The sequence below is a fragment of the Phalacrocorax carbo genome, chromosome 23, assembly GCF_963921805.1.
Source record: "Phalacrocorax carbo chromosome 23, bPhaCar2.1, whole genome shotgun sequence".
Taxonomy (NCBI): Eukaryota; Metazoa; Chordata; class Aves; order Suliformes; family Phalacrocoracidae; genus Phalacrocorax; species Phalacrocorax carbo.
The window spans coordinates 2497696-2568058 of NC_087535.1; the positions used below are offsets into that span (position 1 = coordinate 2497696).

The following is a 70363-nucleotide window of genomic DNA, read 5'->3' on the forward strand; positions in this document are numbered from 1 at the left end:
CAGCAACGGGCAGAGGAGCGATGGGCTTCCCGTTTGTTATAGTATTAGCAACACGATGCTACGATATTCCCTCAGGACGGGAGTACTGTGAAACAGCAGAGAAGGGCGCATGGGCTCTCACGAAACGAAGCAGGGGCAAAACCAGCCGGGACTGGGATTTATACCTTTTCCATCCCTGGAAATTCAATTTTACTTTAGTTTTTCATGGAGTGATCCTGAAAGCAAGGCACAACTTGTTGACTGCGTGACACTGTTTTCCTCAGCATCAGTGGAGATGTTACTTTCTTAATAAGGACTTAAAATAAATCACAGCCTTTAGTACAGCACATACCGACTTAAGAGCATTTACAGGGAAGTTGGAAAAATGGAACAGAACTTATTCGTGTCCCAGCGCTGAAAACAGCCCGTGTCCTTCGACAGGGACCAGTGAGCGCAACCGAATTTCCCCACCTCCCTCCCAGCCCGAGTAAAACACTTGGACCGCTTATTAGTAGCTCTGGTTAACGTTTCTTTTCTGGTTGCTTAATCTTTCAAGAGATATTTTTTTAAACTTAAAAAAAAGACTGAAATAATGTCCAAATGATTTCCACTTGTTCAGTCCCGTTATATTGCACATGATTTGAAGATGATCTTCTGGCTGCAGAGATGTTCCCTTCTACATAATGCACTTGTTAGAAAACACAGATAACGTGGCAAATAATATTTCATATGTATATATGAAATATGAAATGGGTTTAACGGGGGAGGACAGACCCTCCGTCGGTCGGCTCCACAGCAGCATCAGTCGTCGTGTCCGTGATGTTTGCCATTTCCTTGGAGACGTTTTATTTCTCAACACAGTCCTGAAGGTCTTAATTTCGAAACTTCTTCTGTTATCTGTTGGGCAGAGCAAAGAACCGCTTTTATGCACCGGCTGGTTTGGGAATAAGGAACAGGATATTGGGGGCTTTTTTTGAGGCAAAGTAGCGTAAATGCTGCACATTGGTCCCCTCCGACAACTTCACATCCCCCTTCCCCACAAAGAAAAAAGTGAAAATTTACTAATTAAAATTGTTTAACAGACTAAATGCAACAGAGTCTAAAGCGAGCTGAAGATAGAAAAAAGAGTCATTAAATATATTCCGGTTATTAACTATTAGCTCACATAACGGCAATCTCCAAATCCAGTCTAGGATAATTAGCACAAACTGGGGTTTCCTCATCATGTTTTTATCTTAATCAAGCTGGGTTTGTTCCGACCCGATATGATTCACACAATATTAAGCAATTGCTTGATCTTATAAATCCGATACAGGGGACAGCAGGAGCCGGGGCTGACCTGGTGCCCGGTGCTCGGACCACGGAGTCGTTCCCACTGAGCTCAAACCCGAGACCTTGTTTTGACGCAGGGATGGAGATGGCTAGCAAAGGGCAAAAAGAAATCCCCCCACCTCTGCAGTGCCAGAGCTGCCGAGCCCCTGGAGTGCATAAAAGCAGCTGGTATTGCATCGGCTTCGACGCCTAATAACCCCACAGCACAGAGGGACTCACCCTGAGTCCTATTTTAATAGTGAGATGCTCCCTTCTGTCTTTAAGGCACTGAAACTCTTAGGAACTTCTTGCGACTCCTTACATCCCGCCCGTTTTCAGGAATCATACGTTTTGCCTTTGGTCCGTACCGCAGCAACCGGAGCATCCCTCCTCCTGCCGCGCCGCGTCCCGGGCTCTGCGCCCGCCTGCAGATGGGGCACGGCCAAATTTCCTGAGGGTTTAAGCCCTGCGTACGTCGGTGGGAGTCACATGCTCAAATTCTGGCCATTTCATGGTGATTTTTCAAGTGGGAATTAGTAAAGCTTCCTATAGTGAGGCTCATTAACTATATTAGAACCAGTGTGTGGTGCAAACTAATGAGATGAGCACTAGCACCAATCATACCACATGAGCCCGGTGCTTCATTAGCAGCCGGTGCTGAGACAAGGTAGGAAGGATCTGTCTGCCCAGTTCAGAGCCCAGCCTAACGCACCAGGATCTATCCCCGCTCATCCCCCAAAATGCGCCTATTTTCCCCAAACGGAGAGTCACAATGGAGAAATGCCAGACGGGAGCGGATCCACGCACCGAGGAGGGTGAGACCCGCTCTCTGGACGTTGCAGGGATGAGGATGTCGCAGGGAGGATGTCGCAGGGATGCTAAATGCAGGCAGAGAAAGGAGAGAGGTGGGATTTCCCACGAGAAGCAAAGATCCCCTTGCAAGGCAGCGCGGCACTCGGGGAAAATAAGCTACCAGAGGAGCTTAGTGCTCCTTGCAAGGGTCTCAGACCAGCCAGTTATTCAAGCACCGGCTTATCTTGAAGTGCCAGAAGGACTATTCATGGGCTTAAAGCTAACTGGGGTTTATGCTTTATTGGACTGGGCTTGCTGGGGGGGATTACACCCCCCTCCCGCCTGCCGGCAGGGAAGGGCTTCTGCTTTTCTTGCAAAGCAATGGTCAAACTGCCGGGATCCTCGAGCGTTGCTGGAGTATTACACAAATAAAGCCCCAATAGCACCTTCAGCCTGGCACGGCCTGGTTTGGCGAGAAGGGGATGGCAGAGTTGGGGCTCTGCAGATTAAGTGGTAAATAACAATTTTCTCAAACCGGGTAAATAATCCAGTGCTTTGGGGTTCCCTGCTGCCTTTTCAGGCTGTGTCCTTGCCCTTGTAGAGAGAAACCCCAAACCCTCAGCCTAACGATGATGTTATTTCACCAAATCCAGCAAGAACAGCAGTGCAAGTGAAAAGTCAGGCGCATTCATGAGATACTGCTGCTCCGGCTCCTGAAGGGATCCAGATGTAGTCCCATCATATGGGGGTGATGAAATCCTCTCCACTCCAAGAGAAACAGAGGATATTAAACAGCAGCCACAAAAAGTAGATGTTTTTTAATTGGCCAAGCCAAGTAACTTGTATCCCAGCATTTGGAGCTGGTGAAGCAGCTCGTGATACTGCAAGTATTGAGTATCTCTTGAGCACTGGACCTGGTGAAAATAGAGGACCGGAAAATAGCTCCAGTCGGGCCAATTTTTTAAGGGATAAACAAAGTGACCTGCAAAATGATGGGTCTGGCCATCTGTCGCTGATCCCAAACAATATGCTGGAATGGCTGAGACTCTTAGTACAGAATTAAAGAGGAAGATATAATTGATGCCAATCAACGCAGGGTTAGGGAAAACAGATCTTATCATATTACCTTGCTATCTTTTCTTACTGGGGTCCTCATTTAGCAGATAAGGGTAAATGCTTGCGTAATGCTCTCCTGTAAAGGCGCTGCATGACAGCTTGGTTAAGAAAATGCAGTAACAAAGCCAGTTCCCAGGAGATACCACAAGCCAGAAAACCAGCTGAACCCAGGTCGCGTTCACTGGCTGGCGCCTCCTTGTGCATGCTTTGCTTTCTCAGAACATTTTGCAACCAGGATGGGAGAGACCTTGCTGAAAGGTTTCCAGCCCCAGGAGAGAATAGACCAGGCTTGTTTCAGACGCAGCAGAAAGAGTCCCTCTTTTAACTCAGAGGTTTCTGAAGTGCAGAGTATAATTCAGGCACCTGCAGGTTAGAGCACAAGCGGCGGGTGCCGGCATCCACTGACACACACGCAGAGGTAGGAAAGCCCTCTATCCTGCAATGCTACACCCAGCTCACAGCAAACTCATTTCACATCCCTCCTGCAAGCTCAGATTTGCAGCAGGCAGGTTCATTTTAAACCCAAACTTCTTATGTCTCATTTCTAACCTGCCGCAACAGTTTGAGGCTCAAATCGTTACCGAGCTGTGGTGGCAGCTCCAAGCAGAGACCAGCGAGGAGGGAGCAGTGGGATTTTGACTGTAAATGCACAGAGATTTCAAGAGAAACAGGCTGTAGGGATGGAAAAGCAAGTTCAAATATGCAGAGTGAAGAAACTGGAGGAGAGGAGGACGGTTATGGGAAGGGGAGCCGCAGGGCAGAGCTGGCATCCCTGGGGAAGCTGGATGAAACCCTGGGCTTCCCTCCAGCTCGGGGAAATAACTGCAGTTAATGGGGTATCGGGGGGAGGGTTTGGAGGCTCTGCAAGCTTCAGGCAAGCTGACAACAGAAAACCTTTGGAGGATTCTTTACTTCCTGTTCTGTGTTTCAAAACTGCCACTTGCTCCCAGCGTGTTTCACTGCGAACGATGACGCTGCTCAATGTCATTTACAGATGGGGAAACTGAGGCCCAGAGGAGCCCGAAGGCACGCAGAAGGCCGACAGCAAACACCCGGCAAACGCCGCAGTGCCCCCAGCCCGCAGGCGCGGGGTGCAGGGATGCCCGCTGTCGGGGACCACCCCCATGCCAAACACCCCGCGGGCAGCGCAGCATCACCTGCCACCCCGCGTTGCACTCAGCTCCTCTACTGCAGCCAACTCGAACGGCAAACACATCTCTCTGCAAATGCTAGAAACACTGGGACACGTGTTCATCCTGCTCCATTGCAATCTTCGGCTTCCCCCGAGAGCAAGACCCAAGCACGGACCCTGCTGCCGGCAGCCCGCAGAGGCTGAGCCTGTGGTGCTTCTGCCGCCGATCGAACCACGACACAGTCCCAAAGGATTTTCTGTATCTACCCATGATGGGGCTTCGGAGGGAGCAAGGCAAAGCGGCTGGTGCTGGTCAGCATCAAAATAAAACTGACGGCGCTCTGCATCCTTGCCAGCGAGAGCAGAGATAGCCACTCGCTAACCCAGCCGTGCGAGCCGCCCATCCAAACCAAGCCTTCCCACCCAGTGTGTGTTAAAAGATGCTAAAAATGAAGTGCAAGAACTGTAGAAAAGCAACAGACATGACAGAGCTTAAACACGCTCAGAAAAGCATCTGAATTACAAGTGTTAAGGAAATGAATCATTGCTAAACAAACCCAGAAGCGCGTGCTGCTGCCTGCACTGCTGAGCTGGGGTTCTTCATATTAGTGTGCAGCGCGGTTGGGTAAAGACAGTTCCCATTATGAGCAGGGGAAGACCAGCGATCGGGAAGTATTTTAGCTACTCCCAACCCGAGTGACAAGCTGAACGAGATAGGAGACAGGTTTTAATTTAGTGGAGCATGTCCTGGTTCATAAGAAGGAGAAAACTGACGGTGCCCTGCGGGGAGGTTCATGCGTGAAGGCTTCCCTGCCCTGCTGCAGAGCATCCTCAGCGCCGAGAATTCAGGCTCTGGCTGGTGATGAGACACAGGCGGACCCTGAAACTTGGGTATCTCATAAAGCAGCACCTTATTCATGGAAGGAAAAGCACACAGGGGCTCACAGGGGGTTTTCTTTGAGTATTTTTGGCTGAGTTTTGCCAGCAGCGGGGATAAAAGGGCTCCAGCTACAAGGGCGGCGTGGGACCCTGCACACATCCCTCTCCTGCACAGAGGATGGTTCTCATGAGCAAAAAATGGGATTGGGTTTTGCTGGTGACAAAAAGCAGGAGCCCTGATGCCCTCCCAGAGCAAAGCAGCAAACACCCGTGCCGTCAGGTGGGATGAATATCGCTTTGACGGAGACACCGTTACTCAACTTCTTGTTCAGGAGGCCAAGTTCAGGAGTAAAAGGTCTCGACTGTGTCTTGGACTCGACCACAGCAGAGCCAGGAGAGCTTCAGCTGGGGGGCAAGAGCCAGATGCTGTGGAGATGGGGCTGGGGCTGCTCTGCAGGGCTCCCCCCAGCAGCCAATGTGCCCCCCGCCGTGCGATGGCTCTGCCCTACAGCAGGGCTGTGCCCCCTCCTCACGCCAGTCCTCCTTCTGCCCAAAGGAAACCCCCAGTCGCCACCCCCAACATGAAGCCAAAACCCTCCCGCTGCCAGAGAAGGGATTCCCGGCCGGGATGAGGCACCTCAGGGCATCCACCCCAAAACACCCCCAAAATGTCCCCGCCAGAGCGGTGACAGTCCCGCGGCTGTTTCCAGGGAAACCTTCCTGCCGGAGGAGCGCATCGCTCCAGCGCTCCTGCTGCCGGCGCTGGCCCTGGGCGAGGGCTCACGCCGCCCCGCGCCCACGGTGCAGCACCCGTCGGGCCCCCCGCGCCCAGCGGGTGCTGCGTTAGTGCAGCAGCACCCCGTCCTTAACACACCCTCCTGCTGTACAACAGCCCCCAAAGTCGAGCCAAGCACCCCGGTCAGACTATGGGTGCAGACGAGCAGCACCAGCTCCCTAGCAGTGAAGGAGACAATGTATAGGATGTTGCCCTGCCCACAACATCCTACAACATCCAGAAAGTCCCTGTTTCCCCGCACCCCTTGCCCGTACAACTGCCTTTGCACGAGGATGGCGGTGCTCTGAGCTCTCCTTCTTGGTACACGCAGCAATTGAGACCGAAGGGCAAAATGAATCACATTTAAATCCTATTTCTCTGTTTGCACTCGCAGGTTTGCAGCCTACCCAGAGATCACTTGCATTTAAAAATGGAAAAAAAAAAACCGGCCCTGCTTTCCATCAGGCTGCGATAGGAGCCTCCATGTGCTCTCACCAAGATATGCATATTTTAAAAGCTTGGCAGGAAGAGGGCTCCAAACTACACAATTAAACAGATTTCATGCAGAATGCTCTTCATACACACAAACCGCTGCAGGAGACCCTTTCCCTGTGCTACAGCTCTGCCAGGGGAGACCCCTCCACTGCCGATGAGCTCTGGATGGCTCCTTCCCTTCCCCGGAGAAGCCACTTGTCTGCCCTTGAAGCCACTCGCCTGCCCTTTGCCTCCACTTAACTGTCCATAAATTGGGGATTACAAACAAAAAAACAACTTATTTTGTCGAGTGATGGAGCAGGAACAATTCCCTGGGAAGAAATTTAACCCTCCCGGAGGAAAGTGATATCCCCAGCCCTTGTCGTGCCCACACGCGGGGTGGGACATACTGCTCTGCTCCTGCAGCCGCCCCCAGCACCTGAAAGGCAACTATTGTGCTGGAGAACAACAGAACCTTTTCAGAAGAGTTCGGGCAGGGAAACACACCCAAAAAAGGCAAATAAGCGGGAGGAAAAGGTGCTGGTGTCGAAGTACCAAGCGGAGGGGCCAGGTTGGGGTTGCTGCGTCCCCAGCATCCCCCCGTACCACGGATGTGTTTCGAGGTGGCGTCCAGGGCTGAAAGAGGGGAAAGGAACAGGTCCCAGAATACAAGCAGAGGGAAAGGGAAAGGAGCCTGGGAAAGGAGGCAGGAGGCTGTACAGGCTCTGTATCTCCTGGCGGCCCTATACAAACCGAACACATAAAGCCTCCAGGGAGGCAGCTTTGGCCTCCCACGGCTGCGTCCCTGGGGCAGGAGCTGCCTGTCCCCATCCCTGCTCCCGTCCTTCGGCACCCGCAGTGTCACTGAGTCCCGCAGGTGACGGGTACGGAGGACAGGGGCGGAGGAGGAGGACATTTTGGAGAGCGTCCCTGCCACACCGCACATGCAGATGACAAGCGGGGGAGTCCACAGCAGGGACTACCCAGGGAGGCAGCCTTTCCCCTGCTTGCTTTCTGTGCGATCTTAAATGTCAGCCAGAAGCTTTCAGTAATGCACTTTCCTCCATTTAATGTAATAAGCTGAGTCTAGGCAAGCCCTTCGCCTTGCCTTGGGAAGGTTTTGCAGCCGGCTGCCAGACAGCAGGCACGCAGCTCCGCTAATACTAATCTCCAAATGCTGCCCCCTCTAAGCACATTAGAAACAGTGGAGTCCAACACACTGCAAAGGCTGAAGCTCATCTTCAACTCCCAAGTGACTGTTAAAATAGTCCTAAGACCTAATAGGAGGCACATTGCAAGAGAGCAAAGTAAGTTAAATAAGCAGCTGGCTGCAAAGAGAGCAATCTTTCAGCAATCTCTCCAGTTCCTGGCACAACGCACGCGGCAGCCAGTTTAAGAGAAGCCGTCAGACCGTGCAGCAACAGAAAGCATTTATCTCGCTGAACGGTACCTAATGAGACAGCACAGAGCGAAGAAGCAGACAGAAATGGGGCAGAGCATCAAAAGGATATCCCCATTTTTCCACTTCCGATTTTTTGGGTGTATCTTACAGAGAGAACAGCAGTGCTTTTATATTTTTCAGCCATACCATTTGGTACTGGAGCAAAACTGCCTTTTACTCCAGTGGATGAAGTGGTTTCCTTGTCACCTCTCCCATACGGCATCTTTTACTGCCAATAAAATCCATTTGAAATTATTCTGCCTCTACAAAATGAGGTAGGCAGGGGTCCGGAAGGAAACTAACAACCTGCAAGGTTTCTGCTTATTTTAGACGGCAGAGAAACCGAAAATTGTGCTCTGCCTCTTCCAGGAGAACATGTGGTTTCCGCACCCCGTGCAGCTGCCACGGAGGAAACGCAGACACAAAACTCATCCGCAAACTCTCCCGAGTGCGACCATTTCCCCCATTTTTAAACTCAAATCCTCCTTGTAAGAATAGGCGTGCAGAAAAAGCTTTACGAACAATAAAAAGTGAGAGCTCGTAGGCAGAAATGACATTTCAGCCTGGGGAAAAGGCACGCTGGGGCGTTCCCAGTTATCCCGGACAAGGGGTCCCAGGTTTGTTACCCCCCAGGATGCTCCAGAGCATCTCCCTAATAAAGATCATTTGTTAGATCTGCAGCTGGTGAAAACTACAGGACCTACAATAAAGCTGTCACGTCCCATCAGCTAAGAAGCTGCTCTGATGGTCTCCCTGGTTATAAGGGCTTTATTAACTGGGACTAAGGGAGAGTGTTTCAAACTGTCCTGATCCTTTTAAGTCTGGGTAAAATCCCAGCTAAACTCCAATTCTGGCGTGGCCGGCATCGCTCAGGACAAATCCCCCCCGTTCCTCACGCCTGGGAAAGGTGTGACTCACACAGGTTGGGGTCAAATCTCTCTTTGGCGTAAGAGGTATCCAACAGCATCCCTGCGCAGATCGCTGCCTTGAAGGAATCTGGTTTTATTTAACCCAAAACCCAGCAAAACGGAGCAGAGCTGGAGCCGAGGCACTTGAGGTTGAGCAGCCAGGCCTTGCCTTCAGCCTGCTTCGATGGCAGGGGTCTGACGCAAGGGCTAAACTGCTGCAAACCACCCTTTTAGCTCAGAATTGGAGAATCCCAGCCGCAGAAAGGCAGCAGGGTTTTCCTGCTACGCGTAGCACTAAAAAGCAAAGTGAAAAGCAAATATAAGCAGCCGAGATGGAGGATCTTATCCCACTTTACCTAACGTGAACAAAATAGCTGAGAGCAGCAGGGTAAGCTGAAAAATAAAACTAAGTAGTGGAAAACACTAGGTTTGTCCCCAAAAAGCAACGTTACCTTACGATGCATTGAACTTTACCCCGTGCAAAGCTCACCTGATCCCGTCAGATGTCCCGTGGCCCCTGGTGCGCACGTAAAGATGAAGCCGGCGCATTTTCCCCGGCGGGGTTTTGGTTACTTTTCAATCCTGCTCTTTATAGTCGTGTCCCCCTTGTTTCAAAAAGCTGCCGGGGTTTTTCAGCCCAGCTTTCCCGCCAGCTGCTCGGTGCCGTTTCGCAGCGGGTTTGGGGACACGGCCGGGCTCCGTGCGGCGCAGGGGGAGCGCGGGGTCGTTCTCGGCGGGGCGAGCGCTCGTGTTTGCAGGACGAGAGACTCCATCCCCAAATTTCACTGCCAAGGTGTGAGCTCCTCTGCGAGGGAGAGGTGGATTTGTGGGGTGCTTATTGCCTACGGGCGCTTTATTCGGCACGGGGGAAGCCGCAGGGGGGACGTGGCCCAGGAAGGGGGTGCCGGGATGGGGTCACGTAGCAGGGCAGAGCCACGATGTCCTGTGGGACGACAGGGCTGGAACCATCTGGAAAGGTTTTTTGTGGGAAGATTGAGGACCAAGGGGGATGGGAGAAGGGATGCCATGACAACCTTTGGGGGTTTCCCAGGAAACCAGGGTCGCCATGGCAACTGCATCACTCCCGTCCGAATTAGTGACTTCCGCTGGAAGGCATGTTTGCCACTTTAATCTTCTTGCGATAAGTGGCTGCATCTCTCCCAAACACAGTGCAAAAAAAGGAGGAAATATCCCTTTGTCTCCAGCTGGGTGGGTTTGAGGCTGCACAGCCACGGTGAGGAGCCCGTCCCGGATCCTGCATCCCCCGGTCCATGCCAGCATCGCTCCCCACGCACCTGAAACCGCTCCATTTTGCCTTTCGCCTCCCTCCTCCCCACACACAGACCCGTTGCACGGCCACAAATTTGACGTTGGATGAAATAATGCCGTAGGGTTGCAGGGGAAGGGAATCAAAAATAGAAAATGAGGGGTTTTGGTTTTTTTCTGTTTAAATCAGCATTGATTGCACTCGGTCTCTGACCAGATTAGAATTTCATAAATGATCTAACAGCGGAGAAAAGAGAACCTGTGATGTGCCCGTAACGGCACAACACGTGTTTCAATATTAAGTGTCATTTAACAATGTGGTAACAGAGACTGTCTGCAAAATTAAATGGTTATTTCCTCCCACCCCCCTTCCAGTACGCTCTGCAACATGTTTTCCTCGTCCCCCCACCCAATCCGGGGTTGTTAATCCAACAAGTGAGCTTATGTGATGGAAGGGAAATCGGCTACACGCTGCCTTTAGGGAAAAGGGGGGGAATCCAGGAGCAAAGCGAGAGGTCCCCAAAACCAAGAAAACAAAAGCAGCCCTGCAACATGTTGCAGAACAAACACCTGTTTCGACGGTGAGTGTGTTTTGTCTTCATCTTCCTTCTCTTTACCCTTTAGTCGTCTTCTTCGGAGAATTTTAAATCCTTTTTTTTTTTTTTTTTTGGATCTTTAGAAAGGAAGGATCTAAAAAAATAAACGTATAAAAACAAGGGCACACACAGACCGACGATGGTGCATGTTCCACACAATACCGAGTACACAGTCACTTTGCATTATTATTGTTATTATTATTTTTTTACCGCATCCTCAGATTTTGTTGCTGTTTGTTTGGTTTTGTTTTTTCTTAAACATCCGTAAAGATCTTTTTAATGTTCACACAGTTGGGATTGTTTGTGGTTGTGCAGTTGCCTGTCTTAAAGGCAGCCTGTTTGAATGCACTGTGGTTGATTCCCCCTTCCTCGATCACCATGTACTCGGACTTGCTGAGGGTGGAATTGCTGCGAGCCTTCCTCATCTCCTCGCTGGACGAGAGGTGCTGGCAGCTCCCGACGTGCATGTATTGGGCTTGCTCCTCACCCTCCGTCTCCCGGTGGTAGAAATAGTTGAAATTGGAGACTATCACAGGCACAGGGAGAGCGATGGTTAGCACCCCTGCGATGGCGCAGAGAGAGCCCACAATCTTGCCCCCAATGGTGATGGGGTGCATGTCCCCGTAGCCCACTGTGGTCATGGTCACCACCGCCCACCAGAAGGCATCAGGGATGCTACTGAAACCTGAACTGGGGTCATCGGCTTCTGCGAAGTAGACGGCGCTGGAGAAGAGGATGACGCCGATGAAGAGGAAGAAGATGAGCAAGCCCAGCTCCCGCATGCTGGCCTTGAGGGTCTGCCCCAGGATCTGCAGCCCCTTGGAATGCCGGGAGAGCTTGAAGATGCGGAAGACCCTGACCAGCCGGATGACTCTGAGGATGGCCAAGGACATGGCTTGCTGCCCGTTGCCTTGCCTCTCAGCCAGCTCGGTGCCCAGTGTGATGAAGTAGGGAATGATGGCCACAATGTCAATGATGTTCATGATGTTCTTGGAGAAGGTGGCCTTGCTGGGGCAGGCAAAGAAACGGACCAGCAGCTCGAAGGAGAACCAGATGATGCACAAAGTCTCCACTACAAAGAAAGGGTCGGTGAAGGATGACACCATGGAAGCGGCTGAGGACGAGGAGTTGGTGAAGACGTCAGGTGGGAGAGGGCCGCCGCCCATCCCAAAGGTTCCCCCAGTTCCCTCATAGTCGTGGTCATCCCTGAATTCAGGCAGGGTCTCCAGACAGAAGATGACAATAGAGATAAGGATGACCAGGACAGAGACTATGGCAATGCCTCGGGCTGGCCCAGAGCTCTCGGGGTACTCGAAGAGGAGCCACACTTGGCGTTGAAACTCCTTGTCGGGAAGCGGCCGCTGCTCCTCCCGAATGAAACCCTCATCCTCCCGAAACTTCTCCATGGCCTCCTCCCCCAGCTGGTAGAAGCGGATCTCCTCGGAGAAGATATCGATGGGGACGTTGACGGGTCGCCGGATGCGCCCACCCGACTGGTAGTAGTAGAGGATGGCGTCGAAGCTGGGACGGTTACGGTCGAAAAAATACTCGTTGCGGAGGGGGTCGAAGTAGCGCATCCTCTTACGCGGGTCCCCCAGCAGCGTCTCGGGGAACTGTGCCAGCGTCTTCAGCTGGGTCTCAAACCGCAACCCCGAGATGTTGATCACCACCCGCTCGCAGCACTCGTGCTCCCCACCGCCCGCGGGCTGGCCGGCAGGGACGGCGGCGGGAGTTGGGGGGTGATCGTAGCGGTCCCCCCCGAGCAAAGGATGAGGATGCTGTGGCTCTTCCAGCAAAGGGTCTCCGCCGCCCCCCACCACGGTCATGCTGCCTTCCTCCCCTTCTTCACCCTCTTCCTCCTCTTGGTCGGGGACCGGCTGGGAGGCGGCGGGGGGCAGCTGCTCGGTGTAGCCCAGGTTGTGGTGGCTGCTGGTCGAGCCGCCCCGCGGATGGCGGCTGGTGGAGGAGGCAGCCGGAGAGTAGAGCAAGCTCCGGCGCTCGTCCATAAAGGTGTGGGGCGGAAGGGGAGGGGGGGAGGATCAGAGAGGCGGCAGCCGAAGCCTCTTCTTCCTCCTCTTCTTCCTCCTCCTCCAGGCGGAGAGGGAGAAACAGCCGCCCAACTCCTCCAGCGGCTGCCGCTGCTCTGAAGAGCTGAGGCTCTTCTCAAAAAATCCGCCCCCAGCCCTGGCACCGCCTCGCTCAGTCACCGCTCCCGGAGACACCCACCAGCACCCCAGCCCTGCCCCGCAGCCCCCAGCACGCTGCGGGCACCCCCTCCCCTGCCCCAGCCCGCGGGGGGGCCCGATCCGTACCCCCACCCAGCGACACGCCGAGGGGCTCCGGTCCCCTCCCGGGGAGCATCCTTTGATGCTCAGCGGGTTGCAAGCGGGGAGAGTTTTTTCCTGGCAGAACCGCTACCTTAGAAAGAGTTTTTCTGCCCTTCCCCCAGGAAGGCAAAATGTAATTTTGATTATTAATTTTGGGGTTTGCCTGTTTGTTTCAAGTCACCGTTTCAAGCCGCGGCGGGGCTGTGGGTAATGGAAAGCAGACAGCGGCAGTCGCAGCCGCCAACAGTTGTTTTGAATCAGCGTTTTGGCTGAAGTGCTGGGGATTTTTCGTCTTCTGTATAGAAGAGAGAGCGTGTGCGTGTGCGTGTGCCTGCGTGCACACGCGTGTGCGTGTTTGCACATGCATGTGTGTGTCCGTGTGCACTCCCCCCCCCCCCCCAGCAAAATAAACGGAGGAGTGAAGCTGAGCCAGCCTTCGACCAAGGCAATTTCAGTCTGAACCCAAATCTGCAATTCAGACTTTCCTGCAAGAAAGCCAAAAGGCTTTGGATTTTTTTTTCTCCCTTTAATTGATCTTCTTATGCAAATAGTTTAATTTTGATCAAATGGGATTTTTTTAAGGCGAAAGCCTCTCTGCAGGCGCCCAGCGCTGGAAAACACTCTGTCCCCAGGAGATGCGCATCAGGGGCAACCTCTGATCTCTGCACCCGGCTGTGCCCCCCCAGCCCCCCCATGGGTCCTCCTTTTCCAAAACCTCCCTGACAGCAGAAACACTTTAATCCCCAGCCACGTGCCAAGCGGGGCTTAGGCAATTCAAGGAGTTCCTGGCTCAGGAAAAAGCCCGACTACGAGGGTTGGGGAGGGGTGAGAAGGGCGACCCCGCCGCCGCTCCCACGCCGGCTGGGTGGTCCTGCCGCGATGGAGGTTAAAACCCCTCCACCAGCCCCGCTTTAGCTCATCGCTGTGGTTATTTTTAACCAGCACAGCCTCCAGAAGGTAGGGAGAAAAACAGATGAAAAGATCACACTTATTTATACTTTAAATTAGAAACAAGATGTACAAAATATACAAACCCGGGGGGGGGGGGGGAACAACAATAAATATTGGTGTAAGAGCTGGCTCCAGACTGTAAATGGCAGATTAAGACTGCAGACAAGGTCTGAGCGAGCCAAACCCACCTTCATCTTCACTGACAGAGGGCAAAAAACCCTCTGCCACAAGAAATCAGAGGAGTTTCCTGGGGGAATGAGCCTCAGCAAGGTCCTGCGGATGAAAAACGGGACCTGGCTGTGGGACCTAACCCAACGCAGCCTTTAGATGAGCTCCCCGCTCTTCCTCCACCTTCACCACGGCCAGCGATGGGTTTTTCACACCAGCAGTAAGGCAGCAGCTCGGTGTGGCTATTAGAAGACATTCACCCACGATCACACGCAGGGACGCTCGTTTCCAGGCCGTGTCACCTTGCCCCTCATGTGTCCTTGTTGCCACCCCCATCCTTGCCTTTAAGCCCCACTTTTGAGTCCTGTTTTGTTCGAGGCTGCAGATCTCCTGCGATGAAGGAGTTGGGGCAATGGGTCCCCAGTCTTGCTCCCCAATCATTCCTACAGCAATTAATAGTGCTAATCAGCAACCTGCTCCCAGCGAAAGCATCCGCCCCTCCTTGCCAACACGCAGCATCTCCAGCCAGCCCAAACCCCAGCTACAGCAGGAAGCAAAGCCCTGGAGCATCATTAACCCTTGAGCTGCCCGTGTTGCATGTAGGTTGAGAAAAATTCCTGGAAACAACTGTTCACATCCAAGTTTGAGGCTCTGTTTTCTGCAGGTTTCATGATCATGAAATAACCATCATCTGCTCACTACATACACGTGTGTAGCACTTCAAGACTTGTCTGCCTCATCTCTTTCCTCTGCTAGGATTCCTGCCAATAAATCACTGTCATCTGGTCTAAGGCAAACAAACACGGCTGCTTTAAACCATAAACATTTATTGATGACAAAAGGCTTGAGGCCACAAGGCATAACTTCCATAATTGCAACAGTTTACTCTGGATCTCAGCTGGGGGCAAACTCTTCGGAAATTGGTTCCAGCCCTATTGAGAGAGCCACAGACCTTTGGGACGCTGCTAGGAAAAGCCCTTGCCTTAAAACCAGGAGGAGGATTAAGCTGTTACACCGCCACCCACCCCCCATTAGCTGCAACACAGCAGCAGACATTAACCCTTGAGCTCTGGGCAGCTTTGGTCCAGCATCTCGCTGGCTCAAAGGGTTTTGCCAGGGGCTGCAGCCCGGTGGCCCCCGGCACTGTGTGACCTCCTGGTCCTGTTTGCTCCTCTGCTGCTTCAATAACCCTATCAAAGCCAATTAAGCTGTGGCAGGAGAGCAGCAGCAGCATCGCTGCAGGCACAGGGAGGCCGGAGGGGCAGATCATCTCCTCCCAGGCAAAGTCCCCTCAGCTCCTTCCTTCTCATGGGGTCCCCAGCCAAGGCTGGGTTTAGCGTCCGGGATACAGCAATAGCATCACCTCCTGCTTGGCATCAGCCACAGCCGGCTCCACACGTGTTCCCTGGAGGGGTCTGCACACAGGCACTGCACCAAGCCCCAGATCTGTCAAGCAGCAACAGAAGTGGCCTAGGTCACATCCCAAAACCAAGAGGGCTGAGCGCAAGGGCAGAAGCAGAGGAATAAAAGCCATGGGGAAGGGATATCTCTGCAATGGCTGACCTGGGCGGTGCTTTCCTGCAGGCTGGGAGCTCACCGTGCGAGGTGCAGCATCAAACCCGCTCCTCGAGACTGTGGCTTTTCTGTTGAATGCAAAATGTCCCAGTCCTCCCTCCGGAAGTTTCTCTCTGCTTTTTCATCCAGCTCTTCTGCTGCATCTGGTCTCAACAAATTCAATTTTATTCCTAACGGCCATTTAAGAAATCCCCCTGTGCAATGATCTACAGGCTGACCTATAACATCAGATGCAGTTTCTACAAAGAAGCAGAGCAAGCATCACTCTTTTCCTCCTTTAACAGCCTTCTCAGGGCAGATTTCCAAGCTACGGGGATACACAGCTTCCCTCTTCCCACGGCCAGAGGGGAACCCCCACAGCATCCCTCCCGAGGGGCACGTGGGCTGCAGAAAACATCTCAGGACCTTCACCCCAAGCCTCAGCTCTTTCCCGGCATGGGGCTGCCTCAGCACTCTGCTATCACCTGGAAATTTTGCTGCCTCCTTTCTGAACCCCATCGTCTCTCAAGCAGCCTTTTGGGGTTGTCCTTCTCCTACCGAAATCCTCCTCATCACCTGTTAGGACCAGGGAGCCAGGCAGAGCGGGACGGCATCAGCCCGGCTGCCGCAGCGAGCGGGATCTCGCCCGCTCTCCCCTCCCTCAGGCTCTCCCCTCCCTCACGTTGAATGGGAACCCTGCCTCCATTGATAAATCTAGGACAAATCTGCTATTCTTTATTTCGGAGGATCAGAAACCTTTCAGCGCAAACGCTGTTACAATAATACCTTAACGCACTGTAAATGTATTGTCTCTCCTCCCACAGCGGGGAACGCGCAAAGCCCCAGCCGCCACATCAAGGCAGCGCAGTATTAACTCACTGGCACTGGCAAAGTTTCTCATGTCATCTCGGAAACATGAGCTCTACCTCTCCTGCTCATAGCATGGACAAATGTTACAGAGAAAGGCTCGAGGCTGTCACTTGGGTCACTAATAATCACCTGAAACCTTTGCAGACAGGACTGCGGGAGACCACCGGCATCAGACAGACAGTTCAGCATCAGCCCAACCTTTCAAGATTAACTTGGAGCAATCTATACATTATACAGCTAAAACAGATGAATGGATGCTCTAATCCTGCTCCGCTTAGCTTGCTTCAGCCAGGTTCGGCTGCTTGCCCTCCCTGTAACCTTCCACTGGTTCTTCCCCACCAGATTATCCCTGATTTAATGATGATTATTTGCTCAGCAACTGGGGAATAAGTTGTACAATGCAACCTCTGGCTCCAGACTGATGAGTCCCGCCATCCTCACCTTCTCCCTTGCGGAGACACGAGGCGGGAGATCCCCGCAGTCCCCGAGGCTCACATCCTTCCAGGAGAGCTGTGCTGTTACCCCAACGTACATCGAGATGGGGTCAATGACCCCATTCCCAGAAATCATCCCATCTCATCTCCTCATCAAGCCACAAAAGCATCCGATGAAGGTAACATCTCTGGGGTAACGGCTGGGGTAAGATAAATTCTTCACGAACGCCACCCAGGGAAGCAGCAGGAGGGATGGGAAATGCATCCTGATTTCCCAGGATGAATTTAGCGCTCTAACTCTGGAGCGCACAGTCCCTATTCCTGTCCCTGTCTTAGTCAGACTCCGGGTGTAATTCAGTCGCGGAGTGAATCCTTCAATCTCTCCGTGCCTCAGTTTCTCATCTGTACATTAAGAGAATATTTCTCGCCTCCCACCTAGAGTCTATTTAAATCCTACACCAGAAGCCTTTTGCTGTGCTCATGGTTGCAGAAAATGAGAAAGATACTGAAATTTGGAAGAGGGAGGAGAACTCAGTGCTCTCTAAATACTGCGGCTTGCTTAGCACTCCGCTCAGGTGAAGTGCATCGCCGCGAGTTCCATAGGGATACCTGATGCCTCTCTCTAACAGGGTATTTAGCACCAAGAACAACAGGACCTGAACACCCCGGGATCCTCTCTGACTGCTGTAGTCCAGCTACTGAAGGCAGCACATCTTTAGAGAACAGTCATTACTTGTTAATAGATAGGGGGAAGTGAAAATTGAACCGTGAACCCAAAATAACTGAGCATGGACAGGGGCTATTTATCATATTTTTTTCCAGGATGCTGTAGATTTAGCAAGAGTATTACTTGGCCAGCAAAGGACAAGATTTGATGGCTAAAAAAGATCAGCCAAGTTGCTCTGCATCGCTCGGCTATTTCACTCAGTGACTCCGTCAGCTTTTACGGAGCTGCCTGAGCTAAATCCCATCCAGCCCTTTGGGGATCTAGGGGTTACAACCCAGGTTATAGTTAGACCTATTTTAATATTCTAAAAATGTGATTAACTGGGTGGGATTATGGTGGCCAAACAATGTTAATGCAAATTCTGCTGTAATGGGGATCGTGTTCCAAGGCCTTCACAATGACAGCAAAATGATACCCAGCGACTTCTTACGCCGCTCCTGTTGCTCACCATTATTTGGTCATTAAGATATAAGATTACACTGACAAAGCAATTTAACCACAAATCCAGGGAGACAACAGGGAACCGTTACTGTGTTTTCATTATAAAGGTAAAAGCGTCTGCAGGAGTGGCAGACGACCTGCATTTCAGCCACGGGGAGGAGGAAAACCAAGCGACTCCTCAGGGACTCGAGGTGATGCTGGGAGAGCATCGGTGCTGAGCCAGACCCAGCCTCGGTGTAAAGATGTGGAAACCCCAATTTCTGGCAGCAAAAAGCATCGCACGGGCGAGGAGTGACCGCTTGCGCCCTGAATAATTTACTCCACGGATGTCATTTCTGTTTGGGGTTGGTGACGGTCACCCAGGGAGGTGGCACGAGGCAAGGCGCAGCCTTCGCAGCCTCCTTAAGCTGAGCCAACCGCAATGGCCATCCCACGGCAGTGAAAACTCTTGATGTCAGCCCCTACAACCAAACCCAGCAACCGCTCTCCGACTGAACGAGTGTGGTTGGAGTAGTTTGCCCTAAAACACAGGAACGGTCTCTTCACAATAGTATTTTAGGTTGAATTTTCAGAGGATGCTCAAGGTATTCAGGGTGAACTGGTGCCTAACTCCCTTCAGCTGCACAAACAACTCTGGTTTTAAGTAATATGATTTTGCTTTGCACAGAAATACCGGAGAATCTATAAGTCACCGCTATGCCACAAAGCATCCCTTGTACAGGCTAAAATGTTTCTGTTTAGAACATGCACTCTTCACCTTTTTCCCACTGTTTAGCCAGTTATTTTCAGAAAAACAAATTGCATCACAGAAAAAAAGTGTTTTTTCCTGTGTTGGGTAGCTGGGACGGGAGCTGCCTCAGCCCTCCTCTGCCCCGGCACCAGGCACTGGGGCCTCCCAGCAATTAGATCAGTGGGAGCTGGGCAAGGAGGGGATTTATCAGGGGCACTGAGCTGTCTCACCCAAGCACAGGATCGCCGTGACAGCCGCTGTGCCACCTGGAAAGCAGGCAAGGACTTTCAAAGTGTGTTTTGTCTCCCGGATTTCTCCCCCTTTCCCCAATCCTCCCAATTTTTCCCTGACATTTCATTTGCTAGTTCAGTGAACATCATGTTAGAGGGGAGAGAGATGAAATCTGAGCTTGCAGGAGTTTGATTGACAGAGCCCGGGAGCAAATGACAAGGGATGAGGCATTGCCATCACGTTGTATTCAAGTGGGACATGACTTCCTTCGACACGTCTTTGGCATCATTGGGGAAGAGCCATCATTTAGCAAATTTGGTGTCAGTAAGGAGCTAGCACGAGGAACGCAAGCATCGATACATTCAGCTTGGGGACAGGCCAGCCCTTGGAGGACCAGGCTTGTCCCCCAGAGCACCCCAGTCCCCTAAGGCCTAGCGGGACTGGGGGAGCGGTACCCAGCTCTGGGTACCTACAGTCCCCATGCGGCTATGCTAACCGGAAAACCAAAGTGAGGAAGTTCTCTGGTTTCTACCAAAATCACTCGACAGATTTTGCCGGAGGTGAAACTGCTGGTGGTTAAAATGGGGATGACAATGGGTAGGGGAGAGCCAAGAGGTGACAGAAAAACCCTTTCGTAGCTCATCGTGTTTCGCCTTCTAACAAACACAGAAGCAAACTCACCGGCAGAGTCATTCTGAAGCCATCAAACTTCCATCAGAGTTTGATAAAGTCACGGAAAGAAACAGGGCAATAGCTGCCTGGCTGCAATTAGAGTGCCACGCTCCAAAGACAAGGATGCTCCAGTGGGCTGCATCCCCCAGCAACATGGTCCTCGGGCTTTTGGTCTCAAAGGAAATGGCTAAATAGAAAATTAAAACTCGCACAGGTCACCAGGCAAAACACATTACTGCAGCCCTGGCTTCCTGGCTTAAGTTAATTAGTTCATGTTTGTACAGTGCTTTGAAACAAAAAAAAAACCCCAAATCCCGCATTAAGTGCTAATATTGCCATCATTCACTTTCTAGCTGGCAGTCCAGGGGAAATTCTCTTCTGCCTGAAAGCCCTTCTGTCCGTCTTCCCCATCTTCCCGGGGAGCTTAACCCTCCATCACTGGCACTGGGAACTGTTTTTTCTTTAAAAAGCCCTCCCTTAACTGTTAGATTATTATATGGGGGGTTATTTTCTGCAGGGGAGATGCATTTGCGCAGGGCTTGCAGTTTCCAAACACAGGCAGTAAGTTGGTTTGGGTTTAGCTGTCACACCTGGATGCTGGTAGAGCTGCAGAGCCTGCAGGTAAGGCTGGAGCTCCTTAACGCTTCCCAGCCATTAGCCAAAGGCTTCATTTCTAGCTGGGAAACCCAAACCAGCAAAAATCCGGAGCAGAGGAATTTGTGCAGCATCCCGGGGAGCCTGCAGGAGAGCTCAGAGACCCAAGCTCTCAGCAAGACCCCATGATTTCTTTGTAAGCAGCGCTTTTTAGCTACAGCACTTCTTCTCCGGGATCCCCCTTCTTGCACAGCCCGTTTCTGAGAAACACTGAAATCCTGCTCAGAAATCCCCTTGTACCACAGGGTGTTTGCGAGGAGGAACGCACCAAAAACGGGGTGAGGGGCAGCAGATGAGTCGGGTTTTTGTCTCCTTAAGCCCCCTCCCTGGGACCAAGGGGTGTGATGCTGGGCGGTGGGTGACGCAGTCCTGCCAGGAGGTCACCCGTGGATGCCACAGGGGCCGTGCTCGTGTTGCTGACTGACAGTCTTTTTAGCAAGAGCTAATAACGAACGAGGTCTGCTAACAATTAATGCAAGATTCTCTCAAATGACTTTCCTTACGCAACCTCCAAAGCAAAAGTAAAAGCCACCATGTTCCTCTTTCCCATCTCTCTAAGCCCAAAATGACAATAGAACCAATCTGGGGATGGTTTCTTTGGATGGGGGGGCTTCCTGGAGCCTGGCTTTTTTTTTTTTTTCTATGATATATTAGGAAAAACAAGTCCTTGCTCAGCTTGGGGACACCAGGAAAGCTGAACCGCTCTGTCACCTGTGACAGTAACCCCAGCAACAGCTCGGCTGCTGGCAGAGGCAGGAGAGGATGCTGACTCACTGCCTGCTTCCCTTTTGCAGCTCATCCTTCATAAAAAGCATTGCTGGAAGAGTCTTGCTATTCCTTTCCTCTAACCCTCCCCTTAAAAAATAATTAAGAAACCTCAGTTATAAATGAACACATGAAAAAAGTATCAGTGAATATCAAGGAAAAGTTTTAATTCCACGAAGGAACTCATTTTGGTTCAAAAGGCAGCACCCACCATTAATTCGCTGAAGTCATTACAAACACAAATGACTCCCGAGATGGAAGGTTTTGCTGCAAATATAAATCACTGAATTATTAACGGCCTAGAGATAGCAAGAAAGGGGAAGAAACTTGAGAAGACCTTCTTAAAAGAAGTATTCTCCCCAAAATGACAGAAAGTCTCTTCTCTCCTTTCCTTTGACCTTATTTCTTTGTCTGCTGCTTGCTTTCTTTTTTAATGCAAATCTTGTGCTTTCTCTGCTGCTTTGTTCCCCTTCTTCTCTTGGGGAAGCACAAAATGAGATCCAGAACAGCCAAGAGAGAGGAAATCAGTTGCCTTTGCCTTTTTCTCACAGCTTTTCCTCCCAGTAAAGTCATTTTGGCCGGAGAGCGATGGGAACAGAGCGCAGGCAGAGCGTGGAGACGCTGGCAGGAGCGGGACCCAAGGGTGCCTCCCAGCATCCCGGGGAGGGAGGGAGCGGGGAGGGAGCCGAGGTGTCACGGGGGTCCCCACCAGGACACACTTCTGCAGCTGCCCCTTGGCAGCAAAGCTATGTGACACCCCTCCTAATAAACGGTGAATTTGGTGATGTTTTTTTAACTGCCAGGATTTATTTCTGCTTTTGATTCACCCCTTTGGTCCATCATGAGGAGGAGGTCTAGGTACCCCCAACTCACTGTAAAGCTGCCCGGATGGTCTTGCCCGTCGCGGTCATGTCTGGGCTGGGTTCCCTCTCCTGCCACCCAGCAGTGATGGAAGACCCTCGCCTTTCGCTCAGAGGGTGGGTTTCCAGCCCTCGCGCAGAACAGAGCCAGCAAAACCCCGGCACAAGGTATTATTATTGTTATTATCTTCCCAAAACCTCATGTGGTGCCTGGTGATTTCGGGGAGGGGGAAGAGTGAGGATGAGATGTGACTCACGGCTGGGAAACGCACGAGGGTGGCAGAGCCTGTTAGAGAAAAATCTACCCAAAAGATGCTTCCTTGCTCAATGGTTATCATAAGCCAGAATTTATCAGGGAAATCCTGCTAAATCCTGCAATTTCTGCAACACATACAACCCTGTTCAGCACTGCAGGAACCCAACGATGCCAGAGCCCAGGGCACGGGGAAAATGTGGGTCTGGGGGTATGGTGGGGTACTGAAGAAGCTCTGCTGGCCATAGAGACCCTACACACACCTTTTTTTCCCGATTCACCCAGGCTCAGGTGACAACCATCACCTATAGATAAGCCTCCCTAGGAGCCCCTGCACCATAAGGCCAGGTCCCTCCGTGCCCAGCAAGCAGCCTCTGTGCCATGGAGATGCTGCCGGCAGATCCAGTCTCTTCCTCCTGCTCCCAGCATGGGAAGCGGGTGAGAAAATGTGTTTTTTACCCCGTACCCTTGGCAATGGGGTTTCAGGCTGTACCTGCCTGTGCCTATTGTCTGCGCCTGCCTTACATGGGAGCTTTTAATAGCTCCATTATGGCAGCAAAGGCGGTGAGAGGCATCTCTGCAAAGCTGAACTGGAAATGCTTTTTAATGAGGATGATTCATGGTAGCAACTCGCCCCGGTGTCAGCCGTGGCACTGCGGCCGGGCGCTGCCTTGCACTGACATTTCATCACGGGGGAGCCTGGAAGAAAAGCTTACGACTGCCAGCATCTCCCGGCCTTTTGCAGCGCGGGGGAGAGACTGAGGTGTGGTGGACCTGGGGCTGTTCTCTGCTCATCTGAATCTCCAAAGCAAAGAGGTAAAAGGACTTTTTGAACTCCAAAGTCTGCAGGGATGCCCCAAAACGTGATGTGAACAACACTGCAACCACCTCCTCCACCAGCCCGACTCAAGGAGAGGGATAAAGCCACAGAGCAGGGACAGGAGGAGGTCCTGGACCTGTATTTTGGAGGCGGCTTCACTATTTAAAGATACGTGAACTGCAAATCAGGGTCAGGGAAACACCAGGAGACTTGACTCAGTGACCACATTTGGGTCTGGTTTAGCCCATCATTCATTAGTCCATTAAACAGATGACTTTGGGACTATTTCCCAAGGTGATGCATAAAATTGGGGGGAAAAAGGACTAAACTTGATGTCCCCTCATCCCTGTCACCAAGGCTCTGCAATGCCCTCAGGGAACAGTGCCTCAGCCTCCTCATCTGTAAAATGGGTTGCAGATATCAACCTTCCTTCGTGGAGTGCCCTGAAATCTAGGGAAAATGTGATTAGGGTGGTAATTGTCGTTATTTACACCACCCTAACGGCATTTCAAAGCCATCATGGTTGTGGCTGGATTTCTAACATTTGTGAGAAAGAGATAAGAGCTTTTTCCTCTGGTCAGTCTGAAGGCTTTCAGGCTCTCTTTGATGTGCTGTGGCTAATATCCCCTTCATTTGATTTATTGTCATTTCTGCCATCGGTCTTTTAAGAGCTGCCACGCAGACTTTGTGAATGGATTGGAAGAGACGGAGCAGCGATCCCCCCCCCGAAAGCTGCTCCAATTCTCATTAATACAAATCCCCGCAGGGCGAACTCCCAGCCCAGCGCTCGTGTGCGAGGAAGCCGAAAATAGCAACGTTTATAACAATAATAAATAACGGGGCGGGTGCTAGAAACCATTAAGTGCCTCCGACGGATTTGGTGTGTGTGTGCGTGTATGTGTGTGGGAAGGTCCCAAAACGCAAGTGACAGCAATAATCGAGGCTTTTGTCAGAGCGTGAGTGTTAGGAATAATTGAATCGCTGCCTTGTTACATACGGACCGATTTAGACCCTCATTATGCATTTGGCAAGTACTTAGCATAACGAATCAATTTAAAATGGCACATGAGACTCAAGTAATTCATAATGAAACTCCAAATCAAGATTACAAGGCAAGACTAAGCCTCCTCAGCTCAAATTAACAGGATGGAGAGGCAGCCCGTGATGAAGATGAGCTGAGGGTGGGGAACAGGACGGAGGAAGCCTCGAAGCCTCGGCCACCGCCTCCCACGTGGCCTTGGGTCAGACATTTAAGTCTCCTGGGGCTCTGGCCCCTCGTACCAAAATTGCACGTGTGGTATTTCTGTTTCGGAGAGTAATTCATGGCTGGCTCCTTTCACAGATGAGAAAGGCACGGTCTGGTCTGTGATCGCTGTTGGGTGTCCCTGGCTCTGTCACGTCTTCTCCTCTCTTGCTATTCAAGAAACAGCCCCAGATCTAACTAGTTTCTTCTCCTGAAATTAGCCCATAAAAGCCCCTTTGCCACCATGGCATATGAGCTTACTGCAGCTCTGCCGTCCCTCTCGGCGCAGCCACTATACTTCCCTGCCTCCCAGGTATCACATAGTTTAATGGGCTTAAAACAGTGAGATGGGGAAGAGGCATCAGATGAGTCGCGTGGGCAAGATGGGGTAGCCAAGACAGGACTGAGGTGGAAACGAAGCACGTAAATCCAGGAAGGCTTCACAAACATCCCTACACAGGTGTACGCAACAAATCCAGCACACAACAGCAAAACTCAGCAGAAAGGAGCCGGCTGCTGCCCAAGAGGCCCAGAGCAAGGCGGAGCCTGGCATAAGCTGCGCTCAAGTCCAGCTTTACGCACCCAAGGCAGCAGAGGAGTGTAACAGCACGTTCTCATAGCAGCTGTCTGCTAAGGCTTTACCTCTGTGCATTTTAGGAATTATCCAGCTGGGATTAAAAATGCCTCCCACCCTTTCATATTTAAATATAGGTTTTCAGGCTAACAGAAAAAAAAAAAAGACGGAGACAAGGCTTTGCTCAACCAGAGCTGAATAATTAGGGATGACTAATATGGTGTACTGTGGGGAAATGCAGAAGAGACTCTTGCCAGGATGCAGACCCTGACTGATAAAGCCTACTACATCCACAGGACAGGTCATCTGGGGTTTCTGGGATACTGCTGTTGCAAGTTTGCAGCCTTTCCTTCTTCTGAGTCTCCAAACAGGCTGCTTCGCTTTAACATCATGGGTAAAAGATGAGTCTATGGGGAGTTTGCTGGGCTGGGACCACTCGTTTCGTCCTGTTCCTTTGAAGAGGTCCCAAATATACGCCAGAGCCAAGCGGGTGCCCTGCGGGATACAAGCACAGCTGGGAGGGCTGGGAACTCTGACTTGGCTGGAGCTCTTGGGTTACTTGGGGAAAAGAAAAAAAGCCCATCTCAGTAAATTTACACCCAAGCGACAGCCTGGGAGTCTCTGGCGCAGGGGTTGTTGCTTGACAGCGGGAGGAGGATGCTCCTGCAGAATCCCTTTGCTCCAGGTGGTCCCCAGTTAAGCCCTATTCTCCCCCAGAAAGATTAGGAGGGGAATTTTTCATAGGTAATTCCAAATCTCTGCTCTTTATGCTCAGCCTGACATCTCATCCCGGCTTCTGGCTTAACAGCATAGGTCAGCTAAAAGGTATTTTCCAACCTTGGTTATACAGGGCTGCTGCTGTAGGGTGACAAAAGGAAGCTACTAGGCTCCTGACAGGCACAAGCAGTCCTTAATCTCTGTATTATAATGTCAATATTTGGGATCCTCTGATATTCTCAGCACTGCTGAAGTTACTACCCAGTGCTACAGAGAGATACTAGGCACGTGCAGCAGCAGCTCCAATGATTTTTTTTGAAGATCTCAGGGAAAAAAAAAAAAAGAGATCTGCATGTGCATGAATATTTAATGAAAGAGACTTAAAAGAACAGTACCATATCCAGGATCACGGTGGGGTGGTTTGGCTGACAGGCACCTCTGGAGGAGGCTGTGCGGGTGCACAGGAACTGTTAGGGCAGTCAAGCATTGTGCAAAAAACATTCATGGGGGCTGGTACGTTGTGACGAATCAAGCTGCTACTTGTTGCATTAAGTCACCCCAGCCATATTTTTTCTTTAAATTAATGCTTAAGTTCTTAGAGGTTCAGGATTTATCCTGCAAAGTGCAGGGATGAAGTGGCAAGATCCTTTACAAGGCTATTTTGTCTATTTTTCAACATATAGCGCCTAATTATTCTCTTCTCAGTATTACATCAACAGTGCAATAGCCTGTACCGGTCTTGGTTTGTACCATATTCCGCCCAAACCTCCTCCGTGCTACCCTGTGTGTTACAGTTAAGACAGAACAACAGATGTTTTACGAGGAATATAGAATTTTGGTGGGATGGGCCCCGTTGTCTCCAAGGTTTTAGCAAAATTAAGGTTCCTGCTGCCCAGGTGCTGGCTCGTATCTCCCATTAGGGTAGCTGGATCCATAAGGTTCTTTACATCAAATGCCCAGAAGCAAGTCTTTCCTGTCTCCACATTTTTCCCCAAATAATCCTTTTTTGCTGAAAACGCTCTGGTACATTTCCGTGTTAAAGGCAGGGGTTTTTCTGCTTCCTCTAAATTCTGATACAACTCAACAGAAAACGAGAGAAGTTCGTTCCCCAAAATGTGGTCATAATGCTGCTACCTAAAATAGTTCAGGGGAGCCAAACCAGAATGAAATATTCCGATTTCATCCAAGTTTGCCCATCCTTATAAATTTATTTAGAAAATCACAATTCCTATGAAATCCCGAGAAAAGGCGGGGAGGAAAAAAGAAAATCAAAGGGGGAAAGCACGGGAAACTGAAAACTTGGTTCACAGCCAGCTCTAAGGGATGCGCTGCAAACGCAGAGTCTGTCTCCAGTGAAAACTCAGGACTTGGAGCATCTCTAGCGAGATTAGAGCGTTTGGATAGAAAACGGTGAACGTGGTTACCTAAGCCAGCGAGGGAGCGTGTGCGCGCGTGCACACGCGTGTTCACGGAGCACAACTGGGACACGGGGGAGTGTGGACGGTGCATTTTATTAGAAATTCATGTGCTCCAGTGACGGTTCTTCGCCAGTCCTTTGCAAGCTGCGTCCAGGAGGCAGTGCCTTCCCCGGGTCCCACGGAGCCAGCTCCTCCGCACGCGTGCACAGCTGGTTTCAGCGCCGCGATGCTGACACTGGGTGAAAACCAAGCCCGGGCAGCGCAGGATTGGTGCATCTTCTGTTGTTCCAGCGGGTCACTGTATGTGACCCAGAACGAGAGCGGGTTTATAGGTTGTCACATAACCTCCTCCTGCCATTTTGTGGCTATGTAGGACACGGAGCCTCCAGGGAGGCTCCAACGCTGATACAGCGTTCTTGATTACTGAGGTCTCTGCTGCAGCATGTTTGCTGGCAGATGGATTATCCGGGCCAAATCCTGCACTCAGGGGTACCCAACACATCTCTCGATGACTTCATTAAGCCTCCTGAGTGACACAGGCGGTGTGACCCTGAGGTCTATGTGCAGCTACTGGAACAGCCTCCCATGTGTCCCCAGCAAGCTGTCCCGGCACACGGCCACGGGGCACGGCGGGGCAGGGGGGGACGCAGCCACCCACGGCCGGAACATCCCTCTCAGCACGACAAAGAGCGTGTGCCCACCCCAGGCACTCAGAAAGGCAGAAGGAAAAGGGTGTTCGTCAGCTCCCCAGCTTGTGGGTTTATTTTCTTTAAGTTAAAGGATGGGCTGGTCAAGACAGATTTCAGCTCCTGCCTGTTGTACTGCGCATTTACCCTGAATCCTCCACAAATCCCAGATCTTGAGAGAAGCCAGGTCGCAGCTGCATGTGTTCAGCCTGTAAGTGCAAATTATTGTAAACCCTTTTCTCAGGAGAACCTACCCTTCCATCCCCCCACCACCCACACAAATCGATGTCTTCTTCCTTGCTGGGAAAAGGAGTTGACCTTATTAACAGCTGTCCCTCCTCCAGAGCCACGAGGGAAGGTGACACGGTTTGGAGATCCAGCTGTGGCATGAGCTGGATCTCCTGAGCTTTGTTAGAGCATCCTGCAAGGTGCTCTAAACTAGGAAGGGTGAAATTTTCAGCACTCAATGTCTTCTGCAATGAGCTCTTCTAAAAAGCTGACTTGCTATTAAAGCACCCAACAGAGCTTCATGCTACTAAAAATTCTTGCCCCTGGTAAAAGACTGCTCTGAAATACCAAGAGCCGAAGTTTAGCCATTTCTTGGGAAATGTCCCCCAAACCGTGTCCCCAAAGCACAGACTAAATCCATTCTTGTTTGGCAGAGAGTTTAAGAAAATGATCTGGGCTTCCCCACATCTGGCTTGATGTTAATACAAAACACAGATTTAAAGGCCAGGAAGAAGGCTTTCCGTTTCGTTTAACAGAAAACACCTCCTTGCCCTGTAAGTCCCACACCAAGCCTGGTTTGTGGCAGAGCTGGAGGAGATCTTTAACATTACACCTCATCTCAGCGCAAAATTTCCACTACTTTTTCTATTCCCTTTTTATTCTATGGCTGAGTTTATTTAGCTACATCCTACAGACACTCCCGTAAAGAGCCCCTCAACTGCTGCGGGAGATAGTCTTTGAACTGCAAATCTTAGGGCCTCAGCTCAAAACATGATGGAGCCACCATTTAAAGCAGAGAAAAGAAGGAGCATCTCCCTGCCAAGTATTTTAGCACTTTAGCCTACCAGATGCAGACAGGCGGCTTAGCCCAGCTTTGCAGGAATTCTTTTGGAGATGCAGATTTTGAATGAAAAATGCAATTTTGCTCAGGAAGAAAACTCCACGAGCCACCCAAGAGAGAGACAGCAGCACGGCCCTCAGCACCGGCCTGGAGCAAACACAGCGATTGCTCTCGGCCATCTGAGGTCGAGGAGTTTGTTTCTTATCCTATTTTAAAACCAGCTGGGTCCAGGTGGCAGAAAGACAGAGCAAATGCAGTTGGCCGAAGCTGTTGATTTAATTTCTACTTGTCTCCTTCAATTTTGTTCGATGCTGAACCTATTACTTTTGATACATCCCACAAAGATGCTGCACTGCTCTTCCCAGGAAGTGCATTATCCAAGCACAGCAAGCTCAGCAGTGGCCAAATCCTTTCTGGTTCTTGAATTAATCCCCACTCTCTCCATTTTACCTAATAATCTCTGTGTTGCTCTATTTATACTGCTCTGCTGACCTCCAGCCATACGCTCTCCTGCACTCCCCGTCTAGGAAAGCCAGGGATTAGGCTTGTGAATTTTTCGGTTGTGCAGGCATACATCTCGGGGATGTGTTAAAAATTCTGGCTTCAGATTCATAATCTCATATGGCCCTTTTTCTTTCCCATTTTCTGAGACAGTGAAAAAATGTGTGAGCTGTGGGGTTTGGGGGACAAACGGCCCCAGCAGCTCCCAGCAAAGGTGGCACCCAGCAGCGATGCTAGGGGTGAAGAGCTGAGGATCTCCTGGGTGGCCATTTCACTCCTTATCTCAGACGGACCCGACCATAAATATATGCAGAGAAAATAAGAGGAAAAAAAGGCTATTTTTAGCCATCACTGGGTCGATGGGAAAGTTCACTTCTGAGGCTCAAAGACCGACCTTTGTGGGCCCAAGGACTGGAGCTCAGCCGAGCATAACAAGTTCATCCAGAAAACCTGCTGCCCTTGGTTATGAGCTCTGCTTTAATACAGATGCTACAGGACTCAGCGCTCTGACTCGCGGGTTGGGAAGTCTGTCCTTGGGGAGGCTGTGAAGATACACAGACACCCAGCCTGGTCCCTTCGCCTGCACGTTTAGTTACACCTCCCTACACACGCACGATCCCCGTCTCCTTCTCCGAGGCAACATGCAGAGCCCCAGCGCCTCTCAACTTCTGCTCATGTGCCTGGGGGGGATGTGTGTGACAAGCATGGAGATGTTTTCCAGAAAGCAGAAAACCTCACAGATTTCCCCAAGTCTTCCCCCAGACGCCTTCAGCTCCCAACCAGACTCTCTTACAGAGCCACGTGCATTAAAATCAGATGCAAATATCCCCGCTGCAGAAATATCCAACTGACACAAGCCTTTGTTCCTTCCCAGGGAAAATTGCAATTTGAGGAATGCTCTCCTCTAAGAGAAATGTCTATTTAACCTCTGCATTATCTAAAGGTGGTTAAACTCCATGTGCCCATCTGCAGCAGCTGATAGGGAAACACTGAAGGAAGCTGATACCATCTCTCATTTCTCATCGCTAACCCCACGGCTAGCCTGCTGCCAGCCGGCTTATTTTCCATTGTACAAGGCACCAGCTGCATCCTTCTTGGTCCTAATAGACCACTTTTGTATCTGTACAAAGCCTGTCATTTCTACCAATATCATTAATGACAAGATTTGGGACAAAATGTTTTGCACCTTGGGTTTTTGTTCGTTTTATACTCACAGCTGGGAGAAGGAGGCTTGTTTTTTGCTTTGCAAAGGAAGCTGCTAGGAGAATGACAAGCCTTTGTTCTTCCTAGGGCACTCGGAGAATTGGCACTTCCAGAATTCAAGTCTTTAGGAGGCTATTCAGACCCAAGGCTGTTAAGAAAATTGATTATAAATTCCATTAAGCGAGTCAAGATGAACTGAAGCTGGCACCGTTGATTGCCAGCCCTCCTTGCCTCAAACCGACACTCCCAAAAGCCTGAGAGATCCAGGCATGGGCTTTGAGAAAAACCCTTTCTGTGAAGTTCAACAACACAGCTGAATAGCCCCGATGCAGAAACCCAGGGCCAAGCCTTACACTTGGCCCCCACATCTGTGCTATGTCTATGATGTGTAAGGCAGCCTGGTTGTGGCAGAGCCTCCACCCAAACCCATTCATCCCTTCCCACATTAACAAAACATCTCGCAAACTCTCTAGCTAGAGCTGGAGAATGAAGGGCAGCAAACAAGCAAACCCACCACCCATGTCCTCAGCAGCGAGTCAGGCACTGGGAGGAAGATGGGGCCCCGAGTGGCACAAACTGACTGCAGCGGATGCCCCAGGCTCCTGCCACAGACCCCGCAGCAAGGAGAGGTTGTCCTCCCTCGCCACAAGGTCCTGGCTGACCACAAGATGTGCCCAGAACTCCTCGAGAGCTTTTCTGGAGAGCTTGGAAAGCACTGCATCACCGCCAGCGCCCAACACGCATTTCTACCACAGTAAGGAGATAACTCTGAGCCTTTTATCAGTCCTGCTGCAATGGGACAATCTCTTCTTCTGTGGACTGATGCTGGTAACCCCCACCACAGTAAGAGCTGAGTGTATCCACCCTTACTCCATACCCAAAAGTCCTCCACCAGGCTCTGCCACTCACTGTGTCAGGTCTTGCGTACACACCTACTGAAAGACCACTTTTGTTCCAAAAAGCTACAGCTGAAAGTGCTAACCTTGCTTCAGAGACAGGAAATCAAGGTGCAAGGTTTCCTCCAGCAGCCTCTTCTCAGGAACCACTAGCGTCTCACCTCAATGTCCCTGCTGCTAAACCACAGGCACCTCTAAGCCCAGGAGCCCACACACTTCCAGCTGCCAGGGGAGCTGAACAGCGGCTCATTTCGGTTGCCTTTGCACAAGGACAGCTGAATTCTCCCCGTTTGCAGCGCTCATGCTGCGGCAGGATCTATTCCCAACCCAAGCGCCTGGCCAACATCACCTCACCAGGTGAGGTGTGATGAGGGGTGTGTGACGCACCAGCACACCTCTATTTTAAGGTGCTGCTGTGCGACTTCTGGAGAGGTGTTTTTCATCTTCCAAGTCTTCAGCAGTGTGAACTTCGCGTCAGGGAGAAGGTGGAGATGGCCACCCTGCCAGAGCGCAGGCACGTGTTTAGCCGTGCAACGGGAACATTTTCAACCTGAGCCACCACAGATGCATGGAGAAAGTAGCCATCTCATCCCATCCCAATCCATCCCAGCACAGCCAGTCTGGGGCATAGAAGTGAGCTTGGGATGGGAGAGCTGATGATTTCACAGGGATAAGGGAATCAAGTGCCCAGTAACACGCAAACCTCCATCACCCCTCGGTGTCACTGATGCCTGATGACAGCATCTTCAACCACTTCCATCTGGCCACCTGGAGACCCCCACCCGAAACCGCTCGCTAGGCAAGAGCGGATCCCAGTGCCCAGCGCAGAGCTGGCTGCTCCCGTCCCCGTTCCAGCGGCTCCGTTTGCTTTCCTACCCGCCCCGCCAACTTACACACCCGGGCACAGAGGGGGAAGGTATGTGCCCCACCAGCCCTGCCGTGAGAAGACACATTGTGCTCAGCTCCCTCCTGGCCAGGAGTTATTTGTCTGCTGGCATTTGGGAGGGTTATTAATACAGAAGCAAAACTGAGCAGACAATAAACCCACAGTGCTAGAGCAGCAACACATGTTGTTTTAGGAAACTTAAAAAGCCTGTCAACAGGGACTTCAGCCCAGTGGTGGCTAACCCTGTTCTGTTAACCAGGTTTGTATTTATTTTTAATAATAATTCTTCTATTAAATCCGCAGTGATTGGAGGTTGCAGAGACAGGAAAGTAAAAATAACGGGATATTGAACCTGGAAGCCCAGACAGGGACGTCCACTGTTCTCCTTATCCTCCTCAAAATAACCCTAAAAACATGCAAAAACTTGTCTCCCTGGCAGCCCGTCCTTTCATTTGCGGGGGGGGATGGGATCTACAAACACTTTGGCAGACCGAGTACAGCAAAGAAGAAAGCCCTATACACTGACCTGCCTCTGATAACTAAGTAAAACCACACTTATGGGATTAGCTCAGCTAATCCCTGGTAAACACAGTTTTGTTGCACCATGTTTGGATTCAGAAAACAACCGAGCATAAAAACCAGGACAAAAAGCAGAGGTGCAGATATTCGGATCCCGACAGGGAGAGGCTGGGAGGGCAGGTGATGGTAAACACTGAAATCCAGCAATCAACTAAAAATTGACCTTAGGGGAGAATTTATGGTAGATGAAGGTAGTGCAGGGAAGGTTTCAGGGTTGTTGCCTTTACGCCTGGTTGTGTATTTAATGCTCAACTCTGTGACACCCTCACAGAGCAAGAAAAATGGGTCTGAGGGCTTCATTTTAGCTCAGCTTGGACCCAAAGCCCACCAGAAATACGTTCAGATGGAGCTGCTGCACATAACGAGATGCTTCCCCACCTCTTCATGGCACACTTTAGTGGGGCAACCCAGCAATGGTCCGCACCCCTGGTGCAGCCCTGCTGCTAGTTAATAACCTGTCTGATGGACCAGAGCCCCCGGGGGTGTCTCCAGTCCCCCTCTACGTGCTGCAATGACTCCGGCTCTCTGCCATCCCCCAACCTGCGCTTCCCCCGTCAGGAAACCCACAGCAAGGGATGCTCTTTCCCCATCTCAACTCCGAGGCTCTCAAAATGGAAAGAGTGCGATGCCATTCAGCGCGTCCGCAGCCACATGAAGAACGCGAATGCCTTCTGCAGGCACGGCTGGACGTGTTTCAAACCCCCCCGAGACCTCACCCCAGACAGTGCTTTCCTTTCAGGCCTGCAGCAACTGAATTTCTTGCTTTAACGTGACCTGACATGGTTCTTTTTTTCCCCAGGTACACTGTCTGTCTTTTCCTCTTTCCTTCTGGTTTCTTGATTGCTGCAAAGCTGTCAGCCTCATCCTGTTCTGCAGCAGGGTCTGGCCCTGGGGGATTTTCACTGGAGGGAGAGCTGAGATGCTGTTATCTTCCCTTTAGTTGCAAAAGGGGGTTAGCTTTTGCTCCCTTCTTTCCCACAGGGCCAGCCCTTCATTGGGACTATGTATTTCCACAGCACTTTTTGCACAGGGACACCACGAATTGCAGCTATGTCACCAAAAAGTCCAGACCCCATGGATTTTAATGCAAAATAGGGTGCTGAATAGCTGGAGAGACACTGTGATACTCTGCTGTTGCAACCGCAGAGGTGCAGGGTTACACACGGCAAGCCACAACTCATGACCTGTACGGTTTGAGATTTACTTTGAAGACAAACACTCCTCCCAGATCCCATCCCCTTTGCCACATCCCTTCTCAGCAGCAACAGCCTGGCGAGCTCAGACTCAGCGTGCCAGATGGAGGACCTTCAGGCGAGCAAGCATGGTTGGATTTAACATGTTGAACAATCCTGCTGAAATCCTGGGCCCAGATCCTGCATCTGCTCCCGTAGCCCGACGGCACCTGCAGCCAGCCCCCACGGGGCTCCCTGCGTGTGGGGAATCCCAGCATGACACCGATACCCAGGGTGGTGAGAGAAAACAGGGCTTGGGCGGGGAAATCAATCTATTCCCGTAAAAGCACCTTGGGGACATACTATCGTAGCCTTGGAGCTGATCTAAGTGACACGTGGGGCTACCAGCCAACATCAGGGCCATAAAACAGGGCTGGGTTGCTGCTCCGCTTTGGCAGAGGCTGCGTATCAGTGCAGCGACGCAGGAGACGCAGCCAGGCTCGGATAAGGCTGCACCAGGCCCATGCTCTGCACCCCGCTTTGTGGCAGCATGCCGCAGAGCCCCCAAACCACACCTGCAATGCCAGCAGCCGGCGAGCACCCAAGCCACCACCAGCCTTTTCGTGCTCTGTGTATACGTTTCTAGTCTACTGCAGCAGGACAGAAAAGTCTCACAAACTCCAGGTCTGGCATCCTTTCAGCGTGCCGGGAGACCCGTCATGAAGGGAACTGTGGATGCCAAGTGTGGCAGGATCCTTGATGCAAGCTACAGCGTGCTATCTTTAGAAGGAACACATGCTATGCTCAATTCCTTCTGCTCTATTTCCTACATGAAACCCTTCGCGGTGCACGCTCGCAGGGGCGCAGAGGGAGGAGGGGGCTCTCCATGTCCCACAACTTGTGCTAACGAGACTAGTCAATGAGCACCAAGCAGGATGGCATTTAAGCTATGATATCATAACGCACCTCCTCCTGCTGAAGACTTTCTTGTCACTTTATCAAGAGCCACAGGAGCATGTCACTCCGGTGGGGCATGGAACAGAGCCGCCTTCTGCACAGGCACCCGCACCACCCACAGCCAGCTCCAGGGCCAGGAAGGCTGGTGTAAGCTCTGGGCAAAGAGTATCCAGGATCCATCCTCCAACTCAGAGTCCAGCATCCAGGCTCATCCAAGACTAGGAGCTGGTGACTTCCATCCTTTTATACACTCACAAATGTCAACCTTTTAGCAACAGCTGTACAAGTGTGTCCTATGGAAGCCTCTAGGGTCAGTAGGTCTCTGCATGAAAGGACTACCCAGGAAGCTGATGCTGTGAAAAGCCAAAATCAGGACTCAATAGTCTGAACGACTGTTAAGCAGGTATTCTTTACTGCAGCACTGGATGCGCAGGGGATCACCCCTCCTAATGTGCATCCCGCAAGTCATGATGGACAAGGCCTATATTGCTCAGTTCTTACTCATGCCTTAGATTTCCTGGAACTAACTCTAATACTTGCATCTTAATTACCCATGCGTTTTAAGTCCCTTCTTCCACATATGGCCATGAGTTGGCCCATCAAGTAATCTTGTCACAGTGTATTGCAAGGTGTGTTGGTTTCAACTGGTGTTCTGACTCTTATCTAGACGGAGGTGTCCTTAGTCCCTTTTGTCTTGGTTTGGACTGGTGCCCGCTGCTAGGTTGCCTGCATCCCCCCAGGACGTTCCCCATCAGGCTTTCTAAGATGACATCCTTGAGTGCCTCCTTGCCCAAGGCCCCTTACAACAGTGGCAGTCGTGAGGCTGTTGCCTGTTTGTCCTGGGCGCTTCTGAGTGGAACCTCAGGGATCATGAGGTGGTTTCCAGACAGGAGTTTGGTAGTTCTGCAGTGTCCTTATCTTTATGGTTCTGTACATCTGCATCGTAAATTTTGTTTAGGCGCTTCTTGTCTTGAAGCCTTTCTGACTCCCCCAAAGCAACAAGTTTTAGTCACAACAGCTCTAACTAGCAAAACCATATCAGCCGCTTGGGGTGGGTGCTGCTAAGTGAGGTCCTTCCAGCAAGTTTCTCCATCCTTGGTAGAGATTAATTTCAACAGCCTTGGGCTGGGGTCCAACCTCTGCTTCCTGGTGGAGTGTTTTCACTGCTAGACACTGCTATAAATGGGACAAAAGGGTATTGCCTGACTTGCAGAGTCTGCAGGAAAAGTGCTGATGTTTTTTGTGGATTCGGGTGTGAACCCAGCCAGAGGTAGACCTTACGGTCCCCTTGAGACTTAGTTGTACAGCGCCCTGGTTTGCAAACCCCAAAGAGGTTAATGCAGTGCAGAAGCTCTAACCTCAGACCAAACAAGTCAGCTTCATCATTTCCCCTAGATTTCAGGGGCTTCCATGCTTTATAGGAATCTTTCCCTAAAACCCAGGTCAGAAGTAAATGGCAAGTATTTACACCACCTGGGAAGGGAGATGGGAGAAATAAACTCCCCTCTGGGGGACAAATTAAACCCTAGTGCAGCCCCAAAGGAGAAACAGGAGCGAAGGGACACCCAGACTGTCCCTGCCCTGCTCTGAAAATCTTCTCAGTGTGCCCCCACCTCTGGGGTTTACAATCCAGCCAAACCACGTGAAGTAGAAAGAAAAATGTTTGGCAAGGAGTTGGAGGCTGCTCTTCTGCACTGCCAAACCTCAGAGCTGCCTGTGGGCAAAGCGGGGCTCTGCCGCCTCCGTGCAGCATGGCACACGGCCACCCACCAGCCCCACTGCGGCTCCAGGGCAGGAGAAAAACATGCTGCCAGCCGAGGTGAGCAGAAACGAAATACACTTGTCTCCTGATAGACCCAAGGCAGGATTTTTAACAGAAGACCATTCTCTCTATTAAAAAAAAACAAAACTAAATAGAGAGACTGGTCATTTATTGTCTTCAGCGGACTTACACACTATCGATACCCCACTGGTGCATGATTTATCAGCAGGGTGACAAGGCTGTCACCCGTAACAACCTTTCCTGTTTTGTGCTGACAGTCACCCAAGGCGGGAGCAAGCACGCAGCTCCCGCTCAGGCAGGGCTGGTGGACGCAAGGCTGACTGTCGAGACAGCTTGGATGACTTCTGGGCCATTGCACCAGCGGAGGGGATGTAATCACGAGAGCTTATTGCAGTGAGAGACCTGCTCAGCAGCTTCAATTCCTCTTTTGCAAGCCATTGCTCATTGCAAGGTGCCGGCTCCTGTTTTCTTTGCAGGAGTTAAGAGAAAGGGAATGTGGGAATCTTTCAAATTAATCCAAACTGCCCCAACAGGGGAGGGAGCAGCGTCCATCCTCGGTCCTGGCAAAGAGGGAATTGGCCTCCTCTGCTCCCCGAAGTTGCGCACATAGAAGGGATGCAAGCAGCTGAGCGGTTCTCCTGCTCTCTGGGCATCTGGAGCACAACTCTGATACACCCCGTTTCTCACTGAACCCAGGAAGGATGGCGGAAAACACAAGGCTCCTTGCAGATATTTATTTCTCCTTTCTAAGAGGAACAAGAACAAAAAAGCTCTGGCGGTCAGCTGCAGCAAGCAGCCCAGCAGACCCGCTGGCCAGGCAAGCAATTAACACATTGTCAAGGAAGCAGAACAACAGCCCTAACGACTGCAACTGCAGAGCAGCCTCCGGCTTCTTCTCTTTTGTTTTGGAGCCAAAGCAAAACAGAGGAAGGAGCCGCTCTCCCTGTTGGCCAAAGGTCCAATTTGACTCAGTCACATCAACACAAAGCAGCCTGATGCACCCTGATCCCAAGCTGAAGTGGATGTAAAGTGGCTGTGGCCAGGCAGCCAGGGGCTAGAGGCTGTCGAGGAGCTCTCCTCTGCCACTGCTCTGCCACCGGCCTTTAGTAGAGGCCACTTTGTCATCCCGAAGTGTTCAGCTATGCCTCCAGCCAAGAGGGGTTGCCCTGACATTTCTTGCGGCTTCCTCCACCCACCACCAGAACTCCAAAGGGATAAAAACAAAGTCTGGAGGTAGGAGGAGAAGAATCATTTCTCAAGACATTTCTACTGAAAATTACTTGGGGAGTTCCAGTTTCAAATCTCTTCTGGCACTGAGGAAAAGAGGCAGCGGACCTGTTCTCCTGGGGGACACCCAGCGCCAGCTGAACCTTCTCTTGTAGAAGGCATCTCAACCCACCCTGTTGCGGGCTTTAATGCCATGAGCCTGCTCCATCTGATGCAGAAACCCAGGCTGGGAATGAGGTTTCAGACTGTGATTTTCAGTCTCTGCAGGAATACCGAGATTTTGGACAGCCTCGCAGGGCCCAAGCACCATTCGCAGGCAACGTCAGGAGCAGGATCGGGGGATGCTCACACCAGGCCGGGTGCTCTGACCCTTTGAACATCGGCAATAATAAAAGCAAAAGAACTACAGAGCCACAGAGGGGAGTGTTAAGCCCTGAGACAGGGGAGGTCATAACCCAGGGCTGGCTTTTTAGATAGCACAGCAGTGAGTTTGGCTCCTTCTACCCAGGAATGCACTTGAACTTGGCTGAAACAAGGAAGAAAAATTAAACAGGGGGGAGGGGGGTCCTTGATTAAATATTCATATGAAAAAGCACTACTCTCCTTCATAAATAACAAAAATGTGTTCTTCCTCAATTAATATGCATCACTACTAACTTCTCTAATGAAGCCAAGCTCTATCCCAGGAACTGAACACTAATGCTTTCTGTCAGCAACATGCAGCAGCACTCTGAGGTTATTTTTCAGTCTTTTTTTTTTTCCTCCTGATTTTCCTCCCAGGGTGGTAGTTCTCAGCTTGTGCCTGCCCTGAACAGCACCAGCTAAGGAGCCATAGCCACAACATGGAAGAAAGAACATCACGCTAGAAACACAGGAGCAGTCACGCTGCACCAGGCGGTGCTACCTGCCCTTGGTGGCTTGGGTTTTTTTCTTAACTAGAAGTCTAAGCAATGCCTCTTGCGGGCCTATGTTTGGACTAGGATATTTAAAGCTGCAAAAAGAGGAAGACACGGAAATGCCCCTGTGGGAGGAGGCTGGTATCAGAAGAGATGAAGGCTGGGGGGACACATGTACCCCATATTTCCCCTTTTGCCAGCCCACAGGTGGATGATTAGAGGAGGATGATGCTGAAGCCTGTCCCCAGGCACAGTGTAAACCACCTTAAGGCAGAGCTGAGCTCTGCCTTGCACCCCTCGAGACCCTTGCAGAGGGGGTTTGGGGACATGCCCATACCTGAATGCAGATGGATTTTGTGGATTACGGTTCAGCTGAGCCTTTGCTTCACATGTCACTAGAGGTCCTCCAGAAAGGTCCTTGACCGGTTACTTGCTTGAATCATTGCTCTGCATCTTCCACATTAGCTACACTATCTCTCCCAGAGTCCTTTCTGATTGCCTGGATCTGTTCTTTCACAAAAGGCCAGTACACCATACTTGCTGTTTCCAGCAGCTCTCTGCCCCCGCCACGCAACGCAGCCAGCCAACACCACCGTCTCTCGCCTCCCTAGCTGCCGTATGTCAGTGCCTGACTTCAATCACTGTCATTTGCAGCCTGCGCTAACGGGGCAGGCTGCGAACCGTGGCAGCAGGATGCAGACACGTGTGAGCACGATGCTGTCCCTCCTGCAGGGAGTGTCGCCTCCAGGCAGCCAGAAAGGTAGCTCCTTCCAGAGCTCCAGCAGAGCTGGGCTGTCACAGTCTTTAAGCCTTGGAGACCACAGCTGCTCCACAGAGGTTCACTGATGTCTCCTTAAACCTTAAAAGCTCCATGAGGGTGACTTGCAGTGAAAACTGCAGCATCTGTCACAAATTCCCATTGCTTTGGCCACAGTGAGTTGACTTTGACAGAGACCGAGCCGGCAGGCCATGCCCAACAGCACATCACCATGGGTCACTGCTCTCCATTTCCATAGCCACTCTGACCACCCCCTCCAGCAGCCCCCAAAATGGTTGAGGTGTGAATTTAACGACATCTTGCTGGCCCCCCAGCGAGGTGTCCTACTGCAAGCAGAGCGCCAAATGCCTGCTATAGCAGCCCATCCTCAGGGGAAGTCTGGGGCCTTTGCAGCCAAAGAGCAGATTATGGACCCCACGCAGCCTGAAGTCCACAAGCAACTCCTGAACCTGCCGTGCTGCTACCCTCCTCCTCCTCTCTCAGCTCCTGCCCCAGGGAGGAAAGCTGCAAAGGGGAGCAGAGAGGAGTACAGATGCCAGACCAGCTCACAGTAGCTTTGGAGATGAGTATCCAAATGAGTTTCCCGATTTAAGCCCTCAAAATCAGGCTTGCATAGCCAAAGAGTGAGGCACAAGCCCAGCTCCTACTGACAGTTCACGCTACACAGTGCTTACAACAGCAGAGTGCCAGAGACTGTACAAATAAACAAAAAATAGTCCCCGGTTTGAAACCTCCTTACACAGGTCCCATTCAGGAGGGCCTGGAATTGATGGATCCCAAATTTTCTTTCACCAGGCTGGCCAAAACCTTGTATCTGCTTGAGAGAGCACACAACGTTACACAGCAGGAGAGCCAAGAGCAATACTTTTAATCCTGCATTAACAAACACGACTCACCCATTTATTTTCACTGTTATGTTCATGGTTATTTTAAGCTTTGTCTAAAGAATGCCAGCTACTGTATAATAATGGGAACGAAAGATGGCAGTGTTTTTATTTTGCTTTACAACCAAAGATTTATTTTTAGTTCCTTTAAAAAAAAGTTAAAAGTGAAACTGGCCTGTAAATTATTTTAAATCCTTTGGCACTGGTTTCCTAAAGCAGACCCACATGAGCAAGTCCTACCTTCAGGCCAGAGTCACCACTAGGGAAAACTGGTGACCCCAGTGCCACCAGCTCTGGATCTGGCTCTGCGCTTCCCTGGGAGTCAGCCTGGCTGCCAGGACATCCCTGGCAAATCCCACCTCATAGATGAGGGTTTAAGAGCTAAGACATTCTCTTTGCAGGATGTCTAGCTCAAGCCCAGGTCCAAAGAGCCCTGCTGCATTTCCCCAGCCTCTTCCCAGCACTTAAGCAAGATTAAGTCTTGGTGTGCTGGACCCATCCTTGCTCTGCTCCCCGTTGTGCTGGTTGGCAACCCGGGGCACTCCCCACTCAGGGGCTGCCACGCAGGGTTACACCATACGCTCATTTCAGGCGGCCGTCTGCTCCGCACGGTTCACCATCTGCTGCCACGGTGAGTGGGTGGCTGTTGTCTAGGGGTTACAGGCGGCAGGGAAGATGCGAGTCAGGACTCCTGGGCTCTGTTCCTATAGATAAATCAATGGAGGGGAGCATAAATATCCAGAGCACGAGGTTGTCCTCTCTGCTTCAGAAGTGGGGAAAAAAAAAACAACACAAAACACCCACCCCAGCCCCAGAGTAACCCGTTACCAAGTAGTCAGAGCCCAGGGTTCAATGACCTAGTTAGAACAGGAGTGACAAATCAGCACTCCCAGCTTTCTTCTCCTTGTCAAGATTCAAAAATGCTCATTTGACCCCCAGCACTGGGAGAAGAGCGGCCTGAAGCGTGCCTCTGGTCACGGCCTGGAGGAAAGGAGAAGCTGGGACTGCTGCCTGCTTCTCCCTGCAGTGCCAGACTCAGGCCACAGCATTGCTCTATGCCTCAGTTTCACCACTGAGCCTTGTTGGATGGACATCTCAAAACACCCTGGATACCCTGTCTGGCAGGAGCTGGAGAAACAGGGGTTAGGCACCTGTTCATGTGCATGATTAGTTTTGCACATGCAAATCCCTCTTACAGCTTCCTCGATGCTGGCAAACATGGAGCTCCCTGGGGCCAAGGCCTGTTGCTTTGAGCTGGCCACTGCAGGGTTTTCCCTAGGCCAGACCTAAGCAAAGCAAAGAGCAGCTGCCCTGAGAGCCGCTGTGCACACTCGAGACAATGTCCCCCTGGACACTCTACTGTGCACATCTGGTGTCGGCTGGTGGTTTGCATGCACCAGGGAGAACATATCTTCTCCCTCCATCACACCAATTTCCACACCAGTGCATTGGTGTAAGCCACAATTCCTGTCTGGGAACTGCTGGGAACAGGAGAAGCAGTGTTTTTGGGACTAGAGGGGCTGAACTTTAGCCAAGCGAGGGAACCACTAGCCACACAATCATCCCTTCTCCAACCTCCCACAACCCTGAGTAAATACCCTCCTCATCTCCTCCCATAGCTCCAGTTCTCCCTCCCACTTTCCCCATACTTGTATCTGGAATAAATCCCCTTTGCCCTACCCAGGAGGCAGAGGGATGAGGGCAGCTGTGACCCTGCTCACATGAAATGCACAACTGTTCACACAGGGTGCTCATGGCAGGGATGCCCCTGGTTTTGCTCTGCTACATGTTTATGCCAGCTCTCCTAGCAAATCTGCAATATACTTCTGCCTCCAAGCAGAGCAGAGCTCCCTAAGAATCCTCCATCAGAAAGTCACTGTCAGGCTCCCAGAGCCACACACGTTTCCACAGCCGTTTTCTGCCCTCTTGTGAGGCTCTGCAGAAATCCACGAGAGCTCTGCAAACCCACGCTCCCATGCTAGCTTGTTTCCTGTGCAGAGGCACAAAGAGATGATGACTTTAGCTTCCATTGCTAAAGATTTCCTGCATGTGAATGAAGGGCTGTAAGGACCATTACCTCTCCCAAAAAAGGGCATTGCTACCAGCACCATAACCCACACCAGGCTCAAACCTCTTATCCTATAATTGATCACTTTTTAAATCCCTGAGCCAGGAGATTCCTCCTTGCACTGCTGGCCTTTGCTGAGATGAAGTTCTCACACTCTGCATCCAGCCTAGCTCAGGGCTTCCCTGGAATCCCACGGGATTAAAGGCTGATCAATCTATTGATTATAAAAAGCCTGAGCATGTCTGTGTGCTCTTCTCACCAACAGCTCCCAGAAGCACACACCAGGATGTTGCAAGGTTCATCCCTCCCTCCCCTTTTCATGACCTTATTTTGGGTATTGCCTCCATGGGACACCCAGATTTGGTGGTTTATCCCAGGGGATATGGCCAGGAAAGGGCAGGGATGCCATAAGCAGCCTGGGGCTCCGCACACTCCTGCCTGCTGAAGACAAAAAGGAGCAGGAACCTTTGGCTCTAATCCACATTTGGTGCCAGTGTGGGCTGTACAAGCATAGCCCAAATTTCCACTTCAATCCCATATCTCTCCCATTGGCTCCAGGTAGGGACAGAAGGGGTGTGACTCATCCAGAAACCGAGACAGACCAGGGACAGAAGGGGAGGTCTGTCGCCTTGCTGTGCACATTGCCCTCCAAGCACCCCCCCCACCTGAAACCCTGCCGCCCCACCATCTGATCAACAAGTCATTTTCTTGTTCAGAGAAAATGGTACATCTCGCACTGACCCAGGCCAGCCAGATGGGTCCCTCTATAAATCTCTAGCTGCAACTCCCCCTGTGCCTACAATCTGTGGTCCCCCTCCTTTACAACAGCAAAACTGAAGCACAAAAAGGGCTGTGACTCAAAAATACCTAGCCTTGTTAGAGACTAGAAGATTCACCCACATGCCCTGGCTATGAAAGCCATGCCAGGTCAAACTCTGCCCAGCAATCAGTATTCTCCTCCTTCCCAAAAGTGTCTGTGACAGATGCCAACAGCTCCCTGGGGTCCCTTTCATCTTCCCAAGGCATTTAATGCTCTCATATAGATCATTACTGGTCCCATCAATTACTTGACTTTGGCATGATGATGCAATACAAAATACATGCTGCACAACCCACTGGCTTTTAAATGCCATGGACATAAGGAGAACAAACTCCATTTGGACTGCTCCAGCCATTTGTCATGGCCATTACAGGACCATTCCTTAAAATGTAGGGGTTTATTTTAGATTGCCTGATTGCATCCAACAGTATAACACCACCACGCCAAGCCTTTTTCCTTCCAAGGGCTCCTTTTCATTGCTTGAGCTCTGAACCATGCAGGTGCTGCCAGGGAGCTGCTTGTATCGATGCCAGATCCATCCCAAAAGCTGACAATCAGCACGATCCAGCACGTCCGGAGCCACACGCCAGATGGCACGGCCACTCCGCTCCCAGACAAACACTCAGCGACTCACAGCCCAACCTGCTCTGACAAGTAAGACAGGAGGAAGGTCAAACCATCTGTTTGCTGAGAGCTCAGTGCCATATTTAAATACAAAGCATTTAAAGACTGGAAAGCCAATCTTAGACTTCCCATTATACAATTGCTTTAGTCTGGCTTCTTGCACCTAGTCTTTATGAGCTTGCAGTCGCTTTGGGTGCTAAAGCTGGATGGCCAGAACAGAACAAGGACGGCACCCAACACCTACAAGGAGGAGCAGCACAGTTGTCCTTCTCAAACTGATGCCACTTCAGTGAAGCACTGTGCCACATGCCAGAGCCAGACCTGACTGTATGCCCAGAACAGGAAAAAAGACTCATTATTTTTTCCTGTTTAAGTCTCTGAAGCCCTTATTGCTTAAATATTTTGAATTCTCCCTACAGTTTCCATCGCTTCCCAGTGCAAAGCAGCTGGTGCCTTTCATCACAAGCAGCTGCATTTCATGAGGCTGTAACTACTGCCAAGTGTTTGGGGGAGCCCTGAGACAACTGGGTCCAGTTACTCAGGCTTATTAATTCCTCCAGCAAACAAGGCTTTTTTTTTTTGAAACCTAGCACTCCTACACACCTGAACCATATCAGGAGTCCCCTGGTTTGAACTCCTGGCTCACACTGCTTCGGAGAGCTGGACTACCTGACCTTCCTTGAGCTCACTCAAGCTGAGTTTCAAGGCTGTCTGTTATTTATAACTTTACATAAGAAAAACCTTAAGAAGCTGTTTCAGGCCGTTTGCTCCTTTACCTTCCAGTAAAGCAGCTATTAGACAGGAGCAACAGGCAGAGGGCTCAGGGGAGGCTCCAGGTCCCTCCAAGACCTGGGGGACACCCCTGGCCCACAGTCTGCCCCGCCAGCACCTGCCACAGGGTACCTCAGCCTTGCATTTCATCCCACCTATAATACATAAAGAAGCCTAAGAATGAGCTCTAACATACAAAAACGCGATAAAAAGATATAGAGAACAACATACGAACCATCACCTCAGCGGAGGGCGGCTGCCCCCGCCCGGCCTTTTATACCCGCGTGAGGGGGCGGGGCCTCCTGCCCTCACCCTTGCCCTTCTCCAACATGGCGGGTCCGGCAAACACCGGCCTTGCGCACGCGTGCGCCGGGAGTCTTTAAAAATGCGAGGGAAGGGCCTAATAGAGGTGGGTTTTTTCTGCGAATGGATCTTTTTGGCGTTTTATTTAATTCTTTCTGTAGGCTGACATGAGGCGGGAAAGGGAAAATGGAGGAGGCGTGGTGGTGTGATGGTTGGGTGACGTCAGCGCGGCGGGCGGTGTGTGAGGGAAGGAGGGAGGGAAGATGGCGGCCGCAGCCAAGCTGCTCCTCGCCTGGCGTGAGCGGCAGCCCGGCTTCTCCTGCGGCAGGCCGGGGGTAGGCCTGGCCTCACACCGGGCCCTTCTTTGTTAGGGGTGCTGTTATATATCCTTCTTGGATGAAATGGAACAGCCTGGAGTTACTGGTAGTTAAGAAAGGATCACACCTGAGAATTTTAGAATATTCAAGGTAGTTAGGCCAGATAGGAGGGTGTTAGCAATGAATGCCTTATTAACAAGAACCTCCTAAAAATAATACAAATTGGTAGAACTTAAAGGACTGACAGTGGAAACATCCTGCTGCAAAGAAGGTTGTGGAGGCAAGGGAGGGCCACAAATCAGTCAGCAGTGATAAAAGGGGACACCTTGGCCCAGAGGTGCTGAAAAACTGGACAATTGCTGAAGTACAATAACTGGGAGAAGGTAATTCTGGCATGGGGAGATTGCGATACCTGACTCAATTGAGGGATGAAAGGACTGACCCCCCCCTTATTCCTTTTGAGCATGGGCAGTGAATTAGAATCATACTATCATTGAAGTTAAGCAAAAAAGACACCAATGGAAGAAGAGATGCTCAGTCAGGTCAATGATTGTGTATTAGGCGTGGTGTGTTGACTTCCATGTATAAATGTCCAAATGCACTCCAGTAGGTGTGCATGTTAGGCAGAGCCCCTATGTACCTGGCGCTGAATAAAGTAGCGCCTGCTCTTTAATGTGCCCAGTGGTAAGGAGTCTTATATCCAGTTTTGGTGACAGTGCTGATGTGGGACCTTCACCCCTCCAGCGGGTTGTGCTGCTGAGCTGCGCCCTGAGGTCCCCCATGAGCCCCCTCATCCCTTCTGTGGCATTTCACTGGCCCCTCAGTCAGTCCTGGGCCAGTGGCTGGCTCTGAGGTGGCTGCAGGTGCCAGCCCCTTGTGCCCACCGTGTGTTGGTGCTCCCAACTCATGGATAAGTTTGGGTGCCCCAATTTTTTGGCTTCTTAAATGGCAGCCATTGTTGGTAGAAAATGCTAAATGCCCCAGTAAAGATCAGGAAGGTTCTGCTTCTTGCAGATTAACTTCTGAAAGTGCATTTTTTCTCTTTAGAGCTTGAAATACCCCTTTTTGTTAAACTGCCCATGTCAAGTGTTCAGAGTCTGCCTCAGGGCTTGTAGGTTCCAGCATTCTTGCACTGATGAGGGTCTTCAAACTTTTAAGTAGCAAAGTCTGCCTTTTCCTTGGGCTTTTCGCTTTCCAGAATGTGTCATCTGACTGCTGACTTGCTGTCCTGGGTAGCAATAGCAGAGCACTGAAAAGCTCCTTAGTGGTGTGGGCATAAGCGTAGATGATGAACGCATCAGAAAGGTTGAGTTTTTTGCTTGCTTTTGATGTTCTGGCTGGTTCAGAAGGTTCTGGCTGCCTTTTGATAGGGAAGCAGCTCTTCTCAGGTCTTTTCCCCTACCTAAAAAGAGGAGGTGATGTCACTTTGCTCTGACATCATGTAACATCTACTGCTAAGGTAGCTTATTAGTATAACGGGGTGATCTTATGGGTCTGGTAAGGCTAAAGAATCTCTGCTACTCTGACGTGAAGTAGTGCCTGCCCTGACTTCCTCAGACTGGAGATGACCTACTTCAAACAACTTGTTCTCAGAGCCCCACGTGCGCAGCTGTCAGCAGGAAAAGATCTGCAGCAGAGAGGCCACTGCAGTGGTCCGTTTGTCTGCGAGCACCATGTGCTACAGCCTTTGCCTGCAGCTGTAGGGCACCTGTGAAGTCAGTGGTTTTCATCACCATTAGGACACTTCATCCGGCTGCTGGAGACAGTCACATCATGTCATGTGCCTCGATAAGATACTTGTCACATGAGCAGGGGAAGGGCTTTTCTAACTAATGGGAAACATAGTATAGACTGGAGGTTCATATGCCATATTCCTGTTAAAAGAAGAAAAAGAAATGTATCGTGGGGCACATTCTGGAAGCTGCCAAAGTCACAGAAATACCAGTTTACAAGGCAAGGTCTAGGATGGATTGTTAATCCTTTTTATTTTTTTCTTTCCTATTTATAATAAAGGTTGTCAGTGAAATCAGTGGCAAAAATGTTGATTCAGTTGTCAACTCTGTTAAAATCAGTGTCTCGGCAGGGGACAGGCAGATTGGAGCACGGTCTCTGGGACCAGTGTCAGCCGTTTCTGGTGAGGAGGCAGTGGGTGATCTGTTTCCAGGTCAGTGCTATGTGCTGATTTAACACGAGCAGGCTAAGAGGTAGACAAGGTGCACGGGGTGAGCAGAGCACACCATTGCCAAGCTGGGAGAAATGGCATTTCCCCCAGCATGGGCAAGTCCACACCACTGTCAGGGCCGCACCTTTGTTCGTGCTCCTGTTTCAGTGCACTAAGCTGGGGAGGTGCCAAGGAAACTCCTTGATGAATCACTTTACAGGCTTTTTAGACACAAACAAAAAATGTTTAAAACAGACACATAAACTGATTTTTGCCAAGAGTAGGCTCTTACATGAGAAGATTTCAACCCAAAATAAAACTTGTCTTGAATTTCTACAATGATTTTTTTCTCCTCCTCAATCTTTCAGTTGTTTCTCCTGCTGTAGCTGGAGGGAATGCCCACTTTCCCTGTTTTGGACGCTGCAACATCACAGGTTGCTTCCAATTATTCACAGAAGTAGCAGGGCAATGAGGCTGGGCTTGTACGTGGGGAAGCAGGACACAGGCTATAGGCAAGGCTGATAAATCCTTTGGTGTTGGGACAGTCTTGCTAAAACTAATGTGAAGCCAAAGCCAGAACTTGCACCCTTTTGTTCCAGCATGTGTGAAAGAGGCTACAGCCTAGGCTAATCCCTGCTGACCCCAAGGGAGCGGAAACAGTCTCCTAACAGCAAGGGGTAGTCTGTCCCTGTTCTGGAAATATCACAGGCACTTTGCTTTTCTAGCAAGCCATGAGGCCTCTCCAGCTCAACAATTTGCAGTCAGTAACTTTTATTCACGTGCGTTTTGCATCAGCAGCTGCAGGGTTCAGAATTCTTCCTTGTCCTGCACAGGGTTTGTCCCTGCCAGGGACATTCCAACTGTCGTGAGGCTTTTAGATTAGTGTTGGGCATTGCTACAAATATAGCTGGATTAGGAAATTTTGGGAGGTGACTCAGCGCACAGCTTGGATGAGCTCAGCCCCTCCTGACCTCTGCCTCTTGCCTTGAACATCCTGCCTAGCTAAAAGCTTCCTCATCCAGCGTGATGCATTTAGAGTAGCCAGACACTACCGTCTAAGGGGAACAAATTTGTTACACATGGCTGAGTAAAAAAAAGTTCAGACATGGCTTTTCCTTTTTTCTCAGTCGCAGGAGATGATATTTCTGGGCATCCAGTGGTCTGCCTGGGAAGCAATGCACCTGCAGCTCACAGCTAGTTAAATCCTGAAAGGCACCGCAGTACCAGCTCATCTGCTGTACTTTTAATGTATTTGTCAAGGTATGTGTTAGTGCTTGAAGTCTGACAAACTGCACATCTTAAGCGGTGAGTTGATTCATTGTCCCACAGAAATTAATTCCTCAAAGTCTTTCTCTTGAAACGACTTGCACATCAGAAACGCTGTGTGGGTTAGGAACACTACTGGGTTCCCAGAACAGTGCAGCCCTGAGGTCACAGTTTTATCATTGCAGAAGATCTGTGAAAGAAACATTTTGGTCTGGCAGCAGCTCAATGCTAAAATATGCCACCTTGGGGAGCCAAGATAACCTCTTGGCATCTGTCAGCCTGTTCCCTCCTGCGTCCTGACCAGGCTGCTGGGTCAGCTTCTGGTTCATTTTAATGCCATAGGAGGAAAATTCTGTTTTGGGTATCGCCCTGTATTCACAGTAATTTTGTGAATGCGCATGGATTCCTTTGTTTCATTTGGCTGCCTGAAGTGGTGCTTCAGACTGACCCACCCCAGATGACCAGTTTGCTCAAGGCCAAGCTTGGCTTTGTCCAAAGCTGGGATGTAGATCTGAGAGACAAACGAGCAGGGTCCCTCTGCTGGGACCTTGTTCTGTCCCAGTAATGGAGACATGACACGTGCCAAAGAGCATGAGGGCGCTTGGCCTGGTAAAACAGCAGACCTAAATCTCGGAGCGTCGCGCAAAGATGCACGCGATCTGTGTCCCATCCCAGTGCAGGGCAGAGAAGGGCCAAGAAGCAACTTCTGCATTTCCACAACAGGATTTCTCAATTACTGTTTATGCCATCTGGGTCGCTGCTTTCTGGATCACCTGGATTACATCTGCATTACAAGCCCCATTGGTGAGGTCTGGATACCCCTCACTCTGATACAAAGCCCACCCAGGGCTGTGTAAACAGGTTTGCGATTTTTTTTTCACTCCTTGCTCCTTTTGAAAGACACCAGGGACAGTCGGAGTGTTTGAAAGACAAGGAGAGGTGGCAGTACCTGCTAGTGATGGAATAAGCAGGTGGAGACTTGGCTTCTCTTTACTCTCCCACTAAAACACTGTTTACTTCTTGATGCTGCAAGATTGGTTAAGAAGTGAAAACAAATGGATGCGATTAAGAATAAAACATAGCCTGTGTGGCCTGATCCGTGGTTTTGGTTTGCGATTTGAGTAATCCAGTTGTCCAGCCGTGTTTGGAAAGCAGTGCAATAATGCGTCACGTTTCTAGCTCCCTGCCCTGCTGCTGACTTAGGCTTGAACCCAAGGCTTGAAGCAGTGGGGACGTTGTTGCTTCTGCAAGGTTGGCTCAATTTTTTTGCCCTTGTCCTGGAGTTGGGCATCAAAGTTTTCCTTGATCTCAGGAGCTTCCTTTGTGTGCTTCACCAGTGGGTTTCAAATGCCATGTGCCTCTTGCACCCAATAAACAGCACAGAGCAGCTTCTGGAATTGACTCTTCTCATTGCAGTTAATTCTTAGGGGTTCCTTACACTAAAGGGTAGATGAAAAATTATTTCCAGTGCTTTTGTTCTCTTGACTGCTCATGGAATATATTTATTCCTCTCTTCTTGAGTCTTCAGTTTTTCTTTGCTCTTCTTACTTTGCAGTTCAGCATTCGGATCTGCAATGCTTACGCGAGGCGTGTGCAAGGGCTTAGTGGCTTGGCTCCTGGGTGGAGCTGGGTGGTGACATACACTGCTCCCATGTGGAATTGCGGCTGGATTAACACTGTGCCGATGGTGCTCGGGCAACAAGAGTTTGGGGTTTAGTGGAGACCACAGCCCTGTTCGCACTAGCATATCCAGCACAGCTGCTATGTGATCATCAGGGTTGCTTTGCAGCCCCCTTGCATACGTCAGGGCTGCATCCAGCTACAAACCTCACCCAGCACTGCCTCAACACACAGCAAGAGGGAGAGAAACGTCTCCTAGGTGGTTTTGGAAGCCTTTTTACCTGAAGACATTGGGTAGATTTCCATTTATCTCAGAGAAGTATGTCCAAATCGTTATTGTTTGTGTTGGACAGCTGTTTCTGCTCTTGCCCAGCTTTCAGTGCTGCTTTTCCCCATAACAGTTTCCCAATGTCTCGCCTAGCTGCAAGGCTAAGAAGGCTTTGCGTTTCTGAATGGATAATCAATAGATCACTCTGTGTGTCAGACTTCTTTTCCCCCCCTCTTTACTTCTTTATTGACCTGTTGCTCGACTGAAACCTCAGCCATTTAGGAGGCAGATTAAGCCACGAGTTGTTACTTGGACTCTGCTTTTACCCTTTTGTAAGCAAACTCAAACCCTGAAATTGTGAAACTGGGAGAGCAACTTGGGTTGTGATTTTTTTAATAATCCAGTCACCTTCTCCAACTTCTCTGATCCCTTGGATGGGGTTTGGTAACCTCTTACAAATGGGGCAAGACAGTTTTGAGCAGCATCTTGCAAGACTCCTGTATACCAGGGAATATTTGCTGTTCCTACCTCCCAAGAGGCTGGAAGCTTAGGCTGGGACCCCAGGGTACCACTAAACCAGTCCACCAGCTTGAGGAAGCAGCTTTTCTCTCTGGAGGTCTCACTTCTGAGGCCCTGCTGACTGCCCCTGGGCTGCTTTCCCCACACATCGGTGTGACGTGTGGCCCTCCACATCGCCTGGGGCTTCAGCTGCTAAGTGCACACCTTAGAAACATATTGCAATGTAGTAATTTTATTTTAATGAGTGGCCTTTGGTATTAAGACATCACGTCATCCACTTCTGACCACTGCTGTTTCACTAGACATTTGGTTAGGGATCTATGTTAAACAGAGAGATATAAAACAGCAAGAGTGTGATCAGAAACAGAAGCAGGTTGGGAACAGCCACAGCTAAGCATAGGCTGGCTGTGGAAAGAAACCTCCAAACCTGTCCAGGGCAGCTGCTTTCTTGTGGCCTGAGTGTTAGCAGAGATGGTGAAAATAAATGGAAATGAGGGAGGATCTTTGTCTATACTGATTAGAGGCTGCAGTTTCATGATACCATACGAAGCTGGAGCGTTACGTGCTTTGCAGGAATTGTCGCCTGACTTATTGAAATCTGCATCCAGGATCTATGGGGCATCTTCAGGATCGCTTGTAGCTACATTTGCATTGTGTGGGTGTGATATAGGTAAGAGCTATGCACTTCCATTTATTCTGTGTCTAAAGAGATAGAATGTCTGGAAATTTTGGAGTTGTGAAAGATTTTTTTTTAATTATTATCCTTAATCAGTGGTTAATTCCTCAGAATTTTACTTCATTGACTCCTTTAGAGTGGAAAGCATGCATAAATTAACAAGCACAGAGAAAATAGACTAGATATAGTTACTAAGTCATTGCATCTTATTAGTTTGAATTAATGGTAAGCATATCTAATATGATAGAAACAGAAGTGCCCTCCCTAATAAGGCATTTGGGGTTGTTGGTAGATTCCCAAAACACAGTGTTGAAAGAAAATATTTAATATGGAGAGGATCAGTGTTGCTGTTGCACGAGATAAAAAGTTATAGTCACAGAGCTGAGAAATACATTAGGGGGCATAGATGCAAAGCCAGCAGGAGAAAATGCTACACAAAGGCTTCCTGTCAGTCTTCTCCCATATGGCCAAAAATTTGTAAGGCATCTTGTGCAGGGAGTGGAGAGAAATAGGAAAAGAAAATGAAATAATTCTGCTTCCTGCAATATTGAAGGTCCTTGGAAAATCTGGGTCCAGTCATGAAAGCTTTATGAAAATAACAGCCCTTTATGAGTGTTTACCAACATGGTAAAATGCCCCTTTGCCAGGTGGAAGCGCAGCCAGAAAGTACATAAATAATAATATAATGGATGTGGAATGATTGCTTTGCTTTGCTTTAGATGAGGTAAAGCTGATGGCTTTCAAAGCTGTGAAAAGCTCTTTCTGGTGGTGGCTCCCTGGACAAAGAACGATTAACACCTTAAGGAATATCTTAAACCACTTTCTGCCTACGAACGCCCACCAGCTGGTATCTGGAAAGCTGCATGTTATCATCACCCGTGTGCACGACTGGAGAAGCATCACGGTTTCCGAGTTTGCCTCAAGGGAGGACCTCATTCAGGTGAGAGCAGCCACAGCCACCCTGCAAGGGGAGGAGCTGCAGGAGGTTTACTGCCTGTCCGTGCCCCACAGCATCTGTGGGGGAAGCCTGGGGCCTCACACTGGTCCATGCCATGATTTCTGTCCTTACCACCCTCTGAAGTCAGACTGGGTCACAAGCTGAAAATAGTAGTATTTGCTGAAAATAGCAAAAAAAAAAAAAAAAGAAATCAACCCTTTTGATTGCTGGCTGAATTACCTGCAGGGCCTGAGTATGCAGGGAGCAAAATGAGGCATTTCACAGGTTACCTTCCTGCTTCTCCATCCCTGGCTGTGGATATCACAGAATCCCAGGTTGGAAGGGACCTCAGGAATCATCTAGTCCAACCTTTCTAGGAAGAGCCCAGTCTAGACAAGATGGCCCAGCACCCTGTCCAGACGGCTCTTAAAGGCGTCCAACATGGCCGGGTCAACCCCTGCCCTGGGGAGATTATTCCAACGGTGACTGTCCTCACTGTGAAAAATTTCCCTCTCGTGTCCAATCGGAATCTCCCCAAGAGCAACCTGTGTCCATCCCCCTTGTCCTCTCCATGGGACTCCTTGTAAAAAGGGAGTCTCCAGCTTCTTTGTAGCTACCCCTTAAGTCCTTGGATCATCCTGGTGGTCCTTCTCTGGGCCCCTTCCAGCCTGTCCACATCCTTTTTTTATAGCGGGGACCAGAACTGTACACAGGACTCCAGGTGTGGCCTGACAAGCGCTGAGTAGAGCGGGATGATGACTTCTTTCTCTCTGCTGGCGATACCCCTGTTGATGCAACCCAGCACCCTGTTGGCCTTCTTGGCCGCAGCAGCCACTGTTCGCTCACATTGAGCTTCCCCCCACCAGGGCCCCCAGGTCCCTTCCCACAGAGCTGCTCTCCAGCCAGGTGCATCCCAGTCTGTGCTGCACTCCTGGATTATGTTTTCCCAGGTGCATGACCTTACACTTGTCCTTGTTGAACTTCATAAGGTTCTTGTTAGCCCACTCTTCCAGCCTATCCAGATCTTGCTGCAGAGCGGCTCTCCCTTCCAGAGGGTCTGCTTCCCCACTCAGTTTGGTATTGTCAGCAGAGTCCATCAGGCTACACTTGATCCATTATCCAGATCACTTACAAAGATATGGTCTGGCCCACAATAGCCAGTGGTGCCCAATAACCCAGCCGCGGGTCCCCATTTTGGCACTCACAGAAAAGCCACCATTCCCAAAGGCAGAAGGGTTTTGTGGCTCTTTGCTCACCTCCGTGCCTTCCATCTCACCCACAGGCCCTAATATGCAGCTGCTTCATCCCTGTGTATTTTGGACTTTTACCTCCTGTGTACCATGGGGTGGTGAGTAGCCTTGTGGTGTGGAAAGCCTATCCCGGGTCAGGCCGAGGGCCCATCTAGCCTGTGTCCTTTCTCCAGTGGTGGCATTAAGCATGTTTATACGCATGTTTGCCACCAAAGTTGCTTGGTGCTGTGTTCATGCAGTGTCTGCAGAGGGAAAAACTGAACCCAGCTGCCCCACAATCTGACCTCACTGCAGACAGAACTGACCTGCTCACATAAGTGTCCATCCTCACCCTGTTTATGGGGTTAGCTCAACTCCTTTCTGCTGCACTTCCCCCAGTTTCATTAAAGAGTAATTTTTTGGCTGGAGGGGAGGAGGTGGCGGGTGTAGACCTGGAGCACATGGGACACTGGTCAGGGCTGTTCCCTGGAATGGGATCTCTGTAACCTCAGTAACCTCAGTCTAATTTGGCCCTGGGTGGGGAAGAAACGCCAAATGCATGCACACGTGACACAGCACTCTTCACTCTGAAGAGAGGAAGGCTCAAGGTTCCTTGTTTTCTTTTCTAGCGTTATGTTGATGGGGAACTCGGCATGTGGCGGGCCAACTTCATTTCCCAGAGCACGATCACCATATCTGGTTTCGCCGGCGAATACGACATCTGTCCCAAAGATGGCCCAGCTGCCTTCTTCACTTTCCACATCTCTGACTGTACTTTACAGATATCAAAAAGAAACTTCTACCGCTTCCAGTGTATTTTTCAGCTTCCTCCACTTCAAGTGAGCTGCTTCTATAGGTATCAAGAGCCATGAGGCCCCTATAGCTAGACCATCTTCCCTCACTGCCACCTCCTCCCTGCAGGTTCTGGACCAGTTTTTAACTCAAGGCTATGAGGACACAGTCTCCTACTTAAAAAGACTGAGTAAGTGATTGGGAGTGAGGAGCAGGTAGGTTGGGTGCTTCTCTTACAATGTTGGGTTGCTGACAGAAGGTAAGAGATGCTGCCAGCGCATCTAGAGTGACCGGGGCAGGGAGATCCCTGCATCCCTGGCATTGCCAGGGTTACTTGAGTCCCATCCTCTCTATGGCCTCTCCTGAAGCTCCCTGTTCACCCCTTCCCTCTGATGACATTAGGTCCCCTCGTCTCTTCCACACTGGGCATGGTAGAGCTTTCCTGGGAACACAGGTCCCCAGCACCTAGACAGAAGTGTGGGCTCGGGTGCCCTGTGTGGTGTTAGACTGATAACCCACACATTGGTGATCCCTGACCCAGAAACCCAACTCAGATTAGCCATGCACTGTGCTCATCGGTCCCCCTATTTCCAGTCAGCCCTGGTCATGCCTCACATTGCTGGAGAGCTGGTAGTTGAGCAACAGGCAGTGAGAAATGGATTCTCTTCCCACCAGGTGAATTTGGAATAAATTACCTTGATGAGGGCTTTATGCTTTCATTGTCCAATAAATCACTTCAGAAAGGTGAAGGGACCCTCAACAGGAAGCCAGAAACAAGAGTACTTCACTCCAGAGCCACAGACCCTGAGGATGTCACCAAAGAGAATGCAGGGACCATCCAGGCAGCAGGTGAAGTGGAAGAGGAAGACCTGCACCACCTTCTCCACCAACAGAAAGGTAGAGGACCAGCACTTCCTTTACTCCATCAATTTTCATTAGCTAAGTGGCACTTGCCCAGGGCTGTCGCTGCTGAAAGAGGCTGTCTGGGGTTTTGCAGGCTCCAGTAGGTGAGAACATCAGGAATGGGAGAGAGTCCCCTCTTGGGTCAATGGTTATTAGTGAAGCCTGCTGCTGAACTTGGTTTGGGTGAGGTTTGAGGACTTAGGCTGTGGCCAGGTCAGAAGGGCTCTTTGGAGAGTAGCTCTTTCTAAGAAGAAAGCCATTTATTCACCTGGCAAGGTAATCCCAGGTTCTACCCACGCATCAAGTCATTCAGGGCGAGGGAAGGAGCAGTGCCCCAGTGGTTAGAGCTGGGTTTGCTGTGCTAGTCAAATCATAATTTCTGCTTAGTTACTCTGGTGTGTAGCCACGTGTAAGTACTTAAGTGCAAGAAAAGCTTATTAGAGCTGCAGGTAAACCGCTACCTATATAATTTTTAAGCAACATAAGGCAGGTTTAAATCCAAAACAACCAGTTTTCTGCAAACCTGTGCAAAATAATTCCCTCTCCCATTTCAGTTTTGACATGGAAAACCAGTGAACCCTCAGCATTTTGGATTCCAGTTTGTCTTATTGTTACTAGCAGAATACAAAGAAGTATGTGCTGGAGTGCAACGTTTCTTTTAATTTTATTATTTATTTTCTTTTTCTTTCTGAGTCTTTCAACATTTCAGAATTTGTTGGCTTAGGAAAAATTACACCACTTTTCCAATATGATGATGGTTTAAAATGCTGCCACATAAATTAAAGAAATAGTGAAAAAAGACCCAAATATTGTTCTGCTATATCTACAAGGACAACACCAAATGAAGCATATAAAGGGGAAAGAACAGGACCATTACCATTCCAGATCTAAAAATAAAAACTTGGAAAATATAAAATAAAAGCAAAGATTTCCATTGAAAACAAAACAACTCTACCTATGGGAAGGGAGCCACTAAAGAAATGCAGGACACAGGGTTAGGCTGTACAGTTTGCTTCCATGCTTGCTTTTTTAAAGGCTTCATTAGTCTGAGCTACATGGAACTTTTAAAATCAACAGAGTAGGAACCAAGTTTCTTTGGAGGTTGGGCAGGCTCTGGGCTATAAGGAGTCTCTTGGTCTCTGGTTTGTAGCTGGGCTGCTTTGCACCAACCTAAGGTCACTGTGGAAGGAATCAAGACTCATTTGTTAGGCCACAGAGCAACCAAGAGGAGAGCCAGGGCTCTCAGTCTCCAGGGGAGAAGTACATTGGATTTTTCAGGTCTGGGAAGGAAAAGCCCTGATGATCTAGGCCAGAAAAAGACTGTTTTACTGTTTATCTGCACAATACTATAATATCATTGATGTTACCAAATGAGCAAGGGTATAAACCTGCAAGCAACTCGCACCTGTTTTCTTGAATAAGTCAGAATATCCCCAAAGGACTACTGCTGCAGTAGAGCTGCACACCAGCAGGGCTCAGGCTGGATTAGCAAGGTAACCACAAACATTTGCATTTTTATCCACGTGCCCACCAGGACAGTTGCACATGAGTTGCACCCTCCTTAGTATCTAGACTAGAAGTAGAGTCTGGCATAAAGCACCTGCAGCCAACAGCCAGAGGCGCAAACAGGCTTGGACACATTTGTTTTTGTTTGGTGCAGTTCATGGATCAGGCCCCAGGACTCCCCTTCCCACTAGATGCACAGTGGGATCGAGTTTTAGAGAAAGCTCCAGCTGACTTGGGTTGTCTCCAAACTCTCATCCCACCCACCCCAGTCTTCACATCTATGAGTTCCCTACAGACCAGGGCAAGCAACAGCACAGTGGTATGGGGGCAATACTTGAAGGATATCAAAACCTGCTTAAGGAGGGAGGGAAGCAGCCCTGATCAGGTATTTGAATCCAGTGTGTCTCACAAGAACTGCCACAAGGGTCTGTCAGATTGACCAATATGGTTTTTCTCCCTTTAAAGCCATGCCAGACATACAAAAGCATTTTTGGCCCCAGTTCATGTTTTAAAGAGAGAAAAGGCAACTTGCAACCCAGCCTGCAGACAGACACCAAGATGCACTGAAGAGCACCCTGGGGCAGCAGTGTCACCAGCACGGGCAGGGCCACAGCCCTCGCCCTCCCACAGCCCCCAGGTGATTCCCATGACCCACCTTTAAAGAAGGCATTTCAGGCTGAAGACAGGATCTAGTGCAGCTGGTTTGAACTGCAGCTGGGTTTCCCAGTTTGCTTCCCTAGGGCAGAAACAAGCTCCTTGAGAGCCAAGAGATGCCAAACTTTGCCTCTATCCGTTGCCCCTTGCAGAGCCTCTTTTTGTCATTGGCTCCAAGCTCATGCAAAGACAGTGTCAGGTGTTCTTGCTTGAAAAGGTGGGGGATTAATGAATCAAAAAACAGCTAATTTGAATGATGAGTCATTAAATACTTTTAACACATGCCTGCAGGTTTGGAGCAGGAAGGTTCTGTGCTGTGACCAGTTTGTTTTGAGTGTTCCTTGTAGGCTATTTTTTGTTAAAGTTCTCCAAGTTTTACTAACTTCTTATGATCAAGCACCTTGTCACGTGAGGGCAGGTGGGTAGTTCAACATAAGCTCCTGTTTGTGGCTGAGATTTGCAGACAAATTTAGTGGATTTGGATGTCAAATTCCTAAATGAGAATTTTCTTTTGGTGCTTTTAATTCCCATTTGAATAGGGATAGTGTAACCGCCTGAGGCTGTCTGAAATCGTTATATCCTGCCTGGAGGTGGTGGGGCTTGCTAGGAAGAGCAGGAGCCTGGTAGAAGCGCTCTGCCGTGGAAGTGGGGCAGTCTGCCTGGGAGGGAAGGCAGAAGTGCAGTATGAGCAAAAGCAAATGGTGGGCTGTCTGGCCCTGCTCCTGCCTGGGGAGTGGTGGGGTCTCTGCGCCCTCTCTGCTCTGACCTGTGGCAGGAACATAGTCACAGTTCATGAACTGGTTTGGAGCAGCCCAGCTTGGGCTGTAGGGGTTGAGAGATGTAAATCCATCCGGGACGGAGACAGGAGTAGGTTTTGGTGGATCCAATGCAAATAAGCATCCGGGTTTCTTTTAGCAAGCTCATTGCAGAGATAATATTCCTAGGTCATTGATTTCAACCAGAGATAGCAGAATATATTATATTAATCTTTTGCTGAGCATTCATAGTTAACTTTGAATCTGTTTACATCAATGCAGCCATCAGCTATTCCCCACATTTATGCCTGCAGTCTCCAGGGCCCTTTGGCCATGAACCATTTCCCTTTGTGCAATTACACAAGCTGTTCATTCAAATAAACAGCTTGTGCTGCTGTGATCCATTTGTTGCCCATCGGGAACCAAAAAACAGGGGATATAGTTGGGGTACAGCCAATCCATCAGCCTCTGATGTGCGGATTGTGTTTGGGATGATAAGAGTGCCAATTCGTTCTGCACACACGAGCCACATGAGGTGGGCTTGCCTGGACCGTACACTGTTCATAGCAGTGGGTTACAGAAGATCGCATGGGAAGAACTAAGGTGTTTGTGAAATGTCAGCTCTCCTGGTGCAATAGGAGATGCAGTCTGCAAGGCTGCGGTACTTTGAAGTAGGGGGAGGTTAATCTTTAGGTTTCTCCATCCTTCTCCACAGCTGCAAATTCAGAAGGGTCCAAATGTGAGCCTACCTCCACTGTCAGCAGAAGCAGGCCTCCGAAGGTGTAAGAAGCTCAAGAATAGGTAATTGGTAAAATAACTTCAGGAAAATGGATAAAAATGAGTTCCTGCCCAGTGTGATGCTCCCTAAGGCTTCTCCCTCTCTCTGTTTTCTGTTTGATGAATCTCTCTGAAAGTTCTTGAGTGGGAGGCAAACACTTAAAATGGGATATTTCCTGGCAGATGTCTGCCCTGTAATCTGCATTAAAGCAGGGGGAGGGATGCTGCTGGTGATCAGCAAGTGGAGTGGCTAGGGAAAACAGCAGCCGGGGTGTGCACCCATGCAAGTAAAGATGCCCAATCCCCCCTGCGCAGACTGCGGTTTGGCCGTCATGTTAAAGCAGGTCAGGCCTGGGCAGGGAGACTGCAGCAGCACTAGGAACGAAATCAGCTGGTTTTCCCAAGTGAAAGAACCACCCCCAAAATACTCCACAAAAACCCACAGCTGTGCCACTGTGTGAAATGGGCTCCGGTGTCACCCACCGCTTCCCAGGCCAGCAGAACCGTGTGATGCCTGAGGTCCCCAGGGGCCATCCAGGATGGCTACCTAAGGAACAAACATGGCAGTTAGTTGAGTCAGGATCAGTGATCCAACAGGGGCAAGTAGTCCTGGGAATGTTTGATGCCAAAGGGCTTTTTCACGGCTGAGGAATTGTATAGCTGCCTGCAGCATGAAATCATTCTGTGCAAGTCTCTTCACCAGCTGCACGTGAAGTAATTTGCAAGCAGGTTTGAGGGAGGTATGGCTTAAAAACTATTTGCGTGACAAGTTATATGCCTTGAATCCTTGAGAGTTTAGTGCCAACACGCCTGTCAGGATCTTGCTGAACATGCCTGATGTCCTGCTAGGACAGAGCCCATCAGATAAGTGCTCTGGAACAAGAATATGTTGTTGTAGGGAAGCAACACTGAGCTATTTCATAGCTTCTTTCAGTCATCAGTTAAAAAATAATATCATGGGGACAAAAATTAGCTTCTTTTAAGGTGGGGTACCCCAGATTTGGAATCTTTAGCCACGTTCAGCATCAGTGACCCATGGGTGAGGTTCCCTGGGGTTTCCTGCTCTGCACCCTGCCCTCCCTCCGCTGAGGCTTTGCATCCCCTGAGCACCTCACCTCCTGGCCACGGCTCTCAGAGGCAATCCAGGCACCATGGTTTGGAGGAGCTTCTGGAACCGTTTTACCGTGGAGCTGATACCTTCCAGCACCCCCCACAGCTTCTTCAGCCTGCAAAAACAAAATAAACAGGCAGATTTTAATAACTGGTAAATGCAGCAAAAGGGGGAGGGTGTTAATGGTAAATGAACACTGTAGTGTTCTTTTTCATAACCAAACAATCCTATGGTGTTCCTGCTAGCCATACCCACTCTCCCTGAGAGCTCCCCTTCAGGGAATACCAAATCCTCCTGCGGAAGAAGGGGATGCTGCTAAGCCTATTTATGCAGTAGATGTACATCAGCTTGCCCTAGTCCATGGAAAAGGAGGGACTCGCCGCCAGCCCACACTGTCTGCCCCGTGTGTTTCCCGTGGAGCTGCCATCTGAAGGATGCTACAGCCCATTGCACACCCCAGCACTGCGCTTGCAGGGCCGCCTGCCTGCCTCAGGCTAATCTCGCACCATTTCCCTTCTGCTGTCTCGCCACTGCTGAAAGCACAGCCACTGGTTTCGGCATCACACTCAGCTTCGACACCTCTATCAAGATGTTCTTACCCCTTCCTGACAAAAGCTGGCAGCCTATATGGCTGCAACAGGATCTTCGACAGTGGATCCTGCAGTCCAGTCACCTGCTCCTTCTTCCACAGAGCCAAGCCTGTGCCCATGAATGACAAAACAGAAGTAAATAAAAAGCAGTAATTAGAAATAACCCAATAAATGCAATAATTGCTCTTGTCCAGCAACTCTTGCTGCAGCTCAGCCTGTAGGTACTGAAGCCCAAGCCAGCCGCTTGAGCCGCTCTTACAAAGCTTCTTTGAACAGCTACTGCAGATATAGAAATATTTACTATAATAAATACCTTAGTAACATCTTAAATATAATACTTCTCCTCTCAAAGACTGCAGCAGCCCTCAGGGGCCTCAGCCATCCCCAAAACCCAGGATCAGTACTCCAAATCCTCTACCTGGCAGGAAGCAAGGAGCCAGACACTGCGGTACCCTTTTGCACAGGCCGGCAAACATCCTGCTGGGTTTTGCAAAGTCGTTCTTCCCACACATGCTGGCGAAGCGGAAATTGCCATCAAAGTAGTTAAAGCCAAAGGCATCTGTGGGACACAAAAGGGCCAATGTTTGGCTGGTTGCATCGGCTGCACAGTGCTGATGGGCAGTGGGTCATGCTTCTAGGCTGCCCTTGGGGTCTTGAGGTAACACTTACTGTTCCTGTACAGGAAAAGGGCAGTGTCCTGGTACCCTTGGGAGAAAATGTCATTCAAGACCTGCAAAGGGAAACACTTGAGGTCACTAAAGAGCCCTCCATCAAGTACCGGCAGGACCTATCCAAGGCTGTTTGACCGTGGGGGGTTGGGATGGCTCATTTGGGAAGGCAGCAAGGACAGGCTGGTGTCCAACCACCAAAGCACTGGTCCTTCGCAGGTTGTTAAACCAAGGTGGATCCCATCCCAGGCTGGCCACCCATCAGCAGTGTCCACCAAAACAATGTGCTGCCCCTGAAATCTGATTCATTAACAGCGGAGATTGAGCTGAACCTTAAAGCTTGGGAAGGCAGGTCCAGCATGAATTTGTTTTAACTGAAACACAGCTGGGAAGAAGACCTGGTGGGCTTACCATGGTGCTAGGCGGAAAGAGAGCATAGCTAATCCTGCAGAGGTTTTCTATCGAGATCTGAATGCTGCCGTTGAAGATCTGGAAGCAGAAGAAGATAGCGGGACAATCCCGCGGACAGATATCGAGCTCTCCCGTGAATGGGGACACAGTGATCACGGCTTCTTCCAAGCTGGAAACAGGCTGCAGGCCAGTGAATCCTCCATCAACGTATCGCTGAGGGGGAACAGCAGAGGAGGGTTTGCTTTGAGGATTGCTAAAGCTTGCGTGTGAGGGCAGCGCTGCCAAGAGGAAAGCAAGCAGCTGCAAAGGCGACATCTGCCACGAGCCAGTCCCAGCCCGTCCTCTCTTTCCACTTGCATCAGCATCTCTTCCCACCCCTTGCTCTTTATCCTGGCCTTTGCCAGCTCCTTCTGCCGCCCTGCCTATGGCACCCCACTGGCTCCTCGACCAGGTGCTGTAATCCACAGCAGTTATTAAAATGGAAATATAATTATTTTAATTCACAAAGCTTTGTAAAGTTGTTTTGGCAGTCATTAACCAATTCAAACATCACTGAATTCACAGCGTCATATAAATTTCAAGTCCTGAGCTCAAGCAGTAGGGCTTCTACATTAAATGATTGCCTGCAAATCCCTGGAGGATTACTCACTGGGCAAGGAAAATGTAATTTGCTGTATTCCAAAAGGAATCTGAATTTACCACCCACCTCAGTGGGGTTTGAGGTTGCAAGGACTGCAGCTGATCAGATTAAATGCTTATGAAATAACAGTGCAGAGGAGCCTCATGCAGCAACACCACTGAGCTCTGGGTCCTGCAAACTTTATGCACTTTGTAGGCAAGCCCTGCAGTCCAGGGTAAGCTGGAGGTCTGACCTGGCAGCCTGGTACAGACACCGGAGTGCTAAATAGGCTCAATCTGTGCAGACCAACAGAGTCAAGGAAAGAGCCTAGCTCTATCCCAGCTGCCAATCTGGTATCATGGCTTTGCGGGCTTTGACACACAAGCGGGTCACCATGCATCGGCTGCTCCATGGTCCACCTGCACATGCTTCGCCACTGCGCTGCTGTGCTCCTCCTTTGCTGAGGGTTAGCAAGAAGCCAGCCAAAATTTATGGCTTCACTGTGGTGTTTCACAGTTTGTGAATATGCTCGTGGTTGGGGGAGGATCCTTCCATGAACTTCTGATATTTCAGCCATGCAAGTCTGCACCTGAGCTAATGGAGGCATTCGCACTGCAGACAGATCCTGCCCACGATAACCGGACCGTGTGTCAATGTCCCGAGTGTGGGCGTCCTCTCGTCTCACTTTGGAGATCTGGAAGGCAAGATCTAGTCATCCAGGCTCTGGCTGTAGGCAAAGCCGGAGAGGGCTCTCCAGATGGCAATTCCACCCAGCTATCATGTTAGGATGGGATGAAGAACAAGCTAAAATGCTTTATCATCCTCCGTTAACTAAAGAAGAAGCCTAGACATATATATCCTTCTCCGCTCAAGGGAATGTGAAGTTCAAACCCAAGAACTTACTGCTGGGAGCGTATCTTTTATGGGAAATATCACTCACCACACCTCGGTAGGATGGAGGGATGAATCCACAGTAGATAGGAAGAAAGCAGCTGCAGAGGAGAGCCTGGGGGAGGAGAGGGATTGCAGAAGTAAATGTTCCTGTCAAAGTTCTCCTGGACAAAAGCTGTTGACTTGGTGCCTGCAAGTTTAGGCTTGACAAATCGCCTGGAGCCCGGCTGGCAGAACCGCCTGGACTTTGTGCTTGCGTGTGTCAGGAACAAAGGTTCACGAAGGGGGAAACATCTCCTTTCAATAAAGTTGAAACACTTCTCTTTAAAAGGGCATAGCGCTTCATTTTTTATCTTTATAGCTGCCAGCAATATTAGAGTTGTGTATTTATATATCACAGTCCAAACCCTGCCCTTCAGTGGTGGCAAGGTGAAGCTTTGGGGTCATTTTTCATATTTGCAGGTTTTTGGACAAAACCAAGACATCCTCACAGTGCGTTTTCATTCTGCTGGGATTTGTCAATGGTGAAGCCACTGCTGGGCTGTTTGCAACCATTTTCCACCAATCTCATCAGCTGGGAATGAACATCCCAGGCTCCTGGGTTGACCTAGGGCAGGGAGTACGTGGCGAACTCCAACATCTCCATGGGCTTGCCATCCACTACTGGCTCCCTGGGACAAGCCAGCCCACAGCCTCATGGTCAGCTCTTTAGGGTTTTACCCTGGGATTCTTTCTCCAGCAGCTAATTTACTGGTTAATCAGCTGCTTGTTGTTCGGCAGCACAAACACTTTGTCCAGCTCTTTCGTCCCAGGAAAGTGCTGAGGCAACGAGGGAAACTACTGCCAATGGGACTGGGCCAAGGAGAGACCTGTCCAGAAAGCTGAGAGGTCGTGTTAGCATTAACGCAGCTCTTTGCAAAGAGTCATTAGCACTTAGTAGAGCTGGTCAACATGTCAGCACCAGCTTTTTGAGGCTGGAAACAAACCTTCTGCTTTTTTAGTGTGATTTATTCTTGCCTGACTCTGGACCTAACAACATCTTCCTCCCTCTCTCTAAGCTTCATGGAGCTCACTGTGGTGGGACCACAGCTCTGGCAGAGCTTCCTGACTCTCTCCCCATCTTGGGTAGAAAACAGTGCAGTTAAAGTCATCAACGCTTTGCTACCTCCACCCCAAGCAGTAGGTAGAGATCTTCCTACGGCATCAGAGGAGAGTCCCTTTACCTGAATGAGCTCCTCTTTCGAGCTGAACTCAGAGGCCATAACATTTTGGCCATCCACCACCCGCGTGAGCGAGATGTGCAGCCGCCCTGAAGCCATCTGGTAGGAGTCCTCTGGCAGCATCTGCTGCAAAACAGTCTTGATATTCGCCAGCAAGCTGCACTTGGGAGAGAGAGGGCCCAGGATGGTTTTCCTGACTTCCTTTGCCATGGCAAAGAAAAATTCCTTTAGGTCATCTGACACAGAGGGGGGAAGATAGAGAGAAGTCAATATCCCTGCTGCCCTAACAGTTATATTTTTAATCCTATTTTTAACACTCCTCACAAATAAAGCCTCTTGCAGCCTCTGTGCATGACACAGGATGATAGTGCTGCTACAGTGGGAGACATTGTGGCAGGACAGAAGGGGGGAAGTCATCCCCATGATGTCCTCAAAGGACAACGTACTGCTGAGCACAACCCCACTGGTGAAATCCCCGTTGGCACCAGAGACCAGTGCTCAAGATGTTCCTGGTTGGGGATTAGTGAAAGGCTCCAAAGAGCCCCGGGAAGGGGGACGCAGGTGCAGGCACCGAATTATTGATGCCAGCATGACTTGCGCAACAGATTCCTGCCTTACACCTCCGATTTTGCACGTGGGCAGCCCCGGGCCTTATGGGGGAGCTGGGACAGCTCAAGGGTGAGGATGAGGGGCAGATCCCCACCTCCTCTGCTTAGGGCTTTCCTGCAAGCCAGGCACCCTGGCTCCACCATGCTGGGACTCCCCGGTGACCTCCCAGCCGGTGTTAATAGTCATTACACATTCCAGAAGGTGGATTAAAGGAGCAGAGCTGCAGAGCTGCAGAGCGCCGGCCGAGGGCTCAGGAGATGCCGGGTTTTACCGGGTGACTGGGGGGAAGAGGGGTGCAACAAACCCAACCATCAGCCTGATCCCAGGGAGGAGCCTTGGTCCCTTTGCCAAAATGAGGAGCTCACTTGGAGGAGTACCCCACCTTGGGGGGCTAAACTCTTGCAGCAAAAGCTTATCCAGCTCCCCAGTGCTGCAATGAGCAGCACTGCTCCTGGGGGGGCTCCCCAGGACCCCGCACTGGCATGGAGCTGCGGGGTTGCCTTAGCGCCATGGCTTTGTAGAGGCAAAGGTTTCCGGGCTGTCTCGTGAGATTGCTTGAAAGGCACAGACAGACAGACAGATTAGATGGAGTGTCCCGAAGGCAACTGGAGCAACACAGGTATTAAGAGGGGTTATAAATGTTTGAGCGGATGTTCAGGCCATGTGGTGTGATGATTAGTGCTCGGCAGGTTCACGCAGGGTCCTCAGGGACGCCGAAAGAGCTGGAGATACCCCAGGCAGGTGATACACCCACTGTCTGGCTGCAATGTGTCCTGGAAGTGGGGTAAGCCTGGAAAAACTGCCTGCAAGCTGCCGGGTAGGAGGTGGGAGCCAACCCCAGCTTTGGGAGCTTTGGCTCTGGATGGGGCTTTGACTCGGGGCGAGCGAGGGATGACCCTGGCATGCAATGCCGCGACTGCCCCGCCTGCTCCGGCTTGCTGGTGACCAGCATGTGCCCAGGAGGTGACCTGCAGGGTGGCAGAGGACAGCCGGGCTCGGAGAGCTCAGAGCAGCTCACCCAGCCCGGGTAAGGGCAGGGGCTGGGTACACAGCCACAGCCCCCCCATGGGACCCCAAGCACACCTTTAACCCTCCTTTTGCCCCAGTCCTCCCCAGTGTGAATTTGGCAGAGTTTGTGCCACATTCATTTTCCTTATTTTCCTCATCACTACCCAAAAGGTCTGTTCTTCCCCTAGGGAAGACGTTTTGGGCACAAGATCATGTCAGTGCCTCTAAGTGGATGGTGCCTACCACCCCCAGTGGAGCAGACCCCCATTTCAGCACTGGTGCCCACAGCAAGAGCGGTCGCCAAACTGGTTTGTACCTGCTGGACGGCCGCAGATCCATCCAATTGCACCAGCATGAAGAATCAGTGAGGAAAGTTTTGGGGCACTTGCTGATTTGTAGAGGAATTCATCCCCATGCGGGCAGAAAGGTTCCTTTCTCCTTTGTCTAAATATACTTGCCAAAGTTTTGAATTCTTTTTAGCTCCAGCAGAATGGTTCTAGCATCCACCAGAGGTTTCAGGAACTGCGTGTTTCCTCCCTGCTTCCTCCATCATTATTCGGGCCCTAAAACCCCTGCTCCTCCTAAATGTCCCCATTGCTTGAAGCGGGGCTTGGGTGAGCCTTCGAAGTCTTAAGTCTTGTGTACACTTGTTTACGCATGGACGCTAATTGGAAGTATGTGATTCTTAAAAGTGGATTAACTGCTCTGAACTAATTCTACACATAGATGATCTTACTGCTTGCGGGGTGCTGCTTCCCCATTGTCTGAAGGGATTCAGAGTAAAACCTCATTTGCACAAATAAGAGAAACCCCAGCCCTGGGCTGGAGCGGGGGCTGCTGCTCCCCCAGGCACGTCCCACTGATGAACTATTGAGCTTTTGCCAAGGGGGAAGGTGCCACATCTTCCTTTGTGCTGGGAAGGTTGAGTGGGATAACCCCACGCACCGCGCAGACAGGGCTGTCAGCTCTGTCAGCACCTATGTGACTGCCACTCGTGCCCCTTCGTACCTAAGGATACCAAAGGACCTGATCTATAGGGGACAAGGGGGCTGTTCATGGGCACCTCCACCCGCCACGGCCGTGTAGACTTGCTTTGGGATGCATCCCGGCACTCCTTAAACCTCGTAGCGGTAGAGGAGGAGATCTGCTTCTTCAGCAGGAGCAGGAAAATGAGGCAATAAAATACAGGTACGTCCAGATTTACCCCTGCAATATCTACCCGACCATCAGAGATAACATTCAGTCCGTAATAACTGGCTTTTTCAGCTTACGCCACCCAAAAGTGCTCCAGGGTGGCTGCCAAAGGTGGCAACATCTGCAGATTTCTGTTATGCCTTGTGAGTGATACGAGTTACACCAGTATCGCGTCCCCACTGGTGCTTTAAGGCATTAGCTCCTCTATTTCTATTTTGAAATAAAACATCTACAGTAAGGAAGTCTAGGCAATAATTGTCTTACCGAGGCTGATGCCGCACACCACGGCGGCGGCGATGAGCGAGCCGGCGGACGACCCATAGACCTTGCACGCGGACTTGAGGAGTTCGGGAGCCAGCTCCAGGAGGGACTGCACCACCCCAACCTGGTACAGGGCAAGAAAGCCACTGCCGGAAAAGGAGAGCGAGAAAGGGGTGCTCGAGCCCCGGGGATCCTCCTCAGCCATCTTGAGATCAAAGCGGCGTATCCGGCTTGATGTCTTGGGTTGTCCTTTTTCACCAGGTGGACCTCAAGCTCTCTCCTCTGCTTCCTCCAGGCTCATCTCTGGCTGCGGAGGAATCCAGAAGATGGATTTTCTACCCCCTTTTATGACAGCTCCCCGAGGTGTTTAGATTCATGAGCTATTTTAATTGCTGCCTGTGCTAAAAACAGATTTTTTCCCCTGATCAAAACAGCTCTTGTAATCCTCGACCGCAGCCAGCTCAGATGCTCAGGGCTGGATCAAGGCTCCCTTTTTATACCAAGTGATCTGAAGTGCGCCAGGAGCCCCCCGTGAGGTGGTGCCCGCGCTACGGTGCCCGTCACACTTGGAAACGTCCGTGCAAAATTTCCTCTTTGCTTTGTGCTTCTTTCATCAAAGGTGTTTTCCTAAATAGGATTCTCCATCAATCCTGGCTTAGGCACAGCTCAGTACTGAGTGAGTAAAGGCTTGTATGAGACACTTAAAGCCAGAGGGTGTTACACAAGGGGTGGATGCACAGGGCGTTACGTTGGGTTGGGTTTGGAATTACTGCTTATATTTGTGCCCTATTGGAAGAGTTTTGTCCTTGCCTGACTCTTGGATATCCTTTGGGAGGCAAAACCAGGGAGCTGGATTTGCTTTTCTCTTCCCTGCCTCCAGCACCGTGCTCTGTAGGGTCCCAGAAGGATGCCTGCAGCAGCACCGTGTTCCCCAAAGCTGGGGTTACTGAACCAAACCCAAACTGCCTTCAGGCTGTCTTCATCGGCTGGGTGGTAGTTAAAAATAGGGGGAAATTCAGTGCATTTCTAGTGTCTTTTCAGCCTTAATACCCTAATGCTGCTGCCAACACGCAGAACAAAAATAGCCATTTTAAACAGATGTATTTATTAAATATTACTAAATACTGTGTCGCTTATGTTGTCCAAACACATATAGCGTGCGCACTATGTAATGACTATTATGTATGGTACGTTCAAGGTTGTGTCCATGTACAGAACAAGGGCATGTGCTTAACAACAGGCTGAAGGAGAGAGCTCTCATTCCCCGCGTTGGCCCGCCAGCCTGGCCCGGACCGTACAAGAGAACAGAGGGTGGTCCCAGCACCCCGACGCAACCTTTGCAATGCTGTTTCACCCCAAATTTTCATGCATTTTTTCCTTGGCCTCTCCAGCCATTGCTGGGTCCCCACGACGGGGGTCTTGCCCTGTGCCATACCTGGGGGCAGAGATCCCCACCTCCATGTGCAAAATGTCCCTGGGTTGAAGTTTTGCCAGTAGCTGCCCATCAGCGGGTGAACACTGCCTGCACACCCCCCAGGTAAATGTCACCTGGCATGGCCAAGGCTGTCCTCGACGTCTGCTCCCGGCACGGCAGGACAAGCAGGAGCAAGTCGTCAGGTCAGAGGTGTTTTGGAACAGCTGGACTCTCCTGGAGGTGAACAACTGCTTGAGTCAGGGCATTTGCATGCGGTCCCGTCCTGCCCTAGGTACACGGCCTGACTGGGTTCGGTCTTCTCACCTCTCGTCTTCCCGGTGTTTGAAGTTGGTTTTATGTTATCCCCTCGCTGTGCGAGTCTCCCGCACGTTCCAGCCTTTCTGCCAGCTTCTGGTGATATCTGGGGTCTCAGTGATTTGTACCACTGTCTCCTCCAGCCCTTGGGAAAGCAAATTCCTTCATTTAAAGGACTTTTTTCCAGCGCTGGTAAACATCTGCAGGTCAAAGGGGAAAAGTGTCATCTCTCGCTGCAACCGATCCAGCGTGCAAGTGCATTGGGAGCGCACGAGTGTTTGCACGCTGGGAGAAGTTTGTTCCATGTTCTCTGTGCATTAACTAGGCCAATTATGTGCACCAGGTCCCCAGGAAACTCAACAGGTGCTGCATGGAAGGGGCGTAGGATGCTCCTGCTTCACTCAGCGCTTGCACCTCCTTGGTCAAGCCCAGACCCAGCTGCCAAGCTTCAGGAAGGGTGTAAACGATCCCATGGGACATGCAGGAACGTG

General features: G+C 50.5%; 2 protein-coding genes and 1 long non-coding RNA gene across 3 annotated transcripts; all 3 read right to left on the reverse strand.

The window, feature by feature from the left end:
- Window positions 1–596: 596 nt before the first annotated feature.
- Window positions 597–12819, reverse strand: KCNA3 (potassium voltage-gated channel subfamily A member 3). Its single transcript, XM_064472260.1, has 2 exons — window positions 9298–12819; window positions 597–876 (listed from the first exon to the last, which is right to left on the reverse strand). Exon 1 carries the CDS (start codon window positions 12673–12675, stop codon window positions 10924–10926), a length of 1752 nt encoding a protein of 583 aa, XP_064328330.1. The 5' UTR covers window positions 12676–12819; the 3' UTR covers window positions 597–876; window positions 9298–10923.
- Window positions 12820–59656: 46837 nt separating this feature from the next.
- On the reverse strand, window positions 59657–61364 carry LOC135316950 (uncharacterized). The gene is made up of 3 exons (XR_010376136.1): window positions 61272–61364; window positions 60677–60787; window positions 59657–60108 (listed from the first exon to the last, which is right to left on the reverse strand). It is a non-coding gene; the product is annotated as an uncharacterized LOC135316950 (long non-coding RNA).
- Window positions 61365–61636: 272 nt separating this feature from the next.
- Window positions 61637–68348, reverse strand: PNPLA1 (patatin like phospholipase domain containing 1). The gene is made up of 6 exons (XM_064472456.1): window positions 68147–68348; window positions 65075–65307; window positions 63901–63966; window positions 62342–62554; window positions 61932–61992; window positions 61637–61821 (listed from the first exon to the last, which is right to left on the reverse strand). Exons 1-6 carry the CDS (start codon window positions 68346–68348, stop codon window positions 61637–61639), a joined length of 960 nt encoding a protein of 319 aa, XP_064328526.1.
- Between the last annotated feature and the right edge of the window lie 2015 nt (window positions 68349–70363).

Excerpts from the sequence above, each read along its gene's own strand:
- KCNA3 (XM_064472260.1), bottom strand. The coding sequence starts at position 12,675 with ATGGACGAGCGCCGGAGCTTGCTCTACTCTCCGGCTGCCTCCTCCACC.
- PNPLA1 (XM_064472456.1), bottom strand. The coding sequence starts at position 68,348 with ATGGCTGAGGAGGATCCCCGGGGCTCGAGCACCCCTTTCTCGCTCTCC. Across the intron at positions 63,967-65,074 it reads CGAAAGAGGAGCTCATTCAG|GCTCTCCTCTGCAGCTGCTT; the intron begins GTAAAGGGACTC and ends CTCCTCCCCCAG. Across the intron at positions 61,993-62,341 it reads TCTTTCCGCCTAGCACCATG|GTCTTGAATGACATTTTCTC; the intron begins GTAAGCCCACCA and ends TTCCCTTTGCAG.